The 72089-nt window shown below is 45.3% G+C and overlaps 2 protein-coding genes across 2 annotated transcripts; one reads left to right on the top strand and one right to left on the bottom strand.

Annotated features, from left to right (window-relative positions):
* The first annotated feature begins 20223 nt into the window (after positions 1–20223).
* Positions 20224–42059, top strand: LOC119466284 (interleukin cytokine-related protein 17.1). Its single transcript, XM_037726762.2, has 2 exons — positions 20224–20810; positions 41733–42059. The coding sequence occupies exons 1-2, from the start codon at positions 20538–20540 to the stop codon at positions 41931–41933; spliced, it is 474 nt and encodes a 157-aa protein (XP_037582690.2). The 5' UTR covers positions 20224–20537; the 3' UTR covers positions 41934–42059.
* Positions 42060–47869: 5810 nt separating this feature from the next.
* LOC119431167 (uncharacterized) lies at positions 47870–49618 on the bottom strand. The gene has a single exon (XM_037698635.2). It carries the CDS (start codon positions 49355–49357, stop codon positions 48899–48901), a length of 459 nt encoding a protein of 152 aa, XP_037554563.1. The 5' UTR covers positions 49358–49618; the 3' UTR covers positions 47870–48898.
* Positions 49619–72089: the final 22471 nt, after the last annotated feature.

Here is a 72089-nt window from a genome sequence, read left to right as displayed (position 1 = left end):
TCTATCCTTGCGGTATTTGGCGTGTCGTCGTCGTCGTGAACGTCGACGCCGGCTGTGTTCCCAGCGGAAGCTTCCATTACTCTATCTGTCGCGAAAAGAACCACAATCAATTTAGCGAGGTATTGCGTGACTCCGGGTAGGGTTGCCTGTACGGCTGACCATTTCTGTCTGACTGACAGTGTCGGGCGATGTGCCAAGCTCGACATATTCGCACATTGCCAGAAACGGTTTCGGCCGTTTACTTCGCCACATCTGGTGAGTTAGTCACGCTAAATATCCAGAAGGTGATAGTATCACCGAATGCAGGTCGCTCGAGAATATCAGACCTGAATAAAATTTACCTTTGCTCTGACAGGTACGCCACCGTCGCTGACGACCGTTACGAACCGTATTGGTTGCCGAAATCCACTACTTGTTTCATATCGCGATGCACCATTCTGTTCTGCCGGCTGATCAAAGCTTCACGCTCACAGATTCCGCAGTATGTGGAATCTGAAGGGCTTTTGTTTACTCTGTATCTAAGCCCTAGCGCCGATACGTTAGTCTGATTTCACAGATTTTAAATTATTTTTCACGTGTTATGGCTGTTTGCAATGAATAAGCGTACTCAAATCATCTTACGTTGGGCCTTGCATGCCTTCCGAATTCAATGCAGTCTATCAATGCTGACAAAACGTTATGTAAATCCCGAATACCCACAGTCGAGGTCAACGTGTACCACTACATGCTGGTGCACAAACTGCAGGGTGGCGTGACAACCCTCTGGCATTACTATGATGGCACACCATGACTTTTCTCACGCTTAAGAGACATCGGTGAGATATTGCATAATCAAAATTCACTAGTGAAGTTTAATCTAAAGGTGTTCTGTAGTTTCCCTTTAAAGTGTTGCACAGAAAGACCATGCTTGCAGAATAAAGGTACTGTCATCAGCATAGCACTGGCCCTCGGCGAGCACGTGTCGATTTGCAAGATGGCGTCAACTATAACGCCTCGGCGCTTGAACTGAACCGGCATGTAAGACCCGCGCGGCGCCCGTGTGCGTCCCATATTAGACGTGTTCATATCCGTTCGCCCTGTCCGACACCGCGCTATCGCTTCGTGAATTCTGCGTGAGTTACCGCTGCCTGCCTGAGCTTAGCGGCATCTAGCAGTAGCTGCGGCGTTACGTTGCGTCTGGCGCGCCAACGTCTCCCGGCGTTGTAGCTTACATTCCCTGCTGAGCCAGATATAGCACGTGGTGGCGGATTGCGCTGAATTAAGAAAACGATAGGGCAAATCACTGGATGAAGCTTATGGTCGCGCCGAAGATATATATATATATATATATATATATATATATATATATATATATATATATATATATATATATATATATATATATAGGGCGCACCTATGTTATTGTGCTTCTCTCGTTGCCAGTTAAGGTCAAGCGCCCAGGCGCTAGGTGAGGCAATGATGCAATGCTGCACGTGCTCGCAGGTCCTTTACTTTTGCTTACTACATAAAATAGATAGATGATTTACAAAAGTATGAGTAGTGCCCTTTTAAGCCCTTGGATAGTGCATTCGAAATGGTAGAATAGCATATAGATGGATAGCTTTTATTGATAGAAAAGACAGAGAGGTCGACCTGAGCATGGTTAGTACGTCATTAGCTTCGTCGAGCAGGGCACACTTATTTAGCGTGTATTAGGAAGTGCGACAAAAGATCTTAAACATGTTTCAACGTAGAGGAAGTTACATTTTTTTTATGCACCACAGGGTTCTGGGTCCCAAGTGATCAATTGGCTCAGGTTAGCAAAAAGCGAATCTCCGTAACTCGGAACAGTCGACTAAAACATAGATTCTTAGATTCGACTAAACATAGATTCGACTAAACTAAATGGTAATTTCAACAAAATTATTAGAAACTAGATATTTGCAAACATAGATTCTTCCAGCCTTTGTTCAAGCGACTAACCTCGGTTATCTTAGTATGTTGATGCGACGTCTTTCTTTATATCAGGGGAAAACATGCGGGAGTGTATGGTAGCGGATTTCTTACGAGTTGTGGCAACTTCAATCAGCAAAATCTCGAACAACACAGATATCCCTCGAAACAGTTTTCGCGACGGCATTGGTACTCAAACCCCACGTTCTATTATAGCCGAGTCGCCACCGTTACAAGGAGGAAATTTATTTTCGCTATCCGCTAGGACCGGGTACTCTTGGGGCATTCAAACCCTTTCGTACGAAGTCAAGGTCAAACTTCAACCTGGTTGCTAGTGAGAGCCTGTACCATGAAGACGGGATTCCCCGCAACCAGGAACGCCGTTCTCTTCTCGCTACGTTGCCATGAAAATATAATGGCTCACGTAATCCTTTTTCTTCTTCTTTTATCATTTCTCTTACTTACGACGCCTATCAGCAGCAGTACTGTGGTTTTCCCGAGCTGACAGCGCTGTTTTCTGGGAAGCCGGCTTGCACGCGCGCATATAAAGGCGGGCGTAATGCGACGTAACTTTACGAATCGTCTTCAGTCACTCTCTGTCGTATCCTAATCCCGCGCACCACTACGCAAGTAAGGCACGTAACAAGAAATGCTTCTGCGCTGTGTCGACGTTCATTTCGTGCGTAATCTTGTCCTTTCCTTACATACTACTACTACTACTACTACTACTACTACTACTACTACTACTACTACTACTACTACTACTACTACTACTACTACTACAATTACTACTATTACTACTATTACTACTAATAATAATCTTAATCTTTTATGTTCCCTTCAGGTTGAAGACTCCTCTCAGCGATATCCAGTAACCACTGTCTTGCGCCAGCTCACACAATCCTACGCTTGTAATTTCCTATTGCCATGGACCCACCTGCCGTTCTCTACTGCGCTCTTCCTCTTTCGGCGCTCATTCTGCGACTCGAATAGACTAACGGTTAACACTTCTAGGCGTTAGATGGCGAGCCCAGCACCATGTCCTCCTCGGCTACCACCATTTACACTATAATCCACACCACTCGCTTCCCGTCTGTAAGCGTTACGTCTATCATTTCTCCTTCCGTTGCACGCTACGCAGTGCCTACCTTCTTCTCAGGCTTCTATGTTCAACAGCGGTGACACCCGGCCAGAGGTCAACTATGGCGAGCTCGTCGAGGAAACGAGGTTCCTGGTCTACCACCAGCGAGGACACCAAACTGTACTCGGTCACAGGCGATGACTCGTCAGATGACGGCTTTGAGTCTGTGATGAGCAGGAAGGCCAGAAGAAGGTTTCTCAAGGTGTCTTCACCAGCGAGGACATTAACAATGAAGTCAAAAAGTGAACGCTGGCCGCACTCCGTCCTCTTCGTGCCCGAGGACTCCTCCATGAGCCTCCGAACACTTAACAGGCAAGCTCTCTCCATGTTCCTCCAGGGGGTGGCGCCGAATGACGTAAGGGAAGTTCGAATAAACACGCGAAATAATACCCTCGCTGTGGACGCGATAAATGGTAGCGTGTTGGACAAGCTTCGGAAAATAACAGATTTGGGAGGCATCAAACTCCGACCGCATGTACGATTAGACGAATCGAGCATGGCGGGCGTCATTTACGACATTGATTTGGCCATAGCGAACTCGTACCTACCAATTCTCATCAAACCAGTGACCGAAGGAGTTATCATCACACATGTGCGCCGCATTGGCAACTCCCGCTGCGTGAAGTTGATATTCAAGGGCGATTCCATTCCTTCGCATGTCAAGGTTGGCCACTTCCGACCTGCTGCTCGCCCATTCGTGCCCAAGCCAGTTCAGTGCCATAACTGCATAAAGGTCGGCCATGTCAAGGGCGTCTGTACAAAGAGTACGGTTTGTCCACGCTGGGCTGAGTCGCACACTGTGGACGCTTGCCGCGCAACACATTTAAAGTGCAGTAACTGTGATGGATCCCATGATGCCGCATCCAAAGAGTGCCCGCAAATCCAGAGAGAAATTGCCGTGCTTAAACAAATGGTCAGAGACAGCTCATCCCACAGACAAGCTGCTGAGGCTGTACGACGCCGGCGTAATCGTCGACGCAAGCGTACAAGAAGGGGTGCTGATCATGCGCAGAACGTACCCAACCCACTACCTTCGAGTGCAAGTAAACATACAAGCACGAAGAGGATTGAGACTGAGAAATCTAACGCCACTGAAGACTGGCCTGCGCTTCCGCGCACACAGCCTGCCAAGGAGCCTCCCCGCCTGATGTCTACTTCCACGCACATTTCAGTTGATGAAGTACCAAGGGTTGACCGACAGATAATACCGATACTGCGGTCCCTAATAAATGTCATTAAAGAACTACTGACAAGTATCGCAACCCCAGCCGCTCGAAGTGGCCTGCAAGTGCTGGACGCACTGAGCCCAGTCCTCGCACCCCTCGAGTAGATCCATGGATGGCAATCAATAATCATTCCGCCAAGAGGTCAGAGAAGCATCTATTATCCTGTGGAACGCCAGATGACTTAGATGTCGGATGCCTGACTTTCGTCAGTTTTTATACTCTCAGTTTCCCAATCATCATCATCATCTGTGAACCGAAATTATCAAACTCAATCCGGCTATCCGGCTACGAATCAATCATGTCCTCAACTTTCAGCGAAAGCAGCCAGGGCGTTGTGTTTATTCGTCGGGAGCTTACCTACGTCGTTCAGCAAGTGCCACCTCATGATGAGAATCAGTATGTTTGCCTGACTGTTAAGAAGAAAAAGGTTGCCTTTACACTGGTGGGTACCTACGTATCCCCTTCAACCCGGTTTGATAGCAAGAGACTAGAACACATCTTGACAGCAACACCTGGTCCATGGATTATCATGGGAGACTTTAATGCCCACCACCCTATCTGGGAAAGCTCTAAAATTAACGCAACGGGCGGACGACTGGCTTCATTCGCATCTGACCATGCACTGCCCCTGCTTAATGATGGGAGCCCTACCTTTCTACGAGGCTCATCATACAGCAGTTGCTTAGACTTGGCTTTTGTGTCACGTCGCTTTGCTACTCGTGTAAAGTGGTTTTTAGACAGTGAGAAGCATGGGAGTGATCATATCCCCAGGTACCTTAAGATCAAAGGTTTCGCCAGCTGCCATTCGCCAAACACAATCCGGCCAATTGACTGGTCTACATTCGAAACCAGCATGGAAGAAGCTTGTCGCAACGGTCTCCCTTCTGTCCTTCAGCAAGCGATCAAGGAGGCAACGCAGAATGAGATGTGCACGCTGACATGCACTCCAAGGTTCTCAAAATCTGACGTGGAGTTAGAGCGACTCCGTGCAATTCGTCGGCGGGTCGAGCGAAGATGCCGACGCACAAAGTCCATCCATGATCTAAGAATAGCCAGACGCACGCAAAAGAAGATCCAGCGCCGAATGGCCGAACTGTAATTTCTATGGTGGGCAAAATTTTGTGAATGCCTAGACCCCGAAAGTCTCTTTCTCATATATGGAGAACCGTGCGAGGCCTACGTACATTTCCCGAACAACGCGTGCCATTCAAAGCCTTGGCACTTTTCCAACGTCGAGAGGACATCGAGGTAGCGGAAGATTTCTGCAGAAAGATTGCAGGTCAATCAACGTACACAGGCTCACTTGGTATGGATAGCATTGAGCCGCATTCACGGCATTCACGCATCGACTTGCCTTTCACCGCCGAGGAGCTTGATGCGGCTCTTGCTTTGTGTAATCGGTCGTCGTCTCCTGAGCCAGATGGCATATCGTACCGCATCTTGTGCTACCTGGGTGAGCGAACACGAGATGCCTTGCTGGATATTTATTTATTTATTTATTTATTTATTTATTTATTTATTTATTTATTTATTAATACTGTCGATTCCATCAGGGATCATAACAGAAGGGCATGTACATAGCTGTCTTACAATATTACGATAACAATTAATACAATATTTAGTTTACATACAATGTATTGACAATTATCATAGACAAACAGTAAGGTTGGCAGAAATCACAAAGCAAATAAATCGCATTAAAAACTGAACGAGGAGTACAAAAAAAAGGGATACAATTGTCAAAGGTGAGCGAAATCGTAGCATAATTACAACATATACATTGCATATGCTTTGGAATAGCAAGAGGTAATGAAATAGGATAACAATTATAAGCGGTAAAGAATGGTAGGCAGTAATAAAAGAATAATACAAGGCAAAAAACGTTATAATAAACAACTGGTAAAGAGGTAAAAGTTAGCATAAATAAACAATGGAACTCAGCTATGACAAAGTACAAGGTATTAATATTAGGTTTACACAAGAGGTGATAATCTATAAATAAATTGGAATTTTATATACAATGAAAATAGAATAAGATGGCACAGAAATGAATGGTAACACATGTAGGTCAGAATTGTGAAGCATGCAATTTGTTTTTGACTAATGTTAAAAAAGCAGATAAGGTTGGACTGTTTGTAATGGTAGGGTCCAGCTTGTTCCATTCACGCGTCATTAAAGGAAAAAAGGAATGCTTATGGCTTTCCGTATGAATTGGGTGTTCGTTTAATGTTAGAGTGTGTTTATGTCGGGTGGGTCGGGTTTGTGTTGTGGATAAGTATTTTGAGCTGTCTATTTTTATTTCGTTATGAATAAGTTGGTACATCATTTTAAACCGCGCAAGCTTTGCTCGGTTTCTAGGTAAGAATACCGGCATGTTTAGCATTTCCGTGGGTGAGTCTGTTAACTTATATTTATTGTAAATACATCTTAGTGCCTTCCTTTGAACTGCTCCCAGTTTGTTAATGAGTTCTTTAGTGAAAGGAAACCAAACGACATTAGCATATTCTAATACTGATCTGCCAAATGTGTTATATATGCTAGTAGCTTTGTGTTTGGGGGTGCTAGTCTGAGACGTCTGTTTAGAAAGAACAATTTTTTTTGTGCGGTTGAGGTAACGTTGTTAACATGGCGTTCCCATCTAAAGTCGTGTGTTAATGTCAAGCCAAGGTACTTGTACTCCTTCACTGTGTTAAGTGTGGCGTTATTTATAGTGTAGTTGAATTCTGATCTGTGTTTTTTCCTCGTAATTGATAGTGTAGCCGATTTTTTAATGTTCAAAGTCATTTGCCATTCGTTACACCATTTGTGTACTAATGATAAAGCGTCATTCAAAGCTAGATATATTCAATGAGTCCTGGCGGGATGGAAACGTTCCTCAAGAATGGAAGACAAGCCGCCTGGTGCCACTCCTCAAACCTGGCAAGTCACTATTAGAGTTCGCGTCATACCGCCCAATCGCGCTGGCAAGTTGCTTAGGGAAGGTGATGGAACGCACTAACCTTGCCAGATTGGAGTGGTACCTGGAACGCTACCAAGTTTATCCAAACGCTATGGCCGGCTTTCGACGTCTCCGCTGCTCCATCGATAATGTCATCGATCTGGTCACTTATGTCCAGCATCAAAAGAGATGTAAACGATTATCTGTCGCTATGTTTCTGGACGTAAAAAGAGCATATGACAACGTTGTTCATGATGCCATACTTTATGCTCTGGAATCGGTTGGCCTTGGTGGCCGCGTGTCCCGGTGGACCCGCAACTACTTACACATGAGGTCATTCTTTGTGCAGACTGAGTAGGGTCCGACGTCTCAACACTGCACATACCGTGGTGTTCCCCAAGGTGGCTTCTTGAGCCCCAAGCTATTCAACCTTGTTCTTGTCGGTCTCGTGGAACGCATACCGAATGCTGTCCAGATATCAATGTACGCCGATGACATCTGCGTGTGGACGTCGGGTGTAACACGTCCTCAGGTGGGCGCGAGACTTCAAAAATCTGCGACATCAATTTCGGCGTATCTCAGCGAACAAGGCCTCCAGATTTCACCTGAGAAATGTGCGCTGGTCGCGTTTACGCGGAAGTGAATGACGTCTTACGCCATATTCATCAATGGGCAAAAACGTCTGTTACGCCAGGACGCATAGATTCTTAGGGGGATAATTGATCGAGACCTCAGCTTGAGTCCCCATGTGACCTACCTGAAGAAACGCCAAACGGCCATTTCACACGTTTTCAAATTTCTTGGAGGGAAAACGTGGGGAGCGTCAGTACACGCAATGTTACAATTCTACAGGGCACTGTTTCTCGGTTATCTGAAGTACAGCTTACCTGTACCGAGCAATACCTGCAGAAGCAACATCCGCACAATCGAAAGTGCTCAGGCGCAGGCACTAAGGGTTTGTCTTGGATTGCCACGATGCACATCGACAGCGGAAACAATTGCAATAGCTCGAGATTACCCAGTGACAACTCATATGACATTGGAAGTGCTCAGAGCACACATCAGGCACATTGCCCGCTCCCCTTTCCATCACCTCGCCACGCTGCCGAATGACCGACCCAATGCCTCCTTTTGCCAGGCGATATCGGTGTACCGTGACTGCCTCCCTCGATTTTATACGCCTGCGGAGAGGCTGCTATCACTTCCTTGGTGTTTGGCTCGTCCACAAGTTCGACTCTCGGTACCAGTAATTCGAACGAAAGCAGGACTCAGGACTCTCGTCCCCAGCTCTCAAGGAGCTATCCCTCCTCATGCTGCACAAGACATACAAGGACAATTTTCACATTTACACTGATGGCTCGACAACTCTTGACGGATCAACAGGGGCTGTGATCTTCCCCGCAAAAGCCGTGACCCTTCAGTTTGAAACTTCTCGCCGGACAACGTCGACTGCTGCGGAGCTTGCTGCACTTCGCTGCGCACTACACATGATTCACGAAGACTTACCACGAAGATGGAGCATATTTACAGATTCGAAAGCAGCCCGGCATTGTCTGCTATCCGCTCTACGTCGTGGACCACAAGACCAACTTGTGCTGGAAATAAGGCACTTTTATCACCAACTAGTAGAAAAAGGACATGACATCACGTTTCAGTGGCTCCCAGCCCACTGCAACATCATGGGCAACGAACAGGCCGATGAAGCTGCGAGGAGGGCTCACGAAAATGCTGTGAAGGAATTCATCCCGTTATCAAGAGCCGATGCAGCAACAAAGCTTCCCATAATCGCGCGTGAAGCCACACGAGCCATGTGGAACGCACCTGGTTTCCAACATACTCGACTGCACCTGCCTGGACCCATCCCTCCGACTACGCATTTCATCTGGACTTCCTCGAATCGAGACAACTGCTCTCGGCCGACTGTGGTTTGGAGTACCCTGTACGAATGCTTTTGCTTGTCGCATCGGAATGGCTGACAGTGCTGCCTGTGATACTTGCGGCAGTGAGGAAACAGTCCAACATATCCTGTGTCATTGTCCCCGCTACAGCTCCGAGAGACAGTCGCTCGTAACGGAGTTGGCACGCCTCGACGACCGGCCGCTTTCTGAGCAGACGATTTTAGAATGCCGGCTGATACGGTCTTCACAGGCAGAAGGCGACGAGGGCGCTACTGAATTTCCTCAGGTCAAGCGACCGGTTTGAATGACTGTGACGCTCCTGAGTTCCTTTGTGTGTGCGTGTGTGTGTTTTTCTTGTCTTTTTTTTATCTCCCTCTCTAAGTGTGTGCATTTTTCTTTATCTTTCTGTCTCCCCTTACCCCTTCCCCAGTGTAGGGGTTGCAAATTGGATATCTACCTTCCGGTTAACCTCCCTGCCTTCGCATCTCATTTATCTCTCTCTCTCTCTCTCTGTGTTAACCTAAATGTGCGTTAGAATCTAATGATTGTACACCTTTTGTTTCTAAAATAAGTGTAAGCTACCGGTCATTAGTCTATAACGCCAACCGCTGCGCGCTCCATGCCATTAGTCTGCACGCTACTGCATTTATTACTATTTATTATTACCCTATATAACCCTATATTACCAAATTACCCTATAGCACGGGTGTTCCCGTGCATAGCACGGCGATTTCTACTAACGTTGCTAAAAAAAAAAGTACTGCATGTAGTCCGTTGACGCGAGACCGAGACAGACAACTTCTTCCGGCAATTAACATAAAATAGGATGATGATTTTACTTATGATGATCATCTTAGGCTATAGTAATTTCGATTCAATGCCTCACGACATTTTGCTTAACATATTTCTCCAATCAACATTCACTCCCTATTCGGCGATACAGAACGTGCCACCATCCACCGCGCAGCGTACGCTGCGACCACAGGTATTTCTGGTCTCTCATATTGCACTTCAAACGCTGCTTGTTGAATGTGAGAACAATTAAAACCTAATAAAAGGCACGATTCGCGATAGGGATATTGTAATAAAGAACCAGTGTTATCTAGTTTTCGGCACATCTAAATAAAAAGTAAAAAAAAAATTACGTTGATTCTCTTCAGGGAATTATCTGAATGATGCGTAAGAATTTCGTAGTAACGACGTGGTGTTGAGTGCTCACTCTGCAACACTGCTGGTAATGCTAGCACTGCTAAGCGACTGCGGTCGTCTTGGCGGAATTACGGTAAATGCGACAGCGCTGCGGCGACACGAACTGCTGGGGAAGGCGACGCAACGTGAACTGATGAGGCAAGCAAACTACTGCAGGTGGCGGCACCAGGTGCGCTGATGATGTTCTGGTCCGAAGCCACGGCTGCTCCACAGTTCTGACTTACTAGAGGTGGACCTGGTGCGTGCCTCATCGCACAGGTCACGTGGTCACAGAGAGCGCTCGTGCCACTGCTCGCGCGTGCGTCATCGTCTTCTTCCACAGCTGGCGAAAAGAGTGGCACGCGATAGCATTATTTAAAGATCTTTGACTGCTTCTCACGCTTCTGGGCAACTGCAGCTTATGTAACCGTAACGTTTACCAGGAAACGCTGGCGGTCATGGAGGAAGGAAAGCTTAGGAGAGGCCCCGGCCAGCACGGATGGGTCAGAGAATGTGTGGCGGAAGTCACGCGCTGTCTTTCGCGAATGAGCACTGGGACTGGAACCCCTAACGTCAACGTTGCCATAGCAACCGCGCTCCTGAAGCTCTCGCTGCTGCTCTCGGTATCTGAAAAGTGAGATTAGATTTTTCCGCCGATGGTCTTTCTCGCAGAACCTTTTGTTCGCGAGAAAAGCTGACTTTGGAGTGTGGTGTGTAAGCTTGAGAGTTGTATTTTGGGTCTGTGAGTGTGAGTGTCAGCCAGCGACCGATACACTTAAGCAATCACGGCGCGGATATTCATCGTCTTCTTCAATGTGCCATGGAAAAACACAGGAGCGCGTCTGCTGTAACAATGCCGCCGGCTGTAACAATGCAAGTTCGAAGCTCACGCCCATCTGCTCCGGCGAGCTGATTGGGGGCGCAACGAGAGATAGCCCACAAACATGGCTGCACTTACGGCTTGAAAAACGTGACGTCAGGGCCTCTCCTATTTTGTTTCTTTCCCCCATGCTGGCGGTGAACGATATGCGCGAAGGCACGCTTCCTGGTAGAAAGGCGGCCTCTTGCGTGGGCTGATCTTCTATTATTAAGGCGAAAGCCTTATATATCTCATGGCTCAGTCGACCTTCAACGTCCTTGAGGGGAAACCGTGTCGTAGAAGCGAAATTGTACACGATGACGACTCGGTGTAGTTATGTGCAAACGCTCACGAAACAATTGTGATGGTGCACGGATCAAGCAAGCAAGGCTCACGTAACAATTTTGACGGTGCGCGGGTCACCGTCGTCACCTTGTTAATTAAGATAGAGTTAATTAGGACACTCGAACCCACGACCTTCGGTGGAAGTCGAACCCTCGAGATGACGTGGGAGTCGAAGCCACCACTTGTGGCGTTAAGGCAAAGTTATTATTATAGAATTATTTAAGGCACTCAAACCCACGACCTTTGATGTTAATTAGGGCGAGGTTAACTAAGCCAGCGTCAATTTAGGCACTCGGACCCGCGACCTTTGGTCGGGAAAATGTAATAAGAAGCAACAACGCATTCGAATGAGAATGTCAATAATTTAAGGAATGTCTCTTGAGCGCGCAGGCTTTCACGTTCACCCACTTTGGCGTGTAAAGTAAAGTATAAAGTAAAGTAAAGTGACTATCATTTTTTTGTTTCGCACTTTTATTATTTAGTCTGAGAAAATTTAGTATAAAAGGCATGCGCTGCCGGTGTTTTGTTTCATGTCCTTTGTTTGTGGGCTGTTATTCTCAAAATTTCGAGGAATAACTTTGTAAAGAATGTAAGACAAGTGTGAGAAAGTTTAGTGGTAAAACAATGCTGCTTTGTCTGTCTTGAAAGCGATCATCTTACGCGAAGGACGGATATGGATGGACTCTGGGGCAGTTTTCTCGTTAGGCAACGCATTTAAAAACTAGTCTTTCTCTCAATACTTGTTTTTAATTCAACCTGTGTCATGGCGTACTTATAATATTGCTGTTGTGGTGTGCCTTTGTAAATGCAATTTATTTTCTGCTGTGCATGCTTGTGTCATTTTCAATAAATAATTGTGCGTCATCTGCGGTGATCGAAAACCGTAAATCTGAACATACCCTGTTTGTGCAGCTGCTGCCATGTAACAGTGAACTGGACCACTGTCAAAACGCTTTCACGGGTTTTAGCAAAGGGGACAATATTATCTTACTGTATGTTCTGAAATTTGATTCTGATTCTGAATTCTTCAGGTTTAGTGCTCAATAGGGTCTCGAGAGCTACGCTTCTTCTTAACCTGTTTTTTTATGTGTGTTATAACATCAGCCGATCAGAGTTTATTCGATGCATTTCTGTCATGCTGACGCTTACGGTATACACTTGAATGATGTGTAAATGAAAGAAAAGTTAAGCGAAAGCTTTAGAATGGTTTATAGAGAAGTAATGGAAAAGCCATAATCGTGTCGATCGTCTTGCCGACGTTCTCGGCTTGCCGCATCGTGATAGTGGTGTCGTCGTCCCATTCATGCCATCGTTGCCTTCTTGACGTAATTATTGTATTCGTAGTCTGCTGTTGTCGTCGTCTTCGCAATCACGCTGCTGTAGTTTTCCTTGTTCTGGTTGTACAGCTACGGCTGTTTGGAGGTGACGAAACATTGGCGAGAATAGTATGCCAAATCAAAAAAAAAAAAAATATCCGCCTTCATTCCACCCTGCAAAAGTGGATGTATACAGTGAAGCTGTGGCCCACGTTAGACAAGCACCACCACCACAAGCGCCGCTCGTCACGCGCGCACGCACGCACGCGGAAGTGCAGCGCACATCCATGATTCTGCTAGGCACTCCGCCAAGCGCAAGTGCTTTATTGAATTAATTGAAATTTTCAAAGTAAATTGCATCAGACAATTCGTAAAGTACGACTTGCGCAGAAGCTGCAGACATCATAGCTTCGGATATTCGAATATACGACAAAACCTATTTTTCTTACGCAGAAACTCACAGGCAAATCCTTTTTCCAGCTTGCGTTTGAGGTTTGTCTGAGTGGCCGCGACCGTTGTGTGGCGGTGCTGTTTTTTGGGTGAGCACAGAATGAGCCCGCAAGACATTCCGAGCAACTAGAGGCTAACAGCTTCGCTGTATAATAAAGCTTGCAGTGATCTGGAATCATGGCCAATCTGTTGCTACGTCGGCATATCATAAGATGGACTCGCCCCGCATCGAACAGCTGACACTCGCTAGTATTCGCATACTAGAAGTTGTTGTAGAAGTATTTTTCTTCAAAAGCTTTTTGAACCTTGGAGGCTTTCGAAGCGTTCTCACACTACGGTGTGCCATAAGGAGCACTGTACAGGGGCACTCAGGAATAACTTTTACCACCTGGAGTTCTTTAAAGTGACCCCAATGCACACTACTTGAGACTTTTTTTTTTATTCCGCTGCCTACAGAATGCAGCCGCCAAGGCAGGGATCGAACCCGGGAGTTCATGTTAGCAGCACAGCGCCAGAACCATTGAGCTACCTTTGCGCGTTGTATGCCTTTAGACCCGGTGCCCCGAACATTTCTGCAGTTGCTTGCATGAATACCATTCGATTCTATTTAATGAACAGAATAATCATGCGCTTCCGTCACGCAGGTTGAGCGGCTGCCGACATGCTCGACAAGCTTGAAGTTTTGTTCACGCTCACCTGCCTTGCGAGATGCATGATTGTCACGCGCGCACGAACTCCTCTGCCGGACCCTGCTCCTGGACGGTGCGACCCCAGACCGGAGTCTTACAGCATCGAAAACAGGGCTAGCTGCACTTTCACTCGCGTCCTGGACATCGACCCGCACAGAATACCGCAGGAGATAGCGAGCGTCAAGTGCAAGTGTCCGGGAAACATCTGCAACACCCAGGGTGACTACAGGTGTCAGGATGTCAAGGAGAGGGTCAAGGTATCCTATCCGGCAGGTGGTGCTTGTGGGTCTAGGTCATCCGCTTGGCTGAACAAGACGGTGGAAGTGACGATAGCCTGTGTTTGCGCGCTGAGTCGTACGCTCAGGGCAAGTGAGGATCTATGGACCAGGCCGCTATTCGCTCCACGCAACATTACGTATGCCCTGCAGTCCTCGATGCAGAACTGAAGTAAGATTGAAATGCTGCGCAAGTTTGTTTTGGGTCTAAAACACCCTAATTCTATGTGTTGCTTGGCTATTGGTGCATAATTGCGAGCTTAAGAAGCACGCGCCTTATGCTGGGTAAAAGTGAAGACTCGCATGAGCGCCAGGTAATATGAGTAGAAGCTCTTTATATAAAACAGAGGTAGATGTGTATGAGTGACGCATGTGTATTGTTGCGTAGCATTGAAGAACAGTTTTCACAAGGAATGCGGCGATTTGGTTGTTCGTATGCATTGCAAGATGACTAGGCTGTACGTCCCAGGCCTCTTATGTGCGGTGTGGTTAGCGCACCTTCCGGGGTTGTTAATACGTGTGCTATCTGCTCCGAATAAACTGTGTTTACGAGTAAGCGCTTGTCTTGTGCCTACTTTTTTGTGCCGTCAAAGGTGTACGCTTATTAAGCATGGAAGCAACTATATTGCGAGTGCAAGCAGAGGACTCACGAGTGCTTATGACTCACTCGGGTCACAGTTACGCATTAGCGATATGAGATCAATTCACTGGATGATTGCCTTCTTCTTCTTTCTGTGGTTTTACGCGCCAAGACCAGTTCTGATTATGAGGCACGGCATGGTGAAGGGCTCCGGATTAATTTTGACTACCTGGGGTTCTTTAACGCACACTACAAAGCACGCAGACGGCGTTCTTGCATTTCGCCTCCATCGAGATGCGGCCGCCGCGGCCGGGATTCGATTCCACAACCTCGTGCTCAGCAGCGCAGCGCCTCAGCTGACTCGGCCACGAAGGCGGGTACTGGACGATTGTCTATTTGCATCGGTTTCAATTCAAAGTTACGATGTGGGCTTGTTGGCTAATTATATCTATATGAGTTATCGCGCAAAAAAAGCGAGTCATGAAGACACGAGAAGAGGTATGGGAGACCTATAGAACCACCTTTGCAAGTTGTTGTATGGTAGGGAAGAATATTAATATTTAACGTAACTAAACAGGGGCCGATGGGAGCATTCGTGAAATCCATAACCTATAGATAATTAGGGTTTTTTACCTATAAACGCTTCTCGAACATTCGAAAATATTGTTTGTCAATGAAATAAAGGGCCACAGGCTTTTCCCGCATACTTTTCTATGAAATAGTCGTTTCCCGCAAGATCTTACGAATTTGTGCTCCCGTGTCAACGGCAAGGAAACGTACGGAGAGCAGCGATAAGCACGTAAGGGGCTTTTGAACCGTTCTATAGGGTTTGTGTACAAGATCCTTTAAGTTGTGGCAATGAGTACATCGGCTGAACTGGTTGGTATATAAATGAGCATATGGGAGTGAACAACTTGTCAAACAAAAATACCAGTCGCACAATTATCTTTATCCTACAAAGAAGGAAGGATACCGTGGCACAAAAACTGGTGGAGGCCTTTTATGTCAGAAAAGCTGGTGGCATGTGCGTCAGCGTGCCCTCCTTGTGGATATAAATATAGCATTTCCTCAGTGACGGGCTATGATAATTTGTCGACAGCTTGTTGCCAAGCCAAGTTCAAGCTGCAAGTATCCGACACGATTGGCTATGGCGTCGGGCTTTAGGTATGCACAGCATTCAGTAATGCAGTCACAAAGCGGTTACGCTTGCAGAGATGAGCTGGGACACTGACGAGTGCTGTTGATTTCAGTGGCAGCCGGGCGCTACACGGGTGTTCCTCTTTTGTGCTCATCTCCTGCGACTTCATTCGAGGGAAGCTTTATTAAAAGATTTGTGTCTGGCGTCGTTGTCCTTCTGTCGAAAGAGCGCAGTGAGCCATCAACGACGCAACGAGAAGTGTTAGCAATGTCTCTCCTTTGCGAAGTGTGTCTATTTTTGTGAATCGAAGTGTCTGCGATGCCTCACTGGAAGGTTCACCTGTTACGCGAATTGGATTTTTTTTTAATACAGTCCATCGCTTATTTAGAGCTTTCGGTGCTACTTAAAGTTCCCAGTTTAAAAAATCGAAGCCTTTATTCGAAAGCGGAACTAGTCTATTAATCTATCTGCTATGTTTTTGCTGGATGCCGCTTCCGCACTCGCCAAACCAGGCGCAGGTGAAGGCAGTGGAAATGTGGTGTCATGCCGCGGCTTGTCCCGGAAGCAGGGTGTATGCTGCACTTAATAGTGCATGCGGTCACATAATATTGCTGCGCGAAACATTATTCTTCGAGTTTTTTTTTTCATTTCATGAGATGTCTCTACATGTCTGGTAAGAGCTCTTACGACAATCTGTACCCGTATGCGATAGTTTTTTTTTTTTACATAAAGTGTTTTCTCATTAAACCAGTGTTTTCAGCACTTTGTTAGCAATGCTGTCGGCACTGTTATGGTAAATTCTGGACAAAAGCACTTCTCTGGCCTGCTTCAGTAGTGTACGGCACAACAGGCAGGTATTTTAAGGGAAGAAATACGGCCCTCCCGTGCTGGTGAAGTGCCACGGCAAAGTCGTAAAGAGCCAACCTCAAACACATTGACTTTAGTCGAGGCCTCTCAATGCGGTATAGAGCCCCCTATAGTAGAGATCAGTGGTGTGCACCCTTATATACTGGCTTTGCTTTCTAGTCGGAACACTGGCAACAGCTCCCTGGCTTTCTGCTACAGCGAATTCTCTAGGTACTTGTGCCCTACTTTGTGATAAAATGGCACTTGGCACTGGTGATCTATACCAATTTTGCACATAAATGATGCAACAACAATTACAACACGAGGGAGGGGGCGAGGGTGACCGTGGAGCTCTCAGTGAAAGAACAAAAATATATATTCCGATTCCAATGTGACGTGATGCAACAACAAAACAGAAAACAATGCATGGAAGCGAATAGCACTTCCATGCCACAAAGGTAATTGGAAACAGAAATGCCCGCAACGTAATCGAATAAGGCAAAGCTGTGTTTGCTCGTGTGTGTTCGAACACAGTCCACAAGCAGTAGCGACACACAGTATTGTTGCCCATTGGTTTAGTTCGCCACTTTAAAGTGCCAGAAATTATAAAGAAAAAAATCTGCATTATATTCTTGTCACGAACAAGAATATAACGTGAAGTGCATTCCGAGGCAAGAAATTTTCGAAAAAAGTAACTTGCGTTATATTCGCGCATATCAGTAAGGTGAATGACAAGTTTCACATAAAAGTTTTGATGATGCCACAGTGTGCAGAGTTTTATAGACAAAATACATTCAGGACAAATATCATCCCACTATGATGTATGACGCTCTTTGGCCATATCTGGCCTTCGCGCCATAAAACCCTATACATCACTATGATGGCATGCAATAATTCTCATCTCTAGTACTATAAAAGGTGTAGTTCATTTTACAACAAATGTTGACAGTCTTCAGTGTGAGCCCTGTAAATATTAGCACTCAGGGGCACCACTTGGTTAAGCAATTGCGATGTAATGTCTATGTATACAAGTATTACCGATGCATTTGTGCCAAAACAACCAAAATAAATCAATTTTCCCATTTAAGTATGCCTCATACGAGACTGTAACTAAAGGAACAGTTTAAACAGACACCCAGCAGGAACACCCTATTTTTACATTTCAAATTCACATCAAGTAGATCTCTGTTGATGCCAGCCTCCTACAATGCTGAACCTTGCTGTATGCTTTATAGAGAAATTACAGTGGTAGCACTTAACTCGAAAGTTATTCAGGGCTGGGGTGTTGCAGAACACACCCACAAGTGCCCCATTTCATGTGTAACAGCTTGGTTGATTTGCTTGCACAACCTACCAAAAGCAAATTAAAATTATTTCTCTCTGTTTAGCATTTTTGCCTGCTAGACCATAATTCAATGACACCAATATATTAAGTCGAAGAACCTAGTTTGGTTTATATATTAACACGTTCGCATACTGCCACAGCTGCAGTCTGTCAGACGTGTTGTAATATTTAAGGGGTGCTTGTCCACCAGCACTCCAATGTCCGAAGCCGTGCTCACCTACACAGCTAAGTAGATGGTCATGATCCAGCTAGTAATAAGCTGAGAGAAGAAAATGCGCTCACCTTGAGGGCAACAATACTGCAACAAGCTGAGAGACATGGGCACTTGGCAGGCAGCAGACCTATTCTCAGTTCCAGCAGGACAACAGAAACTAGCCTTTCAGTGAAAGAAAATGATGCATTAGTAAAGTTATCTAACCTTGGTCCTGCTAAGTATCAAAGCAGTCTTCTGGTTTTCGTGCATATGTACCCTCCGCTTAAGCAATTCAACTGAAGTATTTATAAAATACAGTCTACGGTCACTGCAATAAAAAAGCGCATGCAGGCAGAAAAGTAACGATCACACATAGTGAACCATTGCTATTAGCTCGAACGTTTAGATGATCGGATACAGTTAGCTGTCTAGCCAGTACAAGCGTCAATACAAGTTATGTGCTCAACTGAATGCACTTTTATTCTACGTTTCTAACGCAAGTCAGCACGAGGCTACAATCGCCACACGCAAAATTTCGATCGCGATCAAGCCGAACGTGCTACCATGGAGATCGACCTCAATTGATAGGTGATCATTTTTCCCGTTCACACGTCCTTTTTGCCCCCAAGACGCCGTTTACTGGCCTTTTTGAAACAATATTTCTGATCGCGACGCCGGCGGCTTACCACACATTATTTTAACACCTACGCTGCGCAAAGCAAAGAAATAAAATTACAACAGGCTTACCTCGTGAGCAAGTTACGAGCGCGCGTAGACTGTTGGACATCCGTTGAGAGCAGGCTATCCGTATCCAAGCGCATACGTGCACGTGAACCTCGATGCCTCTGAGTGCAGAGTTTTGTAGACGAAGTGAGACACATTCAGCGCAAAATTTCCCCGTGCTATGACGGCACATTAAACCACTTGCTGTGTTTCCTTACTGAATGATAGTGTGCAGCAGCGCCTGAGCTGCGAAAGTTTTTTTTTCGTTTCGTTTTTTCATGGGCACGTATGCGCACCGCTCTTTGTTCACTTAACATATATGTTGTTTTATAAATCGGAAAGCGCTGACACCAAATAATGTGAAAACATTGCAAGTGCACGCATATATTTGAGCATATAATCGTCGGCACAAGGCCCGTGTGCGCGGCCAACTGCGTGAGAAAACATAAATTTAAATATACGATCATTATTGCAACTTTTGGCAGAACGCTATAGCTCTCACACATTCTAAGTCTCTTCATAATGCGTACAGTTGGCAATATTGGTAGATGAAACTCCGTGAGTACAAGCACTAATTCAGACGGCGTGCATAGCTTTCCTAGCATGAAAATGCGGATGTTCCTATAACAAAAATACGGAATTCTGTCTGTTCCGTTCAGAACAGTGCATCAACTGTATTATTACGGGTAAAACGTCCGTAAAGCTTACAACGGGGAGCATTTCCGTATTTTAACATGAAGTTTCTGCTGCATTTTGCCCCCGGCGTGGCCTAGACCCAGGCCATCAATTTGCCGGATATTTATTAAAGTTGTCTCACTCACTCATTTTTGAAAACGCTACATTTTCCGTACTTTTACGCGCAATTCCTCCGTATAATGACGGAAATTTTATCAGTGTACTAGGGCTGACGAGAAGGCCCTGACCACCGAGCGCGCGTCAAAGAAAGCAGTCGTTGAGCCTTTGGCAGTGTTAAGGGCCAAGGCTATCGCGCTTTCGGACACAGCGCTAATCAGCGCGCGTAGATACGACCGAGATTGCAAACCTATCTTCGCTGCCGTATAAAGGTCGCGTCATACAAGCCACTGCCAGACTTTTTTTTTTTTTGTCTGTCTCCGACTACGTCATACGTGGCTGGACAAGTGGCTACATTGAAAGACCGCATCGCGCACCAGAGAACAGGCAGACGTCTTGGCAGGAGACGAAGTTTGCATCAAGCCTTGGGCACTGTCTCCTTGCGTGCGCCATTCGTTCCAATTTTCATACGCTCTGCAACAACTGGTTAAAAGATAGCGGACTTCTAAACGAGTCCCAGGCACTCACTTATCCGAATAAGCGAACTTCGCACTATACCGGGTGACAGCGTTGACTTAACCTTCGAACACATGAGCAAGCACCAAGAGGAGTTGGGCACCTATATTAACGAGTCATCGACGCTTCGGCAAGGGTGAAAGCACGATGCGGATGGAAGCTGCAACGTTCGTCTTCTTCATCGGCTGCCTCGTGCTCAACGGTGCCTCCGCCACGAATTCGACGAACACGCGTTCCAGAGCATCCATCCAGGCTTGCATACCGGACGGAAAGTCGTCGAGCATCGGGGACCGCGCGAGCTGCACGTTCACGCGAATCGTCGACGTCGACCCGAGTCGGTTCCCGTCCAGGATACCAACCGTCGTCTGCAAGTGCCCCGGTCTCCTCTGCAGCACCCTGGGTGACTTCCGTTGCTACGAGGTCAAGGAACAGCTGGAAGTCATATTTCGTGCTAGAAACGGCGCGTTCAGGACTGACACCATCGAAGTGACCACTTCGTGCGTTTGTGCGTTGAGTCGCAGTGCTCGAGCCGATGGCATCGGCGTCAGAGTGGGGAACCGCGATGAAAAGCGGGACCAGGCGGCGATACCATTTGGATCCGGTACCATTGCGGTGGGTTAAAATGTAAGGGCACGACAGTGGCACATACGTGTCGGAATTGTTGTAGTATATGTTTAACATCGAAATGTTCACGCATTGCGTCGACTTGCTACACGTGGTAGATTAGAGCAGGGATTTCTCAAATGTTATTTTATGACGAAGGTTTCCTGCATCCCCCTTCACGATGGCGAAGGAGGATACCTTAAAAAAAAGCAGTAGAAAGTGATGGCAGAGAATATCGTAACGATCGGTTTGAGGCTGTTCAGTTGCGGAGGAGGTCCCGAAATATGCATGTCTTGTCAAGTTTTTCATTTTTTTTGGGGGGGGGGGGGGGGGATGGAAGCTACAACGTGTGATATTCCCGTGTGATACATTTTTTATATGTTACTTACAGGGTACAACGTCACGAAGCACGCAGCTTGCCTGCCTGAATGAACTCCAGTACAGGATCTTTTTCTCAACATCGCACTCGGGGTCTTTCATTTGTGTGCTGCCACAAACTGCACAACCTTAAAGTACCTATTGATTGCAAGAGTGAACAACATGATACGCGTCCAAACATCACAATTTGCTCATAGTTGATCATGTTCGTGAACCTCTGTTTGGTGCAAACCAATTATGTTGGCTGGGTGCGAAAAAGGTGTTGTCAACCCAAGATTCCCGTTATTTCCATCTTTTTGCTCTATTAAGATTTCTTACTCCACTATACTGAAGGAAGTTAATTCATGACTGAATATGAAATATACAGTATCTTCTTCAAAAGAAAAAAAGCTCACCCTTTTCTTTTTTTTTCTGCCCGACGTGTCAGCTGCAGTGAGCGCTCATATAGTCAGAAATAAACTGACATTGTCGTGATTTTATTCTGCAGGTTGTAACTGTATTCCTAATGGGGCAAAATGCAAAAGATGCTTGTGTGGAATTATTTAGGAGTAATTGGCTATCGTGGTCGCCGAGTTTTCACTTGAGCCCTGGTGCTATAATGTTGTTTATCTTTGTGTCTTCAATGCCTTCTCTCTGCGTCCGAGACTAACCACCAGACATGGATAAGCAGCTAGCTGTGCGGTCGCTCTCTTCAGGTGGAGTATTCATCTCTTCAGTAGCATTGATGCGGAGTGAAACAGGTTGCAGAAGTTACTGCGCATATTATATGTCTCGCAAAAGTTGCTCGCGAATGATGCGCCCTAGCGCCATCTGTCGACAGGGCTTAACGCCTCCCTTCAGTGGAGGGGAGTCCCCTTAGGGCAGCAACCAGTGTAGCGCGCTCACACTCACATACGCTTATATACGTATATATTGTTGCAGGGAAAGAGAGGCTTAAATTATGTTTACAGAATACTTACAAATCGCCCACTGGCATACAAGGCATACAAGAGGCAAAACCAGTCCGTGCGACTTCTGTGAGCGTCGTCGTCTGTATTGTCCTCAGCGTTGTCTCGAGCAGTGCTTGGTATCATGACCCCCGTCGACGAAGACGCCGTCCCGGTGCTTGCTGGATCGTCCGAGTGGTATCAACTTAATAATCGCGATTCCATTATTTGACAAATTGGAGAAAGTTGAATTGCTCCTCAAAAGGCACTACTGGTAATAAAATGACTTCCAGCGCTACTTGAATGGGTGCCGCCGTACTACAGTAGACCTTCACAGGGGTGGGGTGGGGGGCGGAGACCGACCCCTCATATAGATGGATGTCCCCCCCCCTCCCCCCCCCCCGACTTTAAGTCCTGGCTGTCAAACAGGGTATGGGGTCTGAAGTCCGTCAGATTCAATCTCCTAAATTGACAGCACATGGAAACACGCGAAGCTTGACGCGGGGTGTAACGTAGTACGCGCCATCAAATCCACGTTGACCCACGAAGTTAACCATTCGCACTTTAATTCTGAATCATAGAGATACTTTAGGAAGAGCCAAAGCGCCTCTGTCCTGAATATCTACTGCCCTTGCTGGGACAAAATGTCACATGCCCTTGAATGTGGGGCTATCTTGCGATTCATTCCAGCCCCACTGTAATACCTGCCTTATATTCTTCGTTAAATTCCGGGCACACTAATACGTAATAGTTAAGGCCAGCAAAAGCGTTACATTGCACATGGCGATGATTTGCTAAGTACTCCTGTTGCACCGCCACGCTGGAGTTTGCAGTGAGGATAAAACTGCAATAATTTTTTGCGTTTTTCTTCAAGAAGCCAATTCAAACGGAAAATCATTACTACCGAGAACGAAACTTCTGAGCATTCATATTTAATTTCAATAAGAAATGTCGGCCGCATTGTCAGTATTGGCATAAAGCTCAACTGCGTCAAACGAGGAATCGGTGAAAATCACATACGGAACGTAAACTAAGCGTAGTGATGCAGTGGACATTCTTGAAATTTCTGGATGTTCAAAAACGTCGCAATTGGTACACCTCTTTGCGGAGCGTCATTTAAATAACGATAATATAGCTCGCAAGACGACTTGTGGACGTATTATTTTTCCATGTTAGAACATGCCATAAGGAAGGATTACTTCAGGGTATCTTTGTTTATCGCTTTTCCAGTTAACCCACACCTCAAACCACAGACAAATAAGAGTTTTCTGAGTTGGCCTGCGCGAACCTTAATGAACTCTTAGTTGGAATAAATACCTGGTTAATCGCTGCATTAATGATCTTTTTTTTTGTACGACGTGGTCGCCACCTCAATATTCTCCACGTGAGAATTCGGTGCTTTCTGAACCCTTCAGCGTTATCGTCAGTTTTAGAAGTTTCTCTAAAGGTTGATTGGGTCTTTGTGTTTTGACCTTTTTCCTGAAGGACAAATGGGGCCGATTGGTATAGTATGGCAGTCACAGCAGTCACAGGACCGGGTCCACGAGAGTGCTGCCTACTAACAGGGTATTGCATTAGTGATTTTGCCAAAGCAGAATTTTTGCGATGTGATCAGGCTACAAGATATTTCAAAGTGCAAAATAGCTTGGTGAAATATGCGGCGAAAGGCTTTGTTATATTTGGTAAGTATCAGAACTGCCGCTAAAACACTTTATTATTCTTTGTGTGTGTGTGTGTTTTTGTTGCTCAGTGAAACTTGACGCAATAAACTGTGTTGCAACATCACTCCGTCTTTGTACAAAAAGTAACTACTCCTTCCCCTGTCGAGAAAATGGGGGTAAGCGAGGCTTGTCGTGCGTGTACCTGACGTAATACTTTTCCTTCCCACTAGTATTCCTTCCTTTTCGTACTACTTGTCCTTCCCTTTCCTTCTCCTTTTCCTTCCTTTTCGTGCAGCTTTTTCTTCCTTTGCGTTGTACGATTCTCTGCTCCTCGCTGTTGTCGCTTGCGTTTGCTGTGTCGATGTCTCGAGGGGCACTAACGAGCCAGCTGCGGAAGAAGACGAAGACGCTCGAGCAAATGCTGAAGATGATAGCGCGTACGCGTGCACCGACCGCGATGCAAGTGAGCCGATAAAGCTTCGCTTAAAAAGGATATATTTCTCATGCATGTCAGCGCCAATCTACGCGTGGAACCGAATGATAGGAGAAGAGAAAAAAATAATAATGAAAGTGGCGGATGACCTACAGCGATGGTAGGAGTTTATTGAAATGAAACAAAAGTAATAGATTTAGGCAACTTATCATCCTGACAGACAGAATATTATGACCCGCGGGCAACCACCGCGATCTCTTTAACGATGCCTTTTCGAAAAAATAGGTTTAGTCGCCTCGTAATGACGAAAGGTACTCCTTTTTACAAATTGGTAATTAGCATAATCCATATTTTGAGATAAAAAGAAGACGTTACAAGTTCGACAAATCAAAGCCATGAATGAGAAAGCGTGTTAAGGAAGTCCCCACATATTTTAACATGCACGGTGGCATAAAGATTTTAAAAATGCGACGACAAGTTGAACTCACACACTATACTAAGTTCCGTGCTGGGACACTACGCCGAGATGAACTGGCTAACATATAAATAAGCACATAGATAAGGTAATACGCTCACATAGACACAATTATGCGGCACTCAAGAAAGCTTTACATCTGCATCGGGTTGATGAACTGTCTCCGTATCATCGACTACTGGTCAAGAGGAAGCTTTAGCTCGGGAGCTTTTGCCTAAATACATGTGAAAGCTAAAATCCTTTTTCTCGGCATATACATGCATCTCCGACGTTATTATGGTTTGTTGCATTTTGATTAAAAAGTTAAAATCTAGTGACTGTAGGAAGGGGAATTGCAAATTGTGCTATAAATTTTTTTTCAGAAAAATTATTCTAAATTACAAAATTTCCAAGAACACTGAAGAATCAAGTTTGCGACTCTGTAACTCTACAATAAAAAGGGATGTCACCATTCTGTAAGCTGCGCTTAATAATACTTATCAAGCGACAATGTTTGGTTGTTGTCACCACCTCTTGAAGTCTGGTTGATTAAACTAACCTCGACACTCCCATGGCCCGACCCACCTGCAGTTTACATGAAACCAATGACTGGACTTTGGCTTGACAAGCCAACTCGACTCGGTAATATTGACATCATGTGAAGGTAGCTCATGGGGCGGAATTCTGGGGGCGCTTCCGCGCGTGCGTTAATTATCAGAGTTATGGACAAAGCATGGTCGTTCATGTTAGTTTGCGATGCTGCTTTAGGGCGGAGCCGTTTGAAGGGACGCGACCACTGTGTTTGTAGATCGTACTTCGAACACTGAGTCGTCTTACTGAATGCAGCTTAGCACGTTGTGGCCCATACCAGTGAGTTTATTAACCGCCCACTGAAAAGCATCGGGACCAGTTTCGAGCGAAGAGAGAATTACTCAAAGGAATTCAAAGTTTAGCATGGCGCTCAACACAGATGGCGTTCTGACAGTAGGCGGCTGTGACATATTGGCACGACGCAGCACGCCACGCAACTTTTGATTCGCATCAGGAACACTGCCTTGGCAGCTACTAGGCGTCTCACAATTCTGGCCTAAAGAGGAACGCTGTTAAGTATGTCCAAGCTAACGTCAGCTAAACTGTTCAACAAAAAAATGTCGCCGTTTCGCCCGAAAGGAGAAGCATCGATTGCGATAGCAAATTAGTAAGAGCTACTCGGAGTAGGGACAGTTTTATCGGCTGCATAAACTTGGACACATTGGCTTACTAACTGAATGAACAATCGTGGTGTCAGCGTGCACAAGGAAACATGAAAAGATCACACTGAATGACCGCAGCCAACGACTGTCAAAACGCTGGCAGCAAGCGCAGGTTCGCGCGGTCTATCGCTTCAACGGAAACCAGAGCCGTGTGGAGATAAGAGACGGTGCGGGCGACGGGCACCACCGGGCAAACTGCGACGGAGAAGTTGTTGGCAGAGGAGAAGCTGCCCCCCCCCCCCCCCCCCCATCCCCCCTTTTCCCACTTTGTTGCTTTCGCGTGGGCGATTGAGTGGCAAGATACGCCTTTGGTGCCGGAGCACAGCGCCGCCCCGCCTCCCTCCCTCCCATACCCCCACGCGACGGTCGCGTTTGCTTTCCGCCGAGCGTTCGCTCTCCGTGATAGCGCGCGTCCCCCGCGCGCTTTCGCTCGCGCATACGGCGCGCGGCGACGATTTTATCGCCCTTGGAATCTATACGGAACCTCACGGCGACGGTGATGCTGACGGCAGAAATCCGGTTGAAGTGTCCATATAATTGCTATCGCAATAAAAATATAACAAAAACTCGGGACACGATACAATTACACGACCTGCACTGTAATTTGTCATCAGCATTCTGACAACCGAACACTGTAGGTTTTAAAATCGTATCTTGCACCGTGTTTAAAAAAATATTTTCTTGTTGTTGGCAAGCCGAAGATGCCGCTAGGACCCAAGGGCTCCTGGCCGCCATCTAAGGGAGGGGAGATAAACTCATCTTACACTTGCCGTTTTCAATAAAAGTTGTTCTCTCTCTCTTCTTGTTGAACAGCTTAGCTAACGTTAACTGGGACAACCTATATATAATTTGCATCACAGGCGTTCCACCTCGATGTTCAGCGAAATGAGCCCACGAAGAAAAATCATCAACATTTGTAGCTTGAAGTGTGCCGTCGTTCTGCTCAAACGACTGTATAATATATGAACCATGGTGTAGTTGGTATACACACAGCTGCTCGAGAAAGAACGCTAGGGTTCGGGAGTTGAACTCACGTGTGAGCTTTTGAAGGCTGTAAGCTGCTCTGCCTCTGCCGCAGAGCCTACTAAACGTAGCACTGTTTGCGTGCACTCATCGCTTTGTCGTTAATGCATCCAAGTGCACTGTTCCTCTATCGCGTCCTTGGAAATCTCATGACCCTCAACGCTCATGCCACATGGGCATCGTTGATACCGTAACAGCACGGCAACGGTGGCGGCAGAGCCGATTGCGTGAACACACTTCCATTGTCGATATAATTGCTTTCGCGATAAAACAGAGCAACGTTGACCGAAATCCTCTGAACGGCAGATAACTCCGTTGCTTTGGCGCTTGATAAATGGCGGCTTATGTCTACTTAAATTGCAGAACGTTTGTCTAAGCAGCCTGATTTTTCTGGCACAGCGGCCAGTTAAGACTCAAAGGCGCCAAACACGGGATGTTGCTATCTAAGCGAAATTGAGTTGAAAATTCGCAGCCTGTGAGGTATTCTACACAACGGTTGCTGAAACTGTGTCAGTAAAGGTGCAGTAAGCGCTTAAGTTCATGTCACAGATATATTGGTGAGACAAAATTTAAATACTTTAATATAAGACCAATGCTTGCTCACCCGAAAGCTTGGCCACCTGACAAGATTATTTGATTGGGGATTCGCTGAACAAGAAAGGTGTGTTTTAACATTGTACCAATAAAATCGCAGCACACTCAGCAAATCTGAGCAGATATACATATCCTCGCCCTTCGGCAAGGATTTATTCGAAATCAAGCATTAATTAAGGTTGTAGCCGTAAAAATTCTCGGTGCACTTTTAATCCTTATTCTCTCTTTGTGCAAATGTTTAGTCTTGAGTGGGCACGGCAGACCAACTGCGTTCATGTGGCCTCACAAGCCTTTCCTCTGCTTTATGCAGGTGCTCGTTCTTGGTTGGACTGGTGCGACGTGTCACTGAAACTGTTCTTCTACCGGATCTACAAGCTTCCAAAATGTACCTGTTCCTTACACGTGTTTTCTTAACAGGTCTGCAACGATGGATACTTATCAAGAAACCATTTCCTTCCACGTCACGCCAGCTTTGGTCTGGCGCACTCCAGCCCTAGCACCACCTACACATCATGTGACATCAGTGGGCTGCTGTTGCAAAAGGACGACTGGAGCTGCACGAATTCAGTGGGCACGGCGGACCAACTGCGGGTATGTGGCCTCACAAGCCTTTCCTCTGCTTTATGCAGGTTAGTTACTACTCTGCCTTATTTAAGAGCAAATGCCGCTGTCTTTTGGTCTTGCCGTGCCCCCGGCGTTGTGCTAGTATTGCTTACGAAATGTACTGTGTGTTTACTTTTACTGTGTGGTGACGTTGAGACAAATCCAGGCCCCGATATTGAAAAACTGCGGCAAGAAATACTGCCTGCACAAACCAAGTTGGTTGAAGATACGGCCCCCGCAGGGGCGTCTGCGCAAGCAGGCGTTTGGTGAGTTGCGCCACCACGTACCCGAGCACACGAGGGTTGGACCCTCTCGCGTGTAGCCGTGCGCGGCTTAGCCGTGTCCGGGGAAAAGGGGATCCTGGGAGTTGAGCCGAAGCCGGGTGTTTGGACCTTTATGGCCCCTCGGCAGAGGCGACACACTCCTTTGGCCTCTGCTTCACGTAGACGGCACCCCCGGGCTGACCCACCCGCAGGAAATCGGTAGTCGCCTTTTCCTGTCCCTCTCTTCAATCTTCGTCTTTCTCTCTCACTCTCAATCTATCCTGTCTTCTTTTCTTTTCCATTTACTTCCAGCATTCCTGGCGGCGAGGGTTAACTTTGTCTGTTATAACCACCCTTAGTTATACGTATTTGGTTATAGCGGGTACGTACAGCTGACGTTTGTGGGACTTGTGTTTGCAGGTCCTACATCGTCCTCTTGTTGAGCTCCCAGGTAGGTGGCTGGCGTTCCTGCCGAAAAATTATTATTTTTGATGCCTTTTTTTTCCCCGCATTACCCGATCGCCCCCTTAAGCGGGGGCGCACCGAAGACGTATTCAAATTTTTTGGCCGGCAAACTGAAAATTTCCCTCGATTCCATGTAATCCATTGTGAAAAACCCGAAAAGGCGGTGAGAACGATCTCACCTTTTCTGGTTTCAAAATGCCTGACAGAGACAATAGGGGCCGGCTACAAAGCTACAAATTGGCTAGCGGCGACCTTCTTCTTGAACTCCGAGATATCAAACAACATGAGAAACTGCAGACCCTCGTATCAATTGGAGACTTTCCTGTCACTGTGACCCCACACCGCACTATGAACACCAGTCGTGGTGTTGTTTCGGATGATTATTTGATGGAGCTAAGTGAGACAGAACTATTAGAGGGATGGAGTGACCAAAATGTCATCAATGTCAGAAGAATCAAGATGAGGCGTGACGGAAAAGAAATTCTGACCAAGCATCTCATTCTAACCTTCGGCTCAAGTGTACTGCCCGAGACTATCGAGGCAGGCTACGTAAAGATCAGAGTCAGGCCGTATATCCCTAATCCCCTGCGATGTTTCAAATGCCAGAGGTTTGGCCATAGCTCCCAGAGCTGTCGAGGTCGAACTACTTGTGCCAAATGCAGTGCTTCTGAACACACATCTGAGTCGTGCAATAATACTCCACATTGTGTAAACTGTGAAGGAGAGCATACCGCATACTCGCGGTCCTGCCCATCCTGGAAAAAAGAAAAAGACATTGTCACGATTAAAGTTAAACAAAATATTTCGTTTAAAGAGGCACGAAGGCAGGTGTCCTACCTGCCAAAAACCAGCTTTGCCGATGTGACGCGTCAGGGGGCAGCATCACTGCGGCTTCCGGCTGCTGTCCGGCCTGCGCGTAGTGAGCTGGCGGTGAAGCCATCTGCTCCCTCGGCGGCTGCAGCTAGCACTACTCCGCCATCCCAGAAGGGGCCATGGACCTCCGGGCTGGTGGCCTCCAAGGTCTCGTCCCTCGAGACGAGGCCTTCACCGCGAACAAACCGCTCTCAAGAGCGGGTGTCCAGCGTGCCGCAAGAGCCGATGGACACATCTTCAAGCCAGACGACGTAGCCAGCGTCTAAGGAGCGGCGAGAATCTCTCGACCGCTCCAAACAAGAAAAAGCCCGCATCACAGGGCCCGACAAGGGCTCTGTAAGTTAAGTTAGTGTTTTTACACGAGACGCACAGCACAAACATTATCTGCAACATGGCCACACAAATACTACAGTGGAACGTCAGAGGACTACTACGTAACCTCGACGACATCACAGAACTCATACATAAATTTAATCCGAAGGTGCTGTGTGTCCAAGAAACACACTTAAAGCATACACAGTCCAACTTTCTTAAGCAATATGCAATTTTTCGTAAAGATCGTGAAAACGCTTCTGCCTCGTCCGGAGGTGTAGCCATAGTTGTAAATAAGTCTGTCGCTTGCCAACAGTTTGCCCTTCACACGCCTCTCGAGGCTGTATCTGTGCGAGCAATATTATTCAACAAGCTTATAACGATTTGCTCCATTTACATGCCACCCAACCATCACCTCAGTAAAACGGAATTTTACAGCCTCATCGACCAGCTCCCAGAACCATACATTCGCGATGCGACGCGAGAGGTCGACTCATTGAAAACTTCCTTGTTAACTCCGGTGCGTGCCTCTTCAATAAGAAGGAACCAACATATTACAATATCCATCATAGTCCATATTCATGAATAGACCTGTCAATTGGCTCTGCCTCACTTTTCCCTGATTTAGAATGGCATGTAATTAAAAACCCATTCGGAAGTGATCATTTCCCAGTAACCCTAAACTTATTAACCGAACATGACTCTCTTCCCCATGTCCCTCGCTGGAAACTGGCCTCAGCTGTCTGGGAATGCTTTAGAGAAAACACGTACTTATCACGAGATTTTATAAATAATTTTACTATAGATCATGCCGTATCATATTTTACTGCTTTTATCATTGTCGCCACTGAGAAGTTCATTCCTCAAACAAGTGACCCTTCATTCAAAAGACGGGTCCCCTGGTAGAATAACGATTGTACACAGGCACGGAGGAGACAAAATAAAGCTTGGGGCAAACTACGATAATGTCCTACGGCTGAAAACCTAATAGAATTTAAACATGTTAAATCCCAGGGAAGAAGGACACGAAGGCAGGCTAAGAGGGCAAGTTGGGAGAGGTTTCTCGCAGGTATCAATTCGTATACTCAAGAGGCAAAAGTATGGGACCGGCTAATGAGGCTAAAGGGAAAAGAAATTCATCCGTTGCCGCTAGTGAATGACGAAGCCAACAGCTTGGAAGACCAAGCTGACGCTCTTGGCGAACACTTCGAGCGCGTGTCTAGTTCAAATAATTATTCCGAGGCATTCCTAAAGTACAAACAAATCGCAGAACGCAAGGCTATTGACCGCAAATGCAGACAGAACGAACCCTATAACATGCCTTTTAACATCTCCGAATTGAGAGCCTCCTTGACTGCATGTCGGAACTCTGCACCTGGACCCGACAGGATCATGTACGACATGAATAAACACATTCACAGAGACACTCAAATAACGCTACTCGCACTTTTCAATGCTATATGGGCTACCGGGCACCTACCTACTGCATGGAAAGAATCCCTTGTCGTTCCGATTTTGAAACAAGGTAAAGACCCCACATTAGTAACAAGTTACCGCCCAATAGCCCTCACAAGCTGTATCTGCAAGCTCTTTGAAAAAATGATAAACCGTCGTTTTTTACACTTCCTTGAGTCAAACAAAATTCTTGATCCATATCAGTGCGGCTTCAGAGAAGGACGGTCTACAACCGACCATCTCGTGCGCATCGAAGCAAACATTCGTGATGCCTTCATACACAAACAATACTTCTTGTCCGTGTTTCCTCGATATGGAAAATGCGTACGATACGACCTGGCGTTACGGAATCCTGCGCGATCTGTCGGCAATGGGCATCCGTGGAAATATTTTTAACCATTATTGAAAGCTACCTACACAACCGCACATTCCGGGTTAAAATAGGTAATGCACTGTCACGTCCATTTATACAAGAAACTGGTGTGCCCCAGGGAGGCGTGCGCAGTTGCACATTGTTTATCGTGAAGATGAACACACTTCGTGCCTCATTACCACCGGCTATTTTTTATTGTGTCTACGTGGACGATATGCAAATGGGCTTCAAGTCCTGTAACCTGGCCGTGTGCGAGAGACAGGTACAGCAGGGGTTGAACAAAGTGTCCGAGTGGGCAGACGAAAACGGGTTCAAAGTTAACCCCCACAAAAGTTCTTGTGTTCTTTTCACAAGAAAGAGAGGCCTGATCCCAGATCCTCGTGTAGAACTGTGTGTGCAGCAAATACCTGTGAACAAATACCACAAGTTTTTAGGCATCATAATTGACTCCAAGCTGACGTTCATTCGCACATCAAATATCTCAAAGCAATATGCCTAAAAACAATGAACCTAATGAAGATTATATCTCACACAAAATGGGGCAGCGACAGGAAGTGTCTACTGAACCTTTATAAGAGTCTGATTCGTTCACGACTAGATTATGGGGCTGTAATATATAATTCTGCCGCACCAAGCGCACTAAAGATGCTAGATTGCGTTCACCATCTAGGTATCCGCCTGGCCACCAGCGCTTTCAGAACAAGCCCTATTGAAAGCTTATACGTAGAATCGAATGAGTGGTCACTCCATCTGCAGAGAACAGCTTCACGTATTTCCTCAAGGTCCACTCTAATCATGAACATCCGTGTTATAAAACTGTTAAGGATTTGTCATGTACTACACTTTTTCATAACCGACCCTCTGTGAGACGTCCTTTCTCACTGCGCGTGAGGAAGCTTGGCGAAGAGATGGATGTCCCACTTCTTGAACACTGTCTAATGCCTCCAGGTAAGCTATTACCGCCCTGGGAGTGGCAGGTGATAGAATGTGATATATCCTTTGTAGAGGTCACAAAGCACGCTCCTGAACTCGAAATCGCAATGCATTTCCGTGAGCTCCAATCGAAATACTATTGCTCTGAATTCTACACCGACGCGTCAAAGTCACATGCTGGCGTATCTTACGCGGCTGTCGGTCCATCTTTGTCTGAATCATACGTATTGATCCCATATGCAAGTATCTTCTCTGCAGAAGCCTATGCAGTACTGTGTGCGGTTAAACACATCAAGAAATTAAAACTACAGAAGGCAATAATATTCACGGACTCCTTAAGTGTCGTAAAGGCACTAATGTCTAAGAAAACACAAAAATCCTGTTTTTATTGAACTTTGCTCATATTTGTGCAATATCTACTCATCTGCTAGACAAGTGACAATATGCTGGGTTCCTGGTCATAGATCCATCGAAGGTAATGTGCTAGCAGACCAAATGGCCACATCAATTACATCTCAAGCTACTAATCTTAGCAGTACTATTGCCGTCGCAGATCTCAAGTCTTTGTTGCGAACGAAGCTGCGAAGCCACTGGCAACGCATGTGGGTCAATGAAACAAATAATAAGCTCCACTTGATTAAGCCACAGTTTGGTTTCTGGCCCTGTACAACTAAAACACGACGAACTGATGTCCTATTCTGCCGTCTCAGAATAGGACACACATATGAAACTCACAATTTTCTGTTGACTGGTAACGAGCCTCCAACCTGTGGTCGATGTGGTGAGAGGCTGACCGTCCTCCATGTCCTCCTGGAGTGCCGGGAAGCCGAAACAGAGAGAAGGAAACATTTTCCTCTTGCATACCGATACCATATTCCTATCCATCCCAGTATGTTTCTTGGCAAAGAACCGCTTTTTAATACCAAAGCAGTCCTAGGTTTCTTGAATGACGTGGTACTACATGTAATTAGCCCTAGATATTCGTAGCACATCCTCCCGCCAGAGGATGCTGTTGCGATAGTGTTTAGTATAGCACATGCCTCCAGGCCTTTATGTTCAAGGGCTCTGTTGAGGCACTAGTGCTTGATGCCAATTTTCGCATCGGAGATATTTTGCAAATAGTAACATTTATTTGCAATGCATATTTAATGCTCATAGCACACGCCATTAGTCATTCCCATAATCTTATTACCTGTAGATTTTATGCACTTTACAGCGACTATTTTTAGGCCCCTTTACAGCCACGTCATATCCACCACTCGTAATCCATCGCTTCAACTTAAACTCATTAACACTGGCCTGGCACTCTTTGGCCATTATTGGCCCTTGCGCCGTTAAACCCCATATATCATCATCATCATTGAAGATATGGCGATGCTTAGAACGCAGCAGAACAATATGGAAAAACTTTTTTAGTGATTGGGGCCATCGTTTCGCTGTTTTAGAAAAACGTGTCGCTCGTGTTGATGAACTCGAACAAACCGTTAAATCTCTAGAAACAAAAATAGTGGCATTGGAAGATATAGGAGCAGGCATTCCAATTTGATAATTTTTGGCCTTCGCGAGAAAGCCGCGGAAACAGAAACCGAGCTTAAGAGCAAAATTTGAATGACATATTTTCTCATATACTAAACGTGAAGTGCAGCTCGATTGGAAGAATTCACCGTTTAGGGAACACCGGTAAACAAAGAACATGGTATTATGTTCTTTCATGACTTCAATGAAAAACTTGAAATCTTCAAAAACACCCACAAGCTAAAAGGGACCAGAATTTATGTACAAAATGATTATTCCCATGAAACCATTAGAAAACGTAAACTGTTTTGGGATAGCGCGAAGGCTGAGAAAAAAGATGGCAAAAAAGTTAGTTTGATAGACACGAAATTAACTGCGGGTCAACAATGAATACTTTAGATGGAACAATGCCACGAACACCAGGATTAAAATTCATCACTATCGCAGTACTTCAAAAAAAAAAAAAAAACTGACTTCCACCCCCTCAAGAATTCCGAATTTTAAATATCAATGCACACAGTGTTATCAACAAGAGTGGTCAGCTTGACGCGACTCTTCTTGCGCATAAGCCACACGTTCTCGTCATCACGGAAACATGGCTGCATGACGAAATGGAAGATACGGACGTCTTTCCCTCTAATTACTGTGCTTTTCGCCCTGATAGATCTACTAGAGGTGGTGGGGTTGCTATAGACAAGACAAGACAAGATATCTTTCGCCCAATATGAACAATAAGTTCATATTGGGCGAAAAATTGAGGGGTACCGAAGGGCTTCATTTCTTTCATACAACCAAATAAAACAAAACCAAAATTTATTCATGGAACGTACCGGGGAATACAACTATTGTGCTTAGTTGAAACTTGGAAATACTAGGGAAGAGATGTCACAGTTTCACCCGAAAGGCGAAGCATCAATTGCGATAGAAAATTAGTAGTAGAGAGCTATACGGAATAAGGATAACAGTTTTATCAGCTTTATAAACGTGGACATGCAGCAGCACCAGCAACTCGCAGAACTGTTGTCGACGCCGTCGGCGTTTTGACCGCATTCGCACCGAACGCGCGCGTCGTTGGTGACTGTTGCCGGTGCCTCTGGGGCGGCTCGGAAGTTTTCGGCGAGATCAGACCGGGACACTCGTCGAGCAGCGTCGGAAGTCTTTAACACCTTCTCGTCTCACAGCGTTTTTATATAAATACGCATTTGGCGCCGCAGCTAAACGTCACCTCTCCTCCCTCCCCCCACGGCCTTGCACGCGACGGAAGAAGTCGCGTTTGGTCTCTATTTATGGTGATTGTAAAGCAGGAAAGAGACACTTAATTCTGCAGCCCTTCAGGGAGCACGGCGCCGAACGCGCGTTTGCTCTCCGCCGTGCGTTCGCTCACCGCGAAAAGGCACGTCCTTCGCGCGCTTTCACTCGCACATACAGCATACGGCGCGCGGCGACAATTTCATCGCCGTTGACGTCATACTAAAACTCACCGCGACGGCGATGGCAGTAATCCGCTTTGAGTGTCCATATAATTGCTATTGCAATAAAAGGAAATGGAAGTGGACGAAAGCACAACTTGCTGCAGGAGGGAGCTGAACCTACGTCCTCCTCACTACACGTGCAGTAATTTATTATACTACTGCAGTGGTCAACTTCCAGTGAAATTTCTTGGATAGTTGTGTATGTTTACAAGAACAGCACTGGGACTGTCAGCCAGCCCCACTCATAGCAGCACATGTTGAGCATACATTCAACCAAGGCGTCACGTAGTATGTAAACTTGGAACAAGACAACTGGTCAATGGCTACGTATCTCAAGGCATCAGAGCTGCGAAACTCGAGGCCCTCGCTATGTAACGAACAAGAAGACGTTCCACGTAGCACCAGCTTTTGAAATCATCACTTGGAAAGGAAAGGATGCTCCGCATCGGCCATCGTGAAAGTGGGTAGCAATAGTGATGCAGTGGCTTCGCCATTGCGCTGGTAAGCCCGAGGTCGCGGGAGCGATTCCCGGCCTCGGGAGCCGCATTTGCATGTGGGCCAGGCGCGTAGCCATGGGGGGGGGGGGGGGGGGGGGCTGATGGGCCTTCAGTCCCTCCCCGAAATTTTTTCGTGCTGTCGTGCACCGTCGACCAAAACAACCACCGGCCCCGGGAATACTTCTGGATTTTGTCTGCAATGTCTTTTTGACGCTCGCAAAGACATTTTGGCGCCAAAATTGCGAACTCGGGCTGGATTTCGTGGCAACGCCCATGCACCTGGAGTCGCATAACGTAAGGAGCCCCAGCCGAGCACAAAGTTTCAAGGGCTTTTCGATAGTGAGCGGGCGCGTCGCAGCATCTTGCAGCGGCCCCGGAATCTACGGAGCGCATTGATTTAAATTCCGAAACTTGATGGGTATGAAGTTCTCATAAACTTTTGACGCGAAAGGTGCACTGACACTTCCAAAGGTGTGCTTCTGATTTTTAATTCTGGAAGTTTGTGGATTTCATGTTCATATAAACTTAGGCCAACATGCGTGCACTCGAACGCGCGTATCCAAGCCGTTCCAGAAATGGAAACGCGCTCGTAATCTTCCACACACACGAAAATATTAAATATCACCGTGACTGTCAGCTGCCAGCTGGCATCTGATAATGTTCTCCAAACATTTTCAGGAAGCACGCCCAATGTGATCGATCAGCTCGACCAAGGCAGGCAAAAGTAAAATAAGAGAAAACATAAGAAAGTTCACGGCCTATTAAATTTGAGACAGTTCTTTTTTGCGGGTGGCAAGGTCTGACTCTCCGTGGCGATAGGGCACTGGTCCTATGGATTTAAGCAAAGCCCCCGCTGAAAATACTGGTATTTCCAGAGCGCTTCTTCGCATGCGAGCTGATTGTGGAGATACATATCTGAAGAACCATTTGGAAAGTTGTCCCAGTAATGCCTCGTATTTAAACCAGATGTACAAAACCAAATTATAGGAATTTGTGGTGAAATTATTAAAGAAAGCCTAGATGCATAAGTGAGCACTGCAGGCTGCTTCTCCGTACTTGCTAACGAAACGACGGATATTTCTGGATTCAAACAGCTTACTGCTTGTGCAAGGTACCTAAACAAAGATGTCAACGATATCGAATGAAGAAAGGAAGGAAGGAAAGAAAATAAGAGGCGAAAGGCAGACACGTTAACCAGGTGAAGTGTCCGGTTGGCTACTCTGCACACGGGGATGGGGTAAGGGCTGAAAAAAATAGAAAACAAGAGAAGATTAAAAAGAAAAGAAAAAGAATCAGATCAGTCCGCACATTCTATAGTTTTTCACTAAGTCCTGTTTCTTTTAAAAAGCGTACTAGCGCTTTTAACGCAGTTCGTTCCGACGTCGGCTGGGACCAGGGACCAAAAAATCTGGCTTCCGTGAGGGGACGGCTGTCTATCTTGTCGAGCGTGGTGCAGAGCAAAGGATATCGAAGTGTTGTTAGGTTTTAGCACAGGAATAGGTGCCCTCTCTCATTGAGACTGCAGGTTACATGTACATGTGTACAAACTGCTGCAGATTCTAGTCCCCCTTCCAGTGCCACTGCCAGCACAGAGAGAATTTCAAACATGAGATTACTAAAAAATCACTTGCGCTCTACAATGTCTGAGGAACGCATGGTTATGCTGGCGCTTCTATACGCCCACAGAGACGTCGCCAACAACGTGTCCTAAGTGACTAAACGCTTCGCTAAACTTCCCCGCCGAGTGAAGTTTATCGTTTAGATAGCGAAGCAGCAAAAATAAATGCATGTAAAAATGTCTGTTCCTTCACGTTCCTATAATAATAATAATAATAATAATAATAATAATAATAATAATAATAATAATAATAATAATAATAATAATAATAATAATAATAATAATAATAACAATAATAATTATAAAGTAATAATTATTATAATTCTTATTATAATAATTATGAAAACGTATGACTGTTCATTAGCTTTTACAACCACAGAAATTTTCACCATTTATTGTAGCAGCATGGTTATCAAAATTATCATGCGAATACAAAAATTACGGGGACATCAACAACCAATTTGGACCGACCTTGCTCATTGAAAGCCCGGCACACGCGGCGTTTCCCAAAAACGCACTCGGATGTTGGGTCAATCAACTTGCAGCATCATCTGTGGCTTTCGTTTGTCCTTTTCTTTCCTGTTTAGCTACATGCTTTTACTTCTTTTTTGAAACGAAGCAATACCCTTCTTTAATTTTGGGTGCAGAATAATCGTTGCCGCTGTGCAGGCAGTTAAAATACGCATTTTCTTATTAATTTCTGCATTCTTTTTCTATTATTCTATCCATATGGTATTGTTCTTGCCTGGATCGTCTGTCTTTCTTTGCGTAAAGTTTACTATTTGTGACTGAGCAACATGTTTATTTGTCTTGTTTGACGCATTATATACAGTGACGTTTCCTTAGATACGTAGATTTATTGCAGATTTATTCATATATTTAAATATCTTGTTGCGAGGTTTCGTGTATACAAGCAGTGAACTTGGTTTCCAGCGACAATTTCTTGCCCTTTATCTTCGCATTTGTATATTCCATTCTATCTTCGCATTTCTAGTGTACATTTTGCAGAACTCTTGCTTTTTATATGTACTCACTGTTGCGACTATAATATCGGTATAATTACAATACAAGACCGGTAACAGCTGCTCCTGCGCAATCCATTGCAACGAAGGACAGCGTCATTGAGGTTTTTCCCTGACCATTGCATATGTACAAAAATGTAAACAAGGTTCTTGAATGACATAGATTCCTCAAAATATTTGTCCTCAATTTGTTAATTTCATGACCTTTACGTTTTTCATATCAGCTGCATGCACTGCGTTGCTGGTTTTGAAATGATATAGTTCTAAAGTTCGCGTGATATTTTCTGTACTTATTAAATAGACAAAAAAACGTGGAAGCATCGATATCAGATATTTAGGCCACACTTTTGGGCACATACGAATATATTCTTTATGAAAGATATACATACTTTACTTGTATTTACAGTGCGTAGCGTTCAATAATACGTTTGCAGCATCTAATATTCAATGGCATTGACAATGGCAATGCAGTTATTATTCATGTATTTGATGCCTCGACAACTTCTATAAGGAGGAGGCCGCGCTGCAACTTGAGCCCCCCCCCCCCCCCCCCCCGAACAAAATTTTTGGCTACGCCACTGATGTGGGCGAAGTGCTGAAACGCCCGTGTAGGCATTGGGTGCAGGTGAAAGAACCCCAGGTGTTCAAAATTATTCCCGAGTCCTCCACTAAAGCGCGCCTCATAATGATATTGCGGTTTTCGCACGTAAAAGAACAGAATTTATTTTTCTTAATGCAACTGGATAATGTGCTATAGCCTGTACACATACACAAATACACAAGAAAGTTGCCGGAAGAATGGTCACATCGTAGTCTGATGTAACGATGGTGTGTATTCGGCTCCACTTGTGTCAAGCTGCCTGTTCGCAGGTTTCCATTTCACTTAATATTTCTGCAATTTATTTAAACTTATCATATAATTTCACCAATGCTTCCTCTAGCTTACTTGTATTTTGGAATGATATAGTTTTAAATTAAAATCGGGGGTTTAACGAGCCGAAGCTGTACAGGGAGTCCGGAGCTGGAGTCTGCGGGTTAATTCGGTGCAGTTCGGGCCCTTTATCGTTCAACTAAATTTCAGTACACCAACATTCTCGCCTTTCATCCTCATTAGAAGGCCTCCTCGGGAATCAAACCTATGACATTGTGCTCAGCAGTCGTACTCAAATGACACTTGGCCACAACGGTCGTTCTGTTAAGCGCACCGCTCTTGGTTCACTTAAACATATATGTTGTATTATAAATTGGAAAGCACTGAACCAAATAAAGTGAACACATTGCAAATGCACGCTTATATTTGAGCATATAATCATCGCCACGAGGCCCGTGTGCGCGGCCAATTGCGACCGAAATAGAGCGTGCGAAAACGTAAATTTCAATATACAATCCTTATTGCAACTTTTGGCAGAACGCTATATAGCTCTCACACATTGCAGGTCTCTTCATAATGCGTACAGTTTGCAATATTGTTAGATGAAACTCTGTGAGTACAAGCGCTCCTTCAGACGGCGTGCATAGCTTTCCATGTAAAAAAAAAAACAAAAAAATAAAAAAACAGGGATGTTCACATAACAAAAAATACGGAATTCTGTCTGTTCCGTGCAGAACAGTGCAGCCGCTGTATTATAACGGGTAAAACGTCCGTAAAACTTAAAACGGGGAGCATTTCAGTATTTCAACGGAAGTTTCTGCCGTATTTTTGAAAACGCCATATTTTCCGTACATTTACGTGCAATTCCTCCGTATAATGACGGAAAATTTAACTGTGTACTAGGGCTGACGCGAAGGCTCCGACCGCGTTGCGAGAGTCAGAGAAAGCAGTCGTTGGGCCTTTTGGCAAGGTTAGGGGCCAAGGCTATCGCTGTTTCCTCCGTCTCGTTTGCGGGCTTAGTGCAAACGGACGCAGCGTTAATCAGCGCGCATCTACGACCGAGATTACAAACCTCTCTCTTCGCTGCCGTATTTGGACGCGTCATACGAGCCACTGCCAGACTTTTTGCCAGTCTGCGACTACGCCGCACGTGGCTGCATTGAAAGACCGCACCGCGCACCAGAGAACAGGCAGACATCTTAGCAAGAGCCAAAGTTTGCTTCAAGCTTTGTGTAATGTGTCCTTGCGTGCGCCATTCGTTCTAATTTACATACGCTCTACAAAATCTGCTTAAACGATAGCGCACTTCTAAACGAGTAGCAGGCATTCACTTATCCGAATAACCAATCTTCGCACCATACCGGCTGACAGGGTTGATTTCGAACATCTGAGCAAGCCACAAGAGGAGTGAGGCAGCTATATTAACGAGTCATCGACGCTTCGGCAAGGGTGAAATCATTGAGACGGCGACGATGCGAATGGAAGCTGCAACGTTCGTCGTCTTCATCGGCTGCCTCGTGCTCAACGGTGCCTCTGCCACGAATTCGACGAACACGCGTTCCAGAGCATCCATCCAGGCTTGCATACCGGACGGAAAGTCTTCGACCATCGGGGACCGCGCGAGCTGCACGTTCACGCGAATCGTCGACGTCGACTCGAGTCGGTTCCCGTCCAGGATACCAACCGTCGTCTGCAAGTGCCCCGGTCGCCTCTGCAGCCGGCTGGGGGACTTCCGTTGCTACGAGGTCAAGGAACAGCTGGAAGTCATATTTCGTACTAGAAACGGCGCGTTCAGGACTGACACCATCGAAGTGACCGTGTCGTGCGTTTGTGCGTTGAGTCGCAGTGGTCAAGCCGATGGCATCGGCGTCAGAGTGGTGAACCATGCTGAAAACCGTGACCAGTCGGCGATACCATTTGGATCCGGTAGCATTGCGGTGCGCTGAAATGTAAGAGCACGACCATGACACATGCCTGTCGGAAATGATTCAGTATATTCTGAAAATCAAAAAGTTCACGCATTGCGTCGACTTGCTACACGTGGCAGATTAGAGCAGAGATTTCTAAAACGTATTTTTAGTTTTAGTTTATTTAGTTTATTTTAGTTTTCCTGCCTCCTTCTTCGCGATGGCTGCGAAGAATGGTTTTTGGAATTATGGCAGCTCCACAGTGGGCTCGGTAACGCTATTCTGTATTACCAAAGTCTGCGAGCTTATGTCTGACCAGGATGTCAAAAACAGTTATGCTTAGACGCTAGGTGTTTGGCATGTCTACAAAACTGGCCTGCTTGTTTGTTGCAGCCACGCATCAATTTATCCAATCATACTTAGAAAAAAAAACAGTAGAAAGAGATGGCAGAGAACATCGTAAGGATTGGTTTGAGGGTTTTCTGTTACGGAGCAGGTCTCGAAATTTGAATGTCTTGTGAACTTTTTAGTTTTTTTGGGGGAGGGGGCGTATTCCGGCTGATACATTTTTTTTAAATGTTAGGGTACAACGGCACGAAGCACGCAGCTTGCCTCCCTGAATGAACTAAAGTATACCGGCTTTTTTTTGCTTTTTGCTCAAAGTTGCACTCGTGCTCTCTCATTTGTCAGCTGTCACAAACTGCACAACCTTAAAGTACCTATTAATTTGAAGAGTGAACAACATGATACGCGTGCAAACATCACAATGTGCTCATAGCTTATCATGTTCGTGAACCTCTGTTTAGTGCAAACCAATTCTGTTGGCTGTATGTGAAAAAGGTGTTGATTGTCAACCCAGGATTCCCGTTATTTTCATCTTATTGCTCTATGAAAATTTCCTACGCCACTATACTGAAGGCAGTTTATTCGCGACTGAATATCAAATATACAATATCTTCTTTAAAGAAAAAAAAGCTCACCCTTTTCTTTTTTTTCTGCTCGACGTGTCAGCTGCAGCTCCTAGTGAGAAATAAACTGACGTGATTTTGTTCTGCAGGTTGGAACTGTATTCCGCATGGGAAAAATGCAAAAGATGGTTGTGTGGAATTAGTTAGGCCTAAATGTATCGTGCTCGCCGAGTTTGCACTTGAGCCCTGGTGCGATAAAGTTGTTTATCTTTGTGTCTGCAATGCCTGCTCTCTGCGTCCGAGACAAACCACCAGGTTTGGATAAGCAGCTGGCTGTGCTGTCGCTCTCTTCAGGCGGAGTATTCATCACTTCAGTGGCATTGTTGCGGAGTGAAACAGGTTGCAGAAGTTACTGCGCATAATATATATCTCACAAAAGTTGCTGGCGAATGATGCGCCCGAGCGCCATCTGTCGACAGGGCTTAAAGTCTTCCTTCAGTCGCTGCTCTCCCTTCAGTCTCCCTTCAGTCGCTACACTGGTTCTGCCCTTAGGGCAGCGACCAGTGTAGCGCGCTCACACTCTCACACGCTATATATATATATATAATATATATATATATATATATATATTGTTACGGGGAAAGATAGGCTCAAATTATGTTTACAGAATACTTAGAAAGCGCGCACTGGCATACCAGGCATACAAGATGCAAAACCGGTCCGCGCAACATCAGAGAGAGTCGTCGTCTTCTGTATTGTCCTCAGAGTTGTCTCGACCAGTGCTTGGTAACATGACTCCCGTCGGCGAAGGCGCCGTCCCGGTGCTTGCTAGATCGTTCGAGTGGTATCAACTTTATAATCTCGATTCATTTATTTGACAAATTGGAGAACTTGAATTGCTCCTCAAAAGGCACTACTGGTAATAAAATGACTGCCAGCGCTTATCGAATGGGTGCCGTATTACTACAGTTGACCTGCTCAGGGGTGGGGTGGGGGGGGGGGGGGATGCCGACCCCTTTCCAATAAATGGAAGTTCCCCCACCCCCTGACTTTAAGCCCTGAATGTAGAACGCGGTATGGCGTCTGACGACCGTCACATGCCATCTCCTAAGGTGACAGCACATGGAAACACGCGAAGCTTGACGTGGGTTGTAACGGGCTACGCGCCATCAAATCCACGTTGACCCACGAAGCTAACCATTCGCACTCTAATTCTGCGTCATAGAGATACTTTAGGAGGAGCCACAGCGCCTCTGTCCTGAATATCGACTGCCCTTGGCTGGGGCAAAATGTCACATGCGCTTGAATGTGGGCCTATCTTGCGATTCATTCCAGACCCATTGTAATACCTGCCTTACGTTCTTCGGGAAATTTCAGACCAACTAATACATAATAGTTCAGGCCAGCAAAAGCGTTACATTGCATGTGACGATGATTTGCTAAGTACTTTGTTTCTCCGCCACGCGGGAGTTTGCAGTGAGGATAAAACTGCAATCATTTTTAGCGTTTTTCTTCAAGCAGACAATTCAAACGGGAAATCATTACTACCGAGAACGAAACTTCTGAGCATTCATATTTAATTTCAATAAGAAATGTGGGCCGCATTGTCAGTATTGGTATAAAGCTCAACCGTAAGATACAAACGACGAATCGGAGAAAATCGCATACGAAACGTAAACAAAGGGTAATGATGCAGTGGACATCATTGAAATGTCTGGATTTTTAAAAACGTCGCAATTGGTACACATCTATGCGCAGCATCATTTAAATACCGCAAATAAAACTTGTGAATATATGCTTTTCACATGTTAGCAAACGCCTTATGGGAGGATTACTTTAGGATATCTTTTTTTTTTCGCTTTTCCAGTTAACCCACACCTCAAGTAAGAGAAAAACAAGTTTTTTTTTTTTTAGTTAGTCTGCGCGAATGTTATTCAACTCTAAGGTGGACTAAACACCTGGTTAATCGCTGCATTAACCTTCTTTTTTTGTACGACGTGGTCCCGACCTCGATATTCTCCACGCGAGAATTTGGTGCATTTAGTATCCTTCAGCGTTATCAGTTTTACAAGCTTCTTTAATGGCTGATTGGGCCTTTAAGTTTTGACCTATTTCCTGAAGGACAAATAGGGCCTATTTGTATAGTCTGGAACTCACAGCAGTCACAGGGCCGAGTTCAAGAGAGTGCTACCACCTAACAGGGTACTGCGCAGAATTTGTGCGCTGTGATCAGTCTACAAGATATTTTCAAGTGCAAAGTATGCAGCTGGGTAAAACATGAGGTGAAAGGCTTTGTTATATTTCGTAAGTATCAGAACTGCCACTAAAACACTTTGGCATTCTTTTGTGTATTTTTTTTTCTTGCTGAGTGAAACTTGACGCAAGAAACTGTTGCAGCATCACTCCGTCATTGTACAAAAAGTCACCACCCATTCCCCTTTCGAGAAAATGGGGGTAAGCGAAGCTTGTCGTGTGCGTACGTGACCTACTACTTTTCCTTCCCATTCCTACTACTTTTCCTTCCCTTTCGTACTACTTGTCCTTTCCTTTCGTTCTACTTTTCTTTCCCTTTCGTGCAAATTTTCCTTCCGTTGCACTGTACGATTCTCTGCTTGTCGCTGTTGTCGCGTGCGTTCGATGTCTCGAGTTTGTTCGGCGGCGTGGTTCGCAGCATTCGCTCGCAATAGCCGCGGGCGATTCTTCAAAAATAAATTGCTTCAATATTAAATCTGTCCGTCACGTAAGACAATGAATGTCTCCTACCCCCTTAAGCAATGGATCATACCCCCGTAAACGCGGCCTCCCCATTACGACGACAGACGAGAAGTGAAATTCTACGGTGGAATTATGAGCGGCGGGAGAGCCAGCTGTGGAAGAAGACGACGACGACGAACGCTGGAGCAGTGGCACGAGCGCGTGCTGAGCACGAGCGCAATCCGAGGGGCGCCAACGAGCCAGCTGCGGAAGAAGACGACGACGCTCGAGCCAATGCTGATGATGATACCGCATACGCGTACACCGCCCCGACGCAAGTGAGCCTGTAAAGCCTCGCTTAAAAGGGATATATTTAGGATATATTTATCATGCATGTCAGCGCCAGTCTACGCATGGAACCGATTGATACAAGGAAAGAGAAAAATAATAATGAAAGTGACCGACAACCTACAGCGACGGTTTTAGTTTATTTAAATGAAATAAAAGTAATACATTCAGGCAACTTATAATGCTGACAGACAAAATAATATGAGCCGCGGGCAACCACCGCGATTTTGCATCGATGCCTTTTTCGATGCTATTCTTTTTCGCTGTTCGTCAGTGGTAAGAGCGACGCTCCGTACACGTCATCAGTGAGATCAGCCGGCCGCGAACGGTGGTGGATAAGAGTGGCATACAATTTAGCGATAAGCATCGCTACAAAATCACGGCTCTACAGTGTTTTTTATTGAAATGAAAGTAAAAGAAATAGATTCAGTCGCCTCATAATGGTGACAGCTACTCCTGTTTACATAATGGTAATTATAATAAGCTATATTATGAGATAAAGTGTAACAACGCAATATACAGAATTCCGTGCAGTAATACGAGGCCAACATGAACCGCCTCACATTAAAGCAACACATCGATACGATAATTTGCGCAGAAACAGTCAATAATATAATACTTAAGCGAGCTTCACATCTGCGTCGGGTAGATGAATTGTCTCCGTATCAGCGACTGCTAGTCAAGAGGTAATTCAGATTCGGAGTTTTGCCTAAATACATGTGACAGCGAAAATTATCTTTCTCGCCATATACCACTCCACTGCGCACCTGAGGAATCGGAGCTACTCGCACTCAAGGCACGCACGAGGGGAAGACCTCCACCTGCGAAGCTCCAGACCCATGCGTCACGCTCAACGGGATCCAAATACCGAAGGTCGCCTCGCTTCGAGTACTCGGCTTGCACCTGCACCGAGATGGATCAGGAGTCGCCACGCTCCCACGGCTCCAAGGCACAATCTCCCAACTCACACACCTCGTAAGGAGGGTAGCCAATCGACGCAGTGGCCTCAAGGAGCAAGACACCCTGAGAGTCGTTCAAGCTCTACTGACCAGCAGAATAACGTACGCAACCCCGTACCTGGCTATCAAGAATTGCGAAGTCGACAAGCTGAATGTCATCATCCGCAAAGCTACGAAGCTCGCCATGGGTCTACCACCCGTGGCATCTACCACCCGGACTTCTTAAAATGGGTGCTCATACCACTTGGCAAGAGCTGGTGGAAGCCCAGAATACCAACCAACTCGAGAGGCTGAAGCTCACGCCGACGGGCAGATCGGTCCTTGCGCGCCTCGGCTATGGAGAACGCTACATCTCCGACGCGGACCGCAAGGTCAAGGTACCATCATGCATAAGAGAATCCCTGAGCATCGACAAACTACCGCACAACATGCATTCCCGAGCATCATTGGGGACGCCGGCTCGCTCGAGTCGATGCCATCCGAAGACGCCACAAGCACGATCCAGATGCTCGCTACGTAGATGCGTCCAAATACCCGGAAAAAACCGCTTACGCCCTGAGTGTGGTTGACTCGAGAGGCAAAGAACTGGCATCCGCCTCAGTCAGGGCGCGGAACTCGAATACAGCGGAAGAAGCGGCGATCACCCTCGCCACCACCACGAGCACGAACGTGGTCGCAGTCTTCACGGACTCCCAATCCGCAGTACGAAATTACACGAGAGGCCGAATATCGGTGGAAGCAGTCAAAATTCTGCAGAAAAGAAGCACTCCGCTCCCTTACACCTACGTCACGTGGGTACTAGGGCACGAGGGGCTCGAGGGAAACGAAGCGGCACACGCCGCGTCCCGCGATCACGTCAACCGGGCCTCTCTCGCCGCCTCGCGAGACCTCCGACCAGCCTGGTGACGCAGCGGAAGCGGAGACAATACCCCCACGTATAACGCCATCCTCCAACACTACTGACTGGGACGCAGGGTGTACCCGCCACCTCATCCAAAACTGACCAAAGAGGAAAGCACCGCATTCCGAAGACTGCAGAGCAATACGTACACCCATGGGATGCTCATGCATCGCCTCCACCCGACACTACACACCTACAACTGCCCGATCTGCGCTGTGCCGGACACTCTGGCTCATTTGCTACTCGAGTGCCCGTGGCGCCCCGAAGACGCCATTACCAAGCATACAACGTCCGACGACGTGAACCTCCTCGCCGAGACGTGGCAGGCCAACATCTCCACCCCGGCCCTGGACGAACAACGACGTCTTGTCGCCAGAGCCCGGGATGCTATGGCGGCCAGAGGATTCCTGGAATGAGGGACCCTCCTACCTGGAGTGATCCACAGCTCAAACGCTCGGGAACACTGTCTCGAAAATTAAAGTTTATTTCATCATCATCATCATCGTCATATACCATTCCTACTTTTATGAGGTTCGTTGCTAATCGAGGGGCAAGTTGAAATCTAGTAACTGTAGGAAGTGGAATTGCAATTGCTTAAAAAAAGCTATTGTAAATTAAAAAATTCCAACACCACTGATGTATCAAGTTTGCAACTATTTAACTCTACAATATAAAGAGGTATCACAATTCTGCAAGCAGCATCTGATAATACTTCTGAAGGGGACAATGTTTATTTCTGTACACCAGTCTGAAATATACAGCTCAATTGTGAGTAAGACGCTCGCAAAACCTTTAAAGAGATTGTCACCAGATCACACAACCTGTAAGTTTATCTATAAAATTTGCTCACTTTAGATGTTCCAACTGATGTAGTTTACAAAACTGCGATACCTCTTTTCGGTGCATAGTTACGGATTCGTACGCTTCATGCTTCTATTTTTGTAACGGCAACAACTTTACGAACTTATAGTAAAAACATTCACGTCCTAAGTCAACATTCTGCTCAATAAAGTTACCAGAAATTAACTTTCTCATCCAAATGCAACAAATTCCGTTCAAATAGGTCCAGGGGTTGTCTCTTGAAAACGAGTCTGCTTCTTACGTGTATTTGAATTGTCTCCGAACTAAATCTTGCTCATAATATCAGCAAGCTTCATAGCGCCTGGTCTCTCGAGCGCCACTGTTTAACAAGCTTCACGCAAATCTGCTGTCGTCGTCCTCGGATTCCCTGTGCAAGCTGTTGTCTAAGATCCTGAACAGTCCGGTGGACTTGGCCGACGCACTCCTGCTCATGGCGCAGACGCAGGCCGTCGTCACATCTATGGTCTTGTTGTAGAACGCGGTCGGAGACTTCAGGCTGCGGTAGGACACTTGGATCGGGTCCTTCACCTCGACGCAGCGGAAGTCGCCCAGAGAGCTGCACAAACTTCCCGGACACTTGCACTTGACGCTCGGTATCGCGGGCGGTATCCTCTGCTCGTCGATGTCGACGACCTTGGAGAACGTGCAGGTGGACCGATCACCCACGCCGAAGGAATGCGGCTGCGGAGCACAGATTCCCGTGGCTCCCTTGAACAACGATGACCCCGAGTTAACCACGCATGTTATAGTGACAGTTAAGTGTAGAAGCGTTGGCAGCGACGAAGGAGACATCCTGTCCGGGGGAGGTAGTCCGTAAACAGCCCTTCCAGAAGACGCTGGTGCCTTTGCCGGGGTGGGCTTCTTCGTTTAGCAGTCTTTCTCTAAGCACAATATGTCACACGGTGTGCCACTGCACACTTTGCAAGCACGGATCTTGAGCAACAGTGGAGGCCAGGCGCACATTTTGCTCACCATTCGCTATAGCCAGGAGATGTCAAGTAACAACGCTTTCACGGGGTGCCTCGCAATGTACTCGTTGCAAGAAACGTCAAGGACGACCTGCAGCATCCGCTCACAACGCGCGCCTTATATAAACGGTGACTGAAGGTCACACGTGACGTGCGGGAAATCCTGTCGTGTCTGAAACCTGTATTCGACGTCGTCCGCTGAGGCCGTGTGCGTATCTGCGGAAGAGAGTTTGCGCTGTGTAGCTACAAGCATACTGTGCTCTTGCTTTCTTTATTTTTCTCTTGGCGGCGCATAACAGCCGTGCGAATCTAAGAATAGTGAGTGCTTTTTTTTCCAGGTAGAAGGAAGACGTCTTGCTTCATAAGAACCACCACTAACGATATATACAAAAGGCGCTTACGTCTAGCAGCTGAATATAGGATCCGCATCGAAGAGGTGGTGTTTACGTAAGTTCTTTTGTACGAGAGATATGCAGCTGCTATCACTGTCCCGTTTTTTCTGGCATGTCCGCAGGTTGTTTCCTTTCCTGAAGCAACAGACGTTTTGCATCGCGTCGCTTGATCACAGCTTTCTCAGATTGTGGTGGGTTGGTTGCTGTCTCAGATGCAACGGGTCTTTCGCATAACATTACCTTAAAAGCATGCCGTTTGGGTAAGTGATGCAGTAGTTGCTCCTACGTCTTAAGTGGCATCCATCGATAGCTTGACCGATATGACAATCAATTTGCTCTACTACGCACTCACAGAGGAAAATTTAAAAGATACGAATGAACCATAACGCACATTCGCTGATAGCTGTGATATTATGTAGAGATAGTCTTCAAACAGGGCTAGTGCATGTTCGGCAATAGCAGATGGCCCGTTATAGTGTGATTGCTTCAGAGACATTAGAGCCTTAGAACAAATAGGGCTGTGCATTTCATGATACGCACATTAGATGTCATTGATCGACATTTTTACCTGGTAAGCACATATTCTGCCTAGATAACTTATTTTTTAATACTTACTGCAGGGCCAGTTGTTGTGCTGAAAACTCTAGACCACTTACAACCTTACATGAAATCAACCTTTGGCGTAATGCCTTGCCACAACGACCTTGCTGCCAATGCCACCATTCTTCACGCCTAGCATGTGGACTATTTAGGTTCCTCCAGTCAGCTAAGATGCAAAGAATGTATACGTTTACAGTATTATTGACGAACGTCGTCCAGGACTGAACGTCCCTGTAACACGCCAGCACCTTTTCTTTCACCAATATATTGTTACATATTTAAGCGCCAACGCAGCGAAAGCTATGCGACAACTTCGATACTAGCAGTCTCAGTATTCATTTTTTCAGTGCTTTTTCATTGATTTGCTATCTACAGAATATCCACATTAAATATCCTGTCTCACTATGTATCCTGTTTATCACTACTAGTTTCATTCGAAGTAGCGATGAACTGGATACAGAAGCTCTTTCAATAACTAGCGATTAAGGTAGAAGGGCCTTGCAAGATATGACAAGGGGAAAATCTGCTGGAGAAACGGAATAACAGTCGATTTAACCAAAGATTGAGGAGATATCATGCTTGAAAAGCTTCCGACCCTTTATACGCAATGCCTCACGAATTCAAGTGCACCAGAGAGCTGGAAGAACTCCAAAATTATACTAATTCATGAGGAGGGAGACGTTAAAGAATTGAAGAATTATACCCCCATTAGCTAGCTTTCAGTATGGTACAAAATATTCACCAAGATAATTTCCAATAGAATCAGGCAAACACTTGACTTCAGTCAACCAAGAGAATCTAAAGCAGGCTGGCTTCAGGAAGGGATATTCTACGATGGATCCTATCCATGTCATGAATCAGGTAATCGGGAAATTTGTTGAGTACAATCGACCTCTCTATGTGGCTTTCATAGATTATGAAAAGGCATTTGATTAACTATAGGTACCAACAGTCATAGAGGCATTGCGTAATCAAGGAGTACAGGAGGCATAAATGAATATCTTGGCAAATATCTACAAGGATTCCACAGCTACTTCGGTTCTCCACAGGAAAAGTAGAAAGTTGCCTATCAAGAAAGGGGTCAGGCAAGGAGACTCAATCTCTCCAAAGCATGCTTAGAAAGAGTATTCCAGCTCTTAGACTGGGAAGGCTTAGGAGTGAGGATCAACGGCGAATATCTTAGCAACGTTCGGTTTCCAGATGACATTGTCCTATTCAGAAACAATGGGGGCGAATTACAACACATGATTGAGGACCTTAACCGAGAAAATGTAAGAGTGGGGTTGAAGATGAATATGCAGAAGACAAAGATAATTTTAAATAGCCTGGCAAGGGAACGAGAGTTAGGGATCGCCAGTCAGCCTCTAGAGTCTGTAAAGGAGTACGTCTAAGTCAATTACTCACAGGGGACCCTGATCATAAGAAGGAAATTTACAGAAGAATAAAATTGGGTTGGAGTGCACACGGCCGGCATTGCCAAATACTGACTTGGAGCTTACCAACGCAGGTCTTCCTGCGTAGCGGGCCATTTAATTCCTGCTTAGGCCCTTCATGGGCTCTATGAAGGTCGTAATGTTATGGTTGTCCCCCAAACTGACATAAAGCTTCTGACGAGGAAAATTCCTTCTTATTCCGCAAACCGTAGAAGGAAGGAAGAAGGCCACCGGACAGAGCGCTTGTTGTGGGACATGCGTCTACGCAGTTATTTCATCCCCTCTTTTTTTCCCTCTCCTCCCGCACTCCCACTGTCGCTATACTCCCGCCATCTGAGCAATAAATTGGTTGTTAGCGTGCGCTCTGTGCTGTCGCCTTCTTCCTCCCCATCAACGCTTTGCGCACTTAAGAGGGTTTTTATCCTGGCCTGAAGTAATGTTTCGCCAACCAGGGGCCCAAGCAACCACCCTTTTGGCACAAAGCTGACAATGATAGTCTCTTGCAAGCATGTTATATAACAAGAGGTTTTCAACAAGTAGATCATTCTCCTTTCTGAGGTACATATTCAGCCTTGATGTAGACATACCGTCATACAGAATTCTTAGTGGACCAGGCCTTGCAAGGCCCCAGCTTTGTTCGTCTCCAACTTTTTTGCCTTCTGCATTGTTATTTAGGTAAGACAAGCTTCGATGTCATTGCGCAACAGTTCAACGTTACCTCTTAGATCATTTTGAGGAAAACGTGCCGCTGCGGCTCAGTAACTGTTTCTTGCAAATGCTAAATACGAGCTTGTGGGTTCGCATTCGGCGGCCGCATTTAGATGTGGGGCTGAAACGCACAAACGTTCGGGTTCCGTGCTTTGGGTCATGTGAGGGAGGACCAGCTGGAATAACATTAATCGAAAGCCCTTGGCTGTGGCATCACTCATAACCTAGCTACTGTGCAGTTTCAGTTGGTTAATCCTTACGCTCAAGTTTATTAAATTCATTTGATAAAATTCTTGCAAAAATCACGGTATGATTATGAGACACGTCATTGTAGGAGACTCCGGATTAGTTTAGGGCACCTGGGATTCATTAACGTGTGCCCTTACCAGGGTACACGAGCGAGTTTGCATTTTGCCCCCATTGAAATGTGCGGCCACCCCACGTCCGGTAATTGTACAGCATTGAGTGTACGTGGTTACTGACGGGACCAAGACGATCATGAGTCAGCCACCGGATCCTGTCCCTCCTTGTTAAGGTAGCCCAAGGTGAACGCTGGGAAAACACCGGCCAACTGAACCACTATTCAAGGTCGGCGCAAGTAGTGTGCATGCGTGCGGAGCTCGACATGGAAAAATTGCGGCAATGACTGCGATATCTTGGACTGTCCTTGGTCACCGGCTTTTAAAGTGGCGTAAATCTATGCATTGTTACTACCCCACGTTAAGGTGCAAGAAGCGGCACTTTACCAGCAAAAGCAGCACTTTTTCGCTCCCGGTGTGCATTACACACCCTGATGGTGAATGATATACATTTTCGTATAGGCCATTTTAGTATAGCGTACAGATTACTTCTCCTTGAATAACCCAATAACTCACGTTCGTCGTTAGGAAGCCGTTGTCGAACGCCTGCTCCAGGCGGAATGGACGGGCCAGTTTGCGCAAAAGAGATAAGTTTTCATTGCGTACATTACATAACCTCGCGCTTGGTCCACTGTTCACGAAACTAGAACCTTTATAAAACAAACTTGTTTTAACATATTGCAAGGCAACTGCAGAGAAAGAACTTCAACTTAAGACTCAAGTCCGATTCCGAGCCGGTAGTCACTCCATTCCGAATACCAAATACCATTTCGAATACTAAAAGTTATCCAAATAAATCCACAGATCTCCTCCATGGTGGCTTTGGTAACGAGGCTGCGGCTTTCAGTCATTAAATTGAAACCCATAGTAATGAGGGGCTATGCCTCAACGCGCAATTTACCCTCCCGTCCGCATTTTTGGGGTATCATTGCGTGCGGTCAAATGTATTGCCTCTGCGAGCGTTTGCCAGTGCCACTCGTGGTCATTGTGGTGAATATGAAACATCGCTATCATTCACCGTCGTTCCACAACGATCGCGTGACGCAATGAATAAAGCGTGATCAGAACTCCCAAATACGTTGCAATCACTATCATTTGAAGAATTCAGATTGCGTTGTCTATGAGTTAGTCCAAGCAGGGCAGGCCGTATGAGATATGCGTGCTAAGAAAGCTTTGTACTCGCAATAGCAAACTATAATTTATTCCATTTCCATTTTCGTTTAGGGCAGATATCACGGCACATGCGCACACCATCTTGCATACGTTTTCTGCGTGCGCGTGTGTGTTTGTGCGTCTGTAATTCAAAGCAGGTGCTGTAAACATCTATGGTTCGTGCGAATTCTGATAGACATAATGTGTTCTGTGTGCGGCACACATAGTAACACAGTGCCGCCCAGTGAATTATTTTTCAATAATCACTGATCAACTCAGCGAATGCCCTTTCTTTATTATCTGGATACATAACACAAGTGAATACATTCGAACATGGAGACAGAGGGTTGGGTAATATAAAAGCACCAAGACTAAGTTCAGCGTTATGCAGGGCGAAGCCCCAAGTTACAAGAACAAATACTAACTCGCTAATATTTAGTAATTAAGATGGCTAATTGTTTTATCCACGAAAGTTAGGCAGGAATGATTTCTAGGAAAAGCATGCGTATTTTGCTTAACCACGCTCTGCAGTGCAGTATCACGAAGCAGTGTTTGTTGAAATGACAGTCAGGTGGCTTAAACGAATTTAAAGCAAACGCTACGCTCCTCTCTTATACCTTGCAATACTTGACTATATTGCTCAATATTACGACTTTTCTACATTGATCAGTGGCCCTCCTAATTCCTTTGAATCACATTGAACTAGGTTTAACTATGCGTGGTATTAGCCTTCTACATTAGGCGTCTGTAAAAGTTGGTAATATGAGTCTTTTGAAGATGAAACAGCTCACATCCAATTTTTTATGTCGGGCAGGTTTGCCGGTCTCACCACACCACCCGGCGCTTGCCGGCTTTGAGCGACAGCACACACACACGCCGTAGGGACTTGGATGATCTTGTTCCGAAGTGCCGATGAGCCTTGCACGCGGTAGGCCACGGTCATGTTGTGCGTCACCTGGTGGCAGCGAAAGTCACCGGCCATGCTGCACGTGTTGTCCAGGCACCTGCACTTGACCACAGGCAGTTCCGGTGGCACCCGATTGGCGTCCCTGTCGAACATCGTCGAGAACGTACACGTCGAGCGATCACCAATGGCTTCTGAGACACCGTTCGGGTCACACGGGCCTTGAGCAGCCGCATTAGTTTCTACGAGAAAGGTTGCACACAGGAACGCAACACATATCGGTAGCCAATGACGCAGTACTGCATGCATTGTGATGACTCGGCGAATCGCGATCAGGGTTGGTTGTCTGGGGGTGAAATAATTTTTCGGGCAAAGCGTGGAGACACTGACGTGCTACAATTTCTTCACACTCACGGGGCACAACTCTAAAGGGTCGGATGGCAACGATGATGGCTTCTGGAGCCGAGAGTCAATAAAACGATGTAACGATTACGTACACTATATATAACAGAGGCAATGGCAGAGCGAAGGATAACTCTCTTTAAAAAAGAAACTAAGTCTCAGAACAGTGATGCCTGATATTCAGAGCTTCTTCCTGGTGGTGACAAGCTGGATAGTTTCTGCAGGACAACGTCGCACGTTGAAATAAAGCTTCACGTGGGAGAAACGAACGGTGGAAGCAATTTCCGAGAGTACCTCGTACAGCCGGTGTATTGCCCAGCACGAGAAAGTCAGGCGAACTGGCGGGCTAGTTGCAGCTGGCCAGGTAGGACAACAGTGCGATATCCAACTGGCTAGAAAAGAGTCAGACTTTGATGTCACGCGTATCAGTATTCTCTAACTGCTTCTTCAATTGGCGCCGGTGCTACTATACCAATGACCAAGGATCGAAAGCTCTTGCAACTGCCATCGAGTGCGATTCTGGCTTAAATAGCGCAAGAAGGTCCCGGTTAGCAGATTGCTGCTTAGGCATACCTGGACGTCGCAACAATGCCTACACGTGTACATCCTGGCAGCCGTAACACTGCAGGGTAACGGCTCACTGATCCGGCACTGATACTGTGGGACGTCCGGGGCACGAGCACGTGGGGATTCATTGAGTTATGCGCGAGGATCAACCACCGGAGAAAGGCAGCGCACGGAACGTGTGACTGGAAGTGAAGTAAACGGAACACAGTGCTTTGATGTAACTCCATTCAGGCGAGAAGTACCGGTAATCAGTTTCGTTTTCATCTCGTAATCCTGTCTGCTGCCTACTGCATACACAAATCAAGCGAGGCGGCGCAGGTGCGCACGTACTCTAACCGAATTCCGTGCTTCCTTGAATCGGTGCACCTAGAGCTTGGAAATCTAGTGCAGTTACTTTTGACTGCTATATATATATACTTGTGTGTGTGTATATATCATTGAATTAACATCTGTATACCGAATTAATATACTGCGAGCTTGTTTGTGCAACAACAAAGCCCACGTTTGCAAATATCACCTTAGTGGGACCGTTTCTTCATTGAGAAAGGCTAGGGTGCCCGCCAATCATCAAATAAAATAAAATCTTTATTTACTTAAGATCACGTAGTATAAACAAATACATATGTGAAGGAGAGGATCTCAACGTGCACAAAATGCTCCAGTACCGTCCATACGCTGTATTATACGAACAAGTAAAACATAACGTAAAGCCGTGCGCAATAAGTTACGCCATTCAATATGGGGAAGAAAATCGCATGAATACACAAATAGTTACACAAACCAACACAATAGACAGGGTGGTGAACAACATAACAATGGTACAATGATAAAAAAACAGCTCTATACTTTATGAATCTAGCCATTCAAAAGTTCAAGAAATTTTCTTGAATGACCTCTTGAACGCTGCAGGAAGAGATGGAGATGTCTTCATCCGATATGGAAGACTGTTCCGTGTACTAAGAGCGGCAAACAAACAGGTAATTTTGCCGTAGATAGCATGAGATATGGGCCGGAAAAAAATTATATTTTGAGCCTTACCAGTGCTTTTTCGAAACATTAAGGTCGATAAAGTTGTATGAGGTCTGATTGCTAGCGTGTAAAGCATGATAGCATCCTAAGACTAAATAAATAATTCACCGCACAGTTTTATTTTATATGACATAGTATTCATTTTACATTGTGTAACAAAACTGCTAATAATATAAAGAGCATGATGTTGCATCTGTTGAGCAGAGCAGATATGACACATTATTATGCGTTATTGCAAAAGATCTAGGCCATTGCTGATGGAACTCTGAATAAACGAGAAGCTTCTTGTTCGTCTAATTGATTGTATGTTTTCTCTCTTGTAGACAAAGAAATTCTAAATCAAGCAATCTGAATCTTTTAATTTTGTGACAGCTGGATTGAGAGAGAAGTTCTACCTCATCAGATTATGGGAACTTGTCTTATATATTGAAAAACAGCTTTTTATTTATGTATTTTCTTTACAGATAGTGTGATCTGTTACAGACATGTGTAACAGTTAGAAATCTGGAAAGTAATCATAACAGATAATTTTTCTTTGAAATCTAACGGTTGAAAGAAGAAATTATTAGTACTAAATTAGATACAAGCAAATTATAAGCAAATAAGTGCAGAAAGTCACATATAGGGAAAAGAATTCTTTTAGCTCTGCAGGCTGTCGGCTAGCAGGATGTCGACAATGTGTTTTATGAATGAATCAGTTGATGAGAATGAGACAGCTTCTTCGGACAGAGAATTCCATTCGCTTATAGCTCTTGGAAAGAAGCTGTACTTAAAACAGTCATTATGAACAGCAGGAATACAAATTAACATGGAATGGCGGTGCCCAGAGGTCTCAATGCTAAGAATTTCAATATAGTCGGCGCATACTATATGAACTTGATGATTAACAATAAGATAAAGATATTTCAGCGTTTCGTATTTAGTCCTACCCTGTTATGTGGGTAGGTCTGCAATTACACACCGTAGAGAAAGGAAGTCTGAATGCCGGTATTTATTGAATATAAATCTGCCTGCTACACGCTAGATTTTTTTAAAATTTTTGATGTTTGTAGCAGATAAAGTATCATAGACTACATTTGCATATTCAATTATTTCTCTTATTAGTGTTTGATACTCAAAACATTTTTTTTCTTGCGTCACAAACGGAAAATTACGCCTTAGACACTAGAGGAACTTTCTGGCCTTAGAACACTGTGGTCATTCCAGCGAAGATCATTCGCTGGAAGATCATTCATTCGTGAAAATCAAGCCAAGGTACTGATGCTGCTCAACTATTTTAAGTTCATAATTATCAGTGTAGTAAGTGTGGTTGGAACAATTTTTTCTTTCTAGAGACTGTCATAACTATGGTTGTTCTTATGAGGAGTACTACGGTTGTGATTATGGGAAGCGAGCAAAATTTTTCAAGCACTCCATCTTGCTCCTAAATTCCATTAGGTTGGGTTCAGTAGATCGCAGCTGCATAACGTATTAATTTGTCTGTCTCAGATGCGATGGTGAAGTTGCATGATGGAGAAGAGGGTGGTGGCGGAGGAGTCCCTAATGAAATTTGGAGAGCCTAGCTGATGGTACTTCCGATGGATTGACGAGATGTGAAATGATACGCGCCGTCACGTCCTGAGCACACAATCCATAAAATGTACACTCCAAAGCTACAACCTACAAAATTGTACATCGCTGAGACTACTACGTTGCGGAACGAGAAAGAGAGGTAGTGAAGTCGGATAAACTGTCATGATTGTGTCGAAGACTCTTAGCAAAAAAGTGAACGACTGCGCACCCTTATTAGATAAGGATCACTTGAGATCGGCAGGTGAAAGCAAAGCCACGCATACTGATAAGAAACAGAAACTAGAAGCGAGGACAATAACTACAACTATGCCTAGATGCGCTTACTTGGTGCATAGGCAATACGGCATATCCTGCTATTTGTCTTTTGAGCTTTAGTTTGACATTTTTCTTCACATAGAGGACCACCTTTTCTTTTTCGTTCGTCAAGGCAAGGGCATTTGAATACAGCATTTTGGGGTAGAATATCAATTAGTATTTCACATAAATATCGCCCCATCCGCAATGGGCTCCCCATTTTTCCGGTGCCAACGTGTGCGCTCTCATTCTGCCCCTGCAAAGAGTGAGCACCTGGGCCACGCCATTGCTGCTACCTGTATCAGACTCCTGTATGGTCCGTGATGGTAATGCAGCCCACGATGGGCCTTCATGATTCATTGCGCCATTTGGTTTCGGGAGACTCATTATCTCACACATATACCCAGAATATCCAATTTAAGACTTCTGAATTGTTGCCATGCGCGGTTCTTGAACAACATTGAAGTTTGCCTTACTAGACAAAAAACGAGCGCGAAATGATTAGCTTTTGGATGGAAATTCCTAATGTGGGGTGAATACAATCGATGAGAGAGAGAGAGAATAAACTTTAATAAAAAGAGCACGTGAGCGTAGGTAGCTCCTCCGCTCTGCAGTGGGTGGTCCCCTCAGTCCAGGAGTGCAGCGGCCTTAGCTGCCCTTCTCGCTCGGTTGACCAGGTTGAGCTGGTCCGTCGAGTCGGAGCTGGACAGCGCTGCCTCCCATTGCCGTGTGGTGGGGTGTGTTATGGGTGTTAGCTGTGGTGTGTTTGCGCAAGCCCATACCATGTGGTAAAGTGTTGCACATTGATCACAGTGTGGATATTTATGGGAATACAGCGCAGGGTGTATGGCGTGGTAAATACTCAAATGTGGATATGTGTTTGTATGGAGTTTTCGCCATATTACGGCTTCCTCTCGCGTCTGAGCATTATGAGGTGGGGGTAGTGTTCTTCGTGAAAGGCGATAGTTTTCGCCTCGAGGAGACAGGGGTGTACAACAACGCACGGGAAATCATAGAGGCCCACCTGGTAAGCCAGAAGGAAAGACTACTACGCACAATAGCGGGACGCTGCGTCTTGGAACGTCTTGGATATTCCGTACGGAAGACCAGCGCACTGACCAAAATCCTAACACGAATGAGAGAGAGAGATAAATGAGATGCGAAAGGCAGGGATGTTAATCGGAAGGTAAATATCCAGTTTGCTACCCTACACTGGGGAAGGGGTAAGGCGAGACAGAAAGATAAAGAAAAATGCACACACTTAGAGAGGGAGATAAAAAAAACACACACACACAAAGGAACTCAGGAGCGTAACAGTCGTTCAAACAGGTCGCTTGACCGGAGGAACTTCAGTAGCGCCCTCGTCGCCTTCTGCTGTGAAAACCGTATCAGTCGGCATTCTAAAATCGTCTGCTCAGAAAGCGGCCGGTCGTCGAGGCGTGCCAACTCCGTTACGAGCGACTGTCTCTGGGAGCTGTAGCAGGGACAATGACACAGGATATGTTGGACTGTTTCCTCGCTGCCGCAAGTATCACAGGCAGCACTGTCAGCCATTCCGATGCGACAAGCAAAAGCATTCGTAAAGGATACTCCAAGCCACACTCGGCAGAGAGCGGCTGTCTTGATTCGAGGAAGTCCAGATGGAATGCGTAGTCGGAGGGATGGGTCGAGGCGATGAAGTCGAGTATGTTGGAAACCAGGTGTGCTCCACATGGCTCGTGTGGAATCACGCGCGATTATGCGAAGCTTTGTTACTGCATCAGCTCTTGATAGCGGGATGGGTTCCTTCACAGCATTTTCGTGAGCCCTCCTCGCAGCTTCATCGGCCTGTTCGTTGCCCATGATGCCGCAGTGGCCTGGGAGCCACTGAAAAGTGATGTCATGTCCTTTTTTTGCTAGTTGGTGACAAAGGTGCCTTATTTCCAGCACAAGTTGGTCTTGGTGTCCACGACGTAGAGCGGATAGCAGACAATGCAGGGTGGCCTTTGAATCTGTAAATATGCTCCATCTTCGTGGTAAGTCTTCGTGAATAATGTGAAGGGCGCAGCGAAGTGCAGCAAGCTCCGCCGCAGTCGACGTTGTCCGGTGAGAAGTCTGAAACTGAAGGGTCACAGCTTTTGCGGGGAAGATCACAACCCCTGTAGATCCGTCAAGAGTTGTCGAGCCATCAGTGTAAATGTGAAAATGGTCCTTGTATGTCTCGTGCAGCATGAGGAGAGATAGCTGCTTGAGAGCTGGGGACTCGTTCGAATCCCTGGTACCGAGAGTCGAACTTGTGGACGAGCCAAACACCAATCGATGAGTCCCCAAGGAGAAATAGGGCATACCTTTACTTCCCCACTTTACTAGGAAATGGCAGCACAATCTCATTTCTTGAGTGATAAGTTAATTCCCTTTGTTAAGAAATTGCTGATCTTTACGTAAAGTGTACGCTCCGCCATCGATTTCCTAGGGTCTAATTTTGACGTTGTCATGATGTCGTTGCCTGAAATTAGCAAGAGCGTGTTTCACATGCATCGCGTTTATTGCCCAGACGCAAACTATACTGTTCTGCAAAGCCAGGTCTGTCCTTGAAGACTTCGGCCTTTAAGCTTTCCCTGAAGCCAATATATATACATTTGTTTACTACGGCAACTACGAAGCTTTCCTTGCGAGGAACCCGTATGGGTTTCCTTTGTAGCAATTGCTACGATTGGGTAGTTGCCTCCTTTGTCCTGTAATTATTGAAGCAGGTACTAAATCTAGCGTTACACATGGTTTCAAGAGACTGGATCTTTCTGGACATTTCGACATTGGAACGGATCTGTCAATCCACTCCAATATTAGCCAATGTTGCTAATAGCTCAGCAGCAGCAGCAGTCGCGGCAAAGTTAAAGAAAAAGACAGAATTTAAAAAGGAGGACAAAACTGAGATAAAGTCAGGACCGGCCAGAAGATAAAGGGATTGTGGCATAATCAGATGTTCGCTTCGCCACAACTGGTGCTGCAAATAATGGAGCCGGGAACATTTATGAACAACTCCACGAATGAGACCTGCTGGCTACGCAGGATTTGTATCAGCGTCAATGACCACAATTGATTACGAGGCGAGTTGTACATATATCGCCCATGCAGGTGCAGGTAGGCTCCGCGAAATTCCAAATCGCCAGGAACCACCGGGGGTCCTTAGCACTTAGCACTAGCCTGCACTTAGCAGTAGCCCTAGCCTGCAGATACAAGGCCAATGAATTGAGTTGTTGGCTTGGCCGCGACTGCTGACGCAAATGATATCGATTGCAGGAGCAGTGACCGAACCGGTCGCATATATCTCCTGTAGAACAGTGTTGTGAATAATGTCACCAATTTGCTTACTTCAAGTTCTATTCTTATCAATCGTCCTCCAGTGCCGTGCATTGGCCATGGCTCAGGAGACATTTGCAGCTAGCACAAGCAAATTCACAGCGCCAAATTAAAGTGTTCTTCTCAGCGGTAAAGTGGTAACTGCTAGAGCACTGCACGGGCTCGGGCTTACCCGAAAGCCCGGTCCCGGCCCGGTAGAGCAGTTTTTTCTCGGGCTCGGGCCGGGCTCGGGCCCGGCGTGTGCTTTTTGACCTGGGCCCGGGCCGAGCTCGGGTTTTTTTGACGCGGGACCGGGCCGGGCTCGGGCTTTCTGGTGGTGTGCATGTAACGTGCAGCGAGTTATTCTCGGGCGTCTCAACTCTGAAAAACATATATTTTTCGGTCTCGGGCTGGGTTCGGGCCGGTTTCGAGCCAGGCTCGGGCCGGGCTCGGGCCTAAGGTAAAGGGGTAGTGGGCCGGGCCGGGCGGGAAACGTAGATTATTTCCAGTCCGGGCCCGAGTCGCGCTATAAAAGTTTTGATCGGGCTCGGGTAGACAGCCCAACGTAAAAACGGGCCCGGGCCGGGCTGAAAAAAATCGGCCCGTGCAGTGCTCTAGTAACTGCACCTTGCGCAAACAGAGGTTGCTGGAGCTTTTACCCACGAGGGTGACTCAGTGGCTATGGGTTTTGCTGCAGGGCATGAGGTCGCGGTTTTGGTTCGCACCCACGTTAACGACTTTCCTATTGGGGTGGAATGCAAAAACAATCGTAGAGTAAACTTGGTTTCTTTAGAGCTGTTTTGTGTGCCCTTCATTACCACTGTCTCTGAGGAACTAGGCTCACCCAACGTCAGTGCCATCCCTGGCTACGTGTACCTGAATAACAACGCGAGTGGGTAGAGTCGGAAGTCGAGTTCACCTAACCCAAACTGATCATGTTTACATTCATTATATTGATCCGTTTGCACGTATCTAAGCGGCTTAGGCGAGTTGAGTTAGCTCTTGAAATTTGTTTGATCAAACTCACCTCTACACTCTCATGGCCCGACCCACCAGCGTTTACTAGAAACCTACGACTGGACTTCGGCTTGGCAAGCCAACTCGACTCGGTAATATCGACATCACGCGAAGGTAGCTCATGGGGCGGAATTCTGGGGGCGCTTCCGCGCGTACGTTAATTAGTAGAGTAATCGACAAAGCATGGGCGTTCATGTTAGTTCGCGATGCTGCTTTAGGGCGGAGCTGTTTGAAGGGACGCAACCACTGTGGTTGTAGATCGTACTTCGAAGACTGAGTTCTCTTACTGAAGGCAGCTTAGGACGCTGTGGCCCATACCAGTGAGTTTATTGCCAGCCCGCTGAAAAGCATGCACATGAGAGTAAAATCGGGACAGTTTCAAGTGAAGGGAGAATCACTCAAAGGAATTCAAAGTTTAGCATGACGCTCAACACAGACGGCGTTCTGACAGTACGCGGCTGTGGCATATTGGCACGACGGAGCACGCCAGGCAGCTTTTGATTCGCATCAACCATTTCCTCCATCAAAACCGTCAACTCCATCAACCAATTCCTCCATCAAAAACCTGATGGAGAAATCTACCGAAAGTTCGTAGATAAGAATTTCATTGACGCCGACTTGGTCGTTAGTCAAACATTGACAACCTTCAGGCCGACTTTATCTCCCATAGAAGTGACCCACGAACTTTCAGTAGATTCCTCCATTAGGTTTTTAGATCTTCGATTGTTTTTAGCAAGTAACCACGTCTGTTGGCAGTATGAACTTCGGGCTAGTAAACCTCTGTTACCTTTTAGTAACTCTCACTCAAAGCTAGTTAAACGAAGCATTGCTAACATGTGCCTGCTGAATGTTTTTAAGAAGTCCTGTTCACATCGAGCTGCGGCAAGTTTTCTTAAGCAGATTGACCGACTGGAAGAGTCAGGCTACCCGCAGCCTGTTCTAGTTTCCGTAGCGGAAACAATCCTGAAGAAGTCCCGAACACGCCAACTGGACCAGGAGCCACCTCGCGAAAAAGAAAAGGTAGCCGTCATACCTTACATACACCGCATGTCGCACAATTTGAAAAAGCTTGCCAAGCGAGCTAACGTAAATGTTGTGTTTTCTGCCCCGTGCAAGCTTTCCAAGCTCTGTAGAATGACTAACCCTTTTTTCCGCAAGGCACCGGCCTGTGTCAGAAAACACGACAACAAGTACGTAGATTGTCAGGCAGGAGTAGTTTCCGAAATTCCTTTAGATTGCGGTAGAAAGTACGTGGGCCAAACTGAGCAGTGCCTGAATGACAGGCTGAGGCAGAACAATAACAAAGTCAAGATTGGGAGAGAGGGCCACCTGGCAATTCATTGTAGAGACTGCAAATGTAAGCCAGACTTCTACGCCTGCGCTGTGGTTGCCAGAAGCCGTGACAAATGGGTTTGTTTAATAATTGAGGCCAAAAGGATCATTGAGGCAGGTGATAAGTGCGTAAGTGTTGCCTCAATATCTCTATCACGCAAAGAACTACTTTACCTGAACGCGAATGCGCACTGAGAAACTGATTGCGCTCCCTGTATAAATTAGTGGCGTTCTTTTCTGATTAAACATTGTTGGAAGTGGCGCCCTGTGTGTGTGTGTGTGTGTGTGTGCTCTCTCTTCGCCCGTCGTCATTTTCGCGCCTTCACTTCAGGTCAGCTAAAGTGTTCTACAAAATAAATATAAAAACACTCGGTGCACGATACAATTATACGACCTACACTGCTTTGTCGTCAGCATTCTGACAACCGAACACCGTAGGTTTTACAATCGTTCTTGCACCGTGTTTAAAAAAATATTTTCTTGTTGTTGAACAGCTTAGCTAACGTTAACTGGGACAACCTGTATACCATTTGCATCACAGGCGTTCCATCTTGATGCTAAGCGAAATGAGCCCGCGAAGGAAAATCATCAACATTTGTAGCATGAAGTGTGCCGTCGTTCCGCTCAAACGATTGTATATGAAGCATGGTGTAGTAAGTATACACACAGGTGCTCGAGAAGGAACGCTAGGGTTCGTGAGTTCAACTCACGTGTGAGCAGAGGAAGGCTGTAAGCTGCCCTGTCTCTGGCACAGAGCCTACTAAACGTAGCACGGTTTGAATGCACTCATCGCTTTTTCGTTAGTGAAGCCAAGTGAACTGTTCCTCTATCGCGTCCTTGGGACTCTCCTAACCCTCAACGCACACGCCACGTGAGCATCGTTGACATTGTAACAGCATGGCAACGGCAGAGCCGATAGCTGTCGCGATAAACAGAGCAACGTTGACAGAAATCCTCTGAACGACAGATAACTCCGTTGCTTTGGCGCTTCATAAATGGCGGATTATGCCTACTTAAATTCCAGAACATTTTACTAAGCAGTCGGATTTTTCTGGCACAGCTGCTAGTTAGGACTCTAAGGCGCCAAACACAGGACGTTGCTATCTAAGCGAAATTGAGTTGAAAATTCGCAGCCTGTGAGGTATTCTACACAATGGTTGCTTAAACTGTGTGAGTAAAGGTGCAGTAAGCGCTTAAGTTCATGTCGCAGAAATATCGGTGCGACAAAATTTAAACACTTTAATGTAAGACCAATGCTTGCTCACCCAAAAGCTTGGCCGCAGACAAGATTATTTGGTTGGAGATTCGCCGAGCAAGAAAGGTGCGTTTTAATTAACCGTCTACCAATATAATCGCAGAACACTCAGCAAATCTGAAGAGATCGACATATCCTCGCCCTTCGGCAAGATTTTATTCAAATCAAGCATTAAGGTTCAAGCCGGGAAAATGCTCGGTGCGCTTTTAATTCTTATTCTCTCTTTGTGCAAATGTTTAGAACAGCTACTTACACATGATCTCCTCCTTAGAACCACTAGTTTCATATGAAACCTATGTAGTGAACATATACGGAATGGCCACAAACTTTTTAATTGACTTTTTTCTTCTATTCATAGCTTCAAGGTCCGAAAGCAATAAAGAAGCCATTGATTGGATTCTAAAACACAGGTTGAGTTCTTCATTATACATTGTAACTAATAATTCCGGATAACAATGTGTTGCATGAAATTCTTGGTTGTACACGGAAATCCTGGTTTACAATGCTAGCTAATGATAGACAAAAACAGTCTTGGGTGGATTTGTTGGTTGTAGATGAAATGCTTGGTTATGAAGCTTTAGCTAATAATTCACGAAAATTGATTGAGTCTTGCATGGCTTTGATTGTTCCAGGAACATGTGTTAATGCCGACCTTATTACTATTATCTCTGTGCGAAGATATATATATATATATATACAGATGGGTAAACTATAGCATGTGGGAGCTGTCATATATGGTAATAGACATTGAGAAACAAAGTATATAAGAACTCATATTAAGCTTTCTGTGATAGAAAAGCATCAAATTGCATTGCATTTATATTCCCACGAAACTGATAATTTTGTGTGGCGGAAAATGGAACGCTAACAACGAACCATTTTTCCATCCCCAGCCTCAATATTTCAAGCATAAAAAAAATTGCAAGTGAAAACGAGAGACGTTGTGCTGATGATGCTTTCAATTTCCAGCCCCAGCAAGCCGTGACGTCAGGCATTTTGACGGCACCCTTTGTTTGCTTATGTGCTCGAACTTGACACAGCTGGCTTTCGCTCAGTACGGCGAACGCGCACGACGGGAAATCCAATGCACAAATAGGACAGAACCACTATCCTGTTCGCGTAAATATTTTTTCCGACTTCAGCACTGTTCGCTATGTTCAAGTCATCGATATTCCTCGATATGACTACTGCTTATCTTGCATTTGTTCTTGAAGGACACCAGAAAGAAGAACTTGTTTCAGCTGTATTAGTAAATTACAGTTTTACAATATAAAACTTTAAAAAATGCCACTTTTCTTAAAAGGCGCCAAACTTAACCCAAAAACAAATAATAAAATTGCAAGTGAAAACGAGAGACGTTGTGCTGATGATGCTTTCAATTTCCAGCCCCAGCAAGCCGTGACGTCAGGCATTTTGACGGCACCCTTTGTTTGCCTCTATCAATAATTACGGACTACATTATGCTCTAAAAGAGCCAAGGACCGAACTTAGCAAGTTTCTAGCACATCTATTGAACAACAGCGGTCCATACACGAAAATATAGTTTGAAATCTGTGGCGTTACATGGGCGCACGGTTGCTTGTGCTTACGCATGACATTCAGAAATTCCAACCCTGGACATTTTTGTCTTGTGAAGGCCAATTATCGATATAATAATAATAATAATAATAATAATAATAATAATAATAATAATAATAATAATAATAATAATAATAATAATAATAATAATAATACTTTTATTGCCGCTAATAAAATCAAGACATTCAATCATACACTACCAATACCCATAAAATCATACACTGAATCAATACATAAAGTTTCATATTTATAGAATTATAGACCCTAGTATCTATCGATACAGAGAGAGAGAAGAGAGAAATAAACAGAGTTTTCGAGAAATACTTTATTAGCCTCTTTGGCGTCCCTTTAAACTTTCTTCTCTAATGTCTAGTGTCATACCCGCCTCCCAAAATTTTGATGAATATGTAAAAAAATGATTTGTTAGGTTTTATTTTTAGAACTCTGAGAAATAAAGGAGCCTCCTTTCTGCGAAAAAGGAAAAGAAAGAATATTACCTGATGAGTCGAAGCTTGAGTAATACGTATGTATTTCACGTTGACTTATTACTCGAGTTGACCACTTATAAAAGTAACAAGTCGATTCCGGGACTTCAGATGAACCTGCATAACAATGAAGTGTTTCACGCTTCTTTGTGTGTCTCGTTCAATCTCCCGTGAGTCTGGGCGGAGAATGCGGCCACCGCTGCCGATAATTGTACTCGCAGCCTCGTCTTCAGCAGAAAGAAGTCATAGCTGATGAGCCTAATTCGATGTTCCCTGTAGTTGTAGAGCATGTTCTGCATCGAAAGCCTGCACTACTGCTATGAGTACATCAAGTCGCCCAGGGAAACCAAAGTTGAAATATAACTGACCTAAGTGGCCAAACGCAACAACTCTGGTAAAACGCGCATTAGGGAAAAAATGCATAAAGTCCTATCTTGTTTGGAGCTTTCGGTGTCCTACAAGAAATATTTTTTTAGTTTGCAAAAGAAAACTTATGTTGGTTCAATAATTATGTTAAATCATTCATATTATCCACCAGTACACTTCTTGACTTAGTAAAGGCCACCTTATCTGTTTGCTTTTTTTTTTCAATTTCATTGAAATTCCTGTAGTTCTTGCATGGCTCGCCTTTGTACGTAATATCAAGAAGCATACTATCGGGGATATTTTACACCCCAGACGGTGCTGAGGCTGTAAAGATGCTGTATTCGAGGTGCTCAAGGGTGATTTTTACTATCAGGGCTCTTCAATGGGCATCAACTTTCACGCGTAGACGAGGGTTTTTACATAACCATCCGTCAAAATACGATTACATCAGTCGCTCAGAATAACGTAAAATATAACCCAGGTTCACGAGGAATGTCGGTGATATTTTTCGTTCATGTAATTTGTCGTTACTGTCAATTTTCTTTTTAGGAGGTATTTGTGGTATCGGGAAAATGGTAATATTGGCAATATTGGAGAGAATATTCAGAAGTATTGAAGCGAGTTTTCTGGAGAATCACAGTTAGAATCGCGTCTATTGAGAATCACCGTTAGCGCCCTCGGTGACTCTGTTTGATTATACAGAGAACTCCAAATCTCCTTCCACCTCACGAATGGACTTGTTCCGCCATCTATCGAGGGAAGCGCAAAGGAGAATAATGACACAATGACCTTTGAGATCGGGCGCTATGATGAAGAATCTTAGAGGCCACTGAGACTGCTTTTCCGGATAAATGGCGAAACTGGCCTACGCATTTGAAGATAGGCAATTGCTTCTAAACTACAACGGGTGAAGAAGGTACTTCGTGCTTTTTCTGTATTTGCACATGTATGTATGTATGTATGTATGTATGTATGTATGTATGTATGTATGTATGTATGTATGTATGTATGTATGTATGTATGTATGTATATATGTATGTATGTATGTATGTATGTATGTATGTATGTATGTATGTATGTATGTATGTATGTATGTAAAGCACAGAGAATAACTGAATGCATGCAAAGATCTCCAAAGGCAATTCAAGGTTGCTTGGAAATTTCTTGATTATTAGGCGGATTGGCGATTTCATCAGACAGTGTTCTATGGCATATTTTAACTCAATATATTTATAATTTGGGCTTGAGATCTCTGGTATTCTCTTTATGAGGATCCCTTATTAGCATCTTTGCGAGTTCACGTGACAGCGACGCCAGAAAGTGAACATTGCCGATGCTTTACGCTCACTGTGTTGCACCCGCCAGCGCTTCCAACTATATATGCTACAAGTTTACTGTTGCAGTACGTATGCACGCAGTAAAAAGCCGGGGAAAGACTCTAGTGCTGTAGCACACTGTCCTGTCTCTTCCTTTTTTTTCTGCTGATATATGTGATGTAACATTACGAAGAATGCTTCAGCAACTTGCCCATCAGCAAACATTACTGAATACCCTTGGTATGTCGGTAGCGGTATGACGGCGTCCTAGTTAAGCGTTAAACTTTTCAGAAATTACGCATCAGCATGTCTGTGTACCTGTACTAACTCACTGCAGGACTTCCGCTCCGTGTTTATATCAGACTCCTCTTGCGACTGTTTAAATATGAGTACACGGTTCGTAGGCTATATGGGGCCATGCCCGATCTACACAACAACCTATTTATAGCACTGTAACGTCATCCAACGCTTTCAGAATGCTTGACATGGTGAAACGGAACTTTAAAAAAAGAAAGAAACGAACAATAACGCCATAAATGGAGATAACAAGTTTGCAATCGGTGCACAGTCTAAGCAAGCTGTTTTAGATAACTGCAAGTTGTCATGGAATAGTTTAAGTAAAATTGATGCTGCCGACGCTGTTCAATTATGGATGCCAATGTGCATGAGGAACGCGTTCTGGAGCAAAATTACGAGAACAGAGGTAGCAGAAATAGCTATTTTTTCAACTGAGCTAGATTATCAAGGAACTTGTTTAGAGGTAACCATAAGGTATTGTAAACTTTTTCTATCCGCGACAACTTCGTATTCAGCATAGCCAGCCTTATGGGAATATTCTGAAATATCATACATCATATATGAATGCAAATAATGTCATCAATCTTACTGTTTGCTTTTGTAAAGCTTCTAGTTGGTGGAGATGAGTGAAGTATGTATTACCCCATGATGACAGGCAATATGAAAGATGACTGTGAATATACACGTAATACGAAGACAAGAGAATACTTGGCTGAAAAAAAGAGCGCGATTTGATAATAACGTGAATGCCAAAAGAATTTTTTTGAAAAAGAGATTGGGCATGGCGGTTGAATTTTAAGTGCTCTTAAAATGAACGATAAAAATAACAATGGCCCAAGTATTGATCCCTGAGGGATGCCTGTATTAATAATTTTAGGTGAAGAGAAGGAACTATTCACTTGCACTATTTGTGGTCGGTCTGTTAGGTAGTCACAAATTAACTGCAAAGGCAGGCCAGAAATGCCATAAGGTTCTAGTTTGTGGAGCAGGATGGGGTGGTTAATTGTATCGAACGCTTTAGTGAAATAAATAACGAGAGCACCGACTAATAGGCCTTCGTCTATAGCTAATTTAATTTTGGCAGTAAACGTAATAAGTGCAAGTTTGTTGACAAATGCTCTCTACAACCAAATTAATAAGGAGATAATAGCTTAAATTTGGATAAGTAATTAGTTAAACGCTTGTGAAGAAGTTTTCAATTAACTTGCTAAAGAAAGACAACATGCAAATAGGACGATAATTATTCTAACACTCACGATTACCTTTTTTAAAAATTGGGATTACCTTACCCATTTTGAGGCTTTTGGGAAAGACACCATCTTTAGATTATTTATTTATTACGTCGGCAAGTACCCGTGAAATTTCTTTATGCACAAGCTTAATGTTCGACGGTCAGATTATATCAAGGCCAGGACCAGTTGTTTTGAGTGATAGTATGATACTACAAACTTCTTGTGAAGTTGTAGGGTGTAAGTAAAATGAATAGGGACTGCGTGGTAAACTAGGTATAAAGGTGGTTCATGCTGTAGATCATCTATAGTGCTAAAATGGTTACTGAAAGCGTTAGCGACGTCCTTAGGGTCGGTTAAATTAACTGAATTGTAGCTGACGCATAATCTGCCATTATCAGTGGTACTAGTATTTAAAAATTCTTTATTAACTTGCCAGTTTCGTCTGGTGTCGTTTCTATTTTGTCGAATCTTGTTTTCGTAGTAATTACGCTTAGCACATTTTAGGGTGGCTGCAAGAACATTTGATTATGCTTTGAATCGTGAACGCAATGTGTTATTAAAGGGCTAAGCATTGAGCTTCTTGCGAAGGTTGTCTTTTTTAACTACGGACCGCAATTAACTGTTACTAATCCAAGGGTTTCTTGGTGTACTGAACCAGCATGTCACGGTGAAGTTACTCATGCATAAGTTAGTGCACTCTGATATCTTCGCTGAAAAAGATACAAAAAATTTTTCTGCGCATTGCTCCTGAAACATGTCAGTCCAGTGAGTCGCACGAATGAGGTGAATGAATTTATTTGAATCAAAGAATGACCTGATGTTTTTTATAGACAGACTAGATGTTACGGAGCCTGAGCTAAAAAAATATGGGATAATGATCTGTTATATCATAGTTCACTGCACTGGCCGTGGTATTATCAGTAGGTAAGCTGGAAAGGATATGATCTA

The sequence above is a fragment of the Dermacentor silvarum genome, chromosome 10 (assembly GCF_013339745.2).
Source record: "Dermacentor silvarum isolate Dsil-2018 chromosome 10, BIME_Dsil_1.4, whole genome shotgun sequence".
Lineage (NCBI taxonomy): Eukaryota > Metazoa > Arthropoda > Arachnida > Ixodida > Ixodidae > Dermacentor > Dermacentor silvarum.
This window is presented reverse-complemented; position numbering and strand designations above follow the sequence as displayed.

What these genes read in the sequence shown, in the direction of transcription:
- LOC119431167 (XM_037698635.2), bottom strand. Translation starts at nt 49,357, where the DNA reads ATGTCTCCTTCGTCGCTGCCAACGCTTCTACACTTAACTGTCACTATA.
- LOC119466284 (XM_037726762.2), top strand. Translation starts at nt 20,538, where the DNA reads ATGCGGATGGAAGCTGCAACGTTCGTCTTCTTCATCGGCTGCCTCGTG. An exon ending in GTGACTTCCGTTGCTACGAG is followed by an intron (nt 20,811 to 41,732) that starts GTCAAGGAACAG and finishes CGTTGCTACGAG; the next exon opens with GTCAAGGAACAGCTGGAAGT.